Consider the following 71,651-nt stretch of genomic DNA (forward strand, 5'->3'; position numbering starts at 1 on the left):
GCTGTTCGTCATTCAAAAACTATACAAGAGAAGTATTCGGTATTCTGTTCGATTTGATTCGGTCTCTAAAAATTGCTATCTGCTGGCACACCACTAAATGAAAAGCGAAATCGCACTCCGATATGTCTTATCCGGAGTGTGCCGATCGGACTCTCTCGAAGGGCAAATGGCGCCCCTCCTGGTACATTCTAGTGCGCTTACTTCTTGCTCGTTTGGCTACAGTGTACACGCATGTGCGAACTGCCTTTGTGTAAACAGTGTTTTTTTTTTCTTCTAGACGCTCGAATAAAGAATATAAACATGCACGTTTTGTTTATTGTGGCGAGGCTTCTTACCTTGACCTGCTGACCGTGACTCAGTTTCTATTTCTGGAAAGAGGAACCCGAGTCGCTATACCGTTACGCCACTCCGATACAACTGGGCGGACACCGTAATTTCTGGCCTATAACAACGCCATGCGCATATTGCACAAACTCAAGACGTAGCTAGGAGACTACAAAAAAAAAAATATTCGTGCCACATATTTGAGTTATCTAAAGACAATATACAGGGTATTCGAAATTAGGCTTTATGGTTTTCTTAAAGTCAGGCACGCGAAGACCACCCGTGCGAATAAGTTATGTGGTCAGTGGGACACAAAGTGAGAAGATCATTATCGCTTTCAGCAGCCCAATTAACTAACACTGAATAATTAACTTTTTGTTGACTGCAGTAAGTGGGTATGTTTGCATTGAAAAATTAGAGGCGGTCGTGTTTCTACACAGTATCAGTTGGAAGACTTCTTCTAGCGTGTCTGTGCTCCGAGATATCCGACTCCAAATTTTAATTGTCGTTCGCATTATAACGCACGCAAGAGTTAGGATCGGCGCAAAACTCCTCGCTGATGCGACGCGACTGTTGCGTGCAACGGGGCGGAGGCATTGACAAAGATGAGAACTGTCCCTCTTCTCCTCTCGGTTGGCGAAGTAGAAAAAGATCGAAGAACCCGGAACCGCTGTCGTGACACGTGACCGCGCAGCCTGTAACCATGGCGGCAACTGCCACGCCGAGATAATGGCGCGAGCGGAGAAGCCGGAGGGCAGTGCGCGTGCGCAATGGTGACTAGACGAGCGGATATGACCCGTGCCTGGGCTTCGCCTAGCTCTGCCCCGTAGGTGAGTGCTGGTAAGACACTGGTAAGATAACAGCTGTGCCTTATCAGTACTCACCTACGGGGCAGAAACCTAGCTGGAGGCTTACGAAAAGGGTTCTACTCAAATTGAGGACGACGCAACGAGCTATGGAAAGAAGAATGACGGGTGTAACGTTAATGGATAGGAAAGGAGCAGATTGGGTGAGGGAACAAACGCGAGTTAATGACATCTTAGTTGAAATCAAGAAAATAAAATGGACAAGTGCAGGCCATGTAATGAGGAGGAAAGATAACTGATGGTCATTAAGGGTTACGGACTGGATTCGAAGGGAAGGGAAGCGTAGCAGGGGGCGGCAGAAAGTTAGGTGGGCGGATGAGATTAAGAAGTTTGCAGGGACAACACGGCCACAATTATCACACGACCGGGGCACTTGGAGAAGTATGGGAGAGGTCATTGCCCTGCAGTGGGAGTAGCCAGGCTGCTGCTGATGATGATGGGCTACGCAAATAAAGTGACTGCCGATTTCCAAGTATTGTAACTTTTATTGAAATCAAGAGCAACTGCAGAACACACCGCGCTATCATATCTTGATTTCGCCAGTCGAGAGGGGAAGGGGAACAGTTATCATCTTTGCCTATGATTCCGCCCCGTTGTCTGACTAAACGGCGCACGCAACAGCCGCGTCGCATCAGGGCGGAGCTTTGCGCCCATCCTCACTCTTTTGCATGCGTAATCATGCTAACGACAATTAAAAATTTGAGTAGGGTATTTCGAAGCACAGGCACGCTATAGAAGAATTCTTCCAACTGATGTGTAGAAACAAGACTCCCTCTAACTTTTCAGTACAAACACACCCACTTACTGCAGTCAACAAAAAGTTAATTATTCAATGTTATTTAACTGGGCTGCTCACAGCGATAATTATCATCCCACTTTGTGTCCCCCAAAAACATCTTGTTCTCGTGACGCCTGCGGCATAAAGGATGTTCCACATCCGTCGCCAAGGTCTGCGAGTGATGGCGCTGGCTAACACTCCCGGGGTTCCATACTTCGAAACGTAAATACCCAATAAAGTGGATTGGGAAACGGCGCCGCGGTAGCTCAATTTAAAAAAAAAAGGGAAAAAAAAGCTGCGGTAGTTCAATTGGTAGAACATCGCACGCGAAATGCGAAAGTTGTGGGATCGTTCCCCACCTGCGGCAAGTTGTTTTTTCATCCACTTTAATTTCCATTAATTTATCGTTACTTTATTTCACTTATTAAGCAAAAATAATTTCCCCTATGTTGTCCTTGGTGTCACTGTTCGTTGGCTTCTTATTATGTGTCCCCCTGGTCACATAACTTATTCGCACAGGTGGTCTTCGCGTGCCTCCCAGTGCCTAATTTTAAGAAAGCCATAAAGCTTAATTTTAAAGACCCGGTATATACTACCTAATTTTGCATATTCTAAACAAACCTCCTCCTTTATCACGATGGGGGAGTGCTTCAAGCAATGTATTTACGAATAACATATGCGCTGTTATTTGCTTCGAGGGACAGTTACTCTGCTACGCGTGTAACTCTTTCCTCTCACAACTTAATTTCCTCGGCCTCGTTCCCCTACTACTACTTATACTACCGTCGCTGCTGCTGAATTTTGTTTGTGCTTTATCATTGCTCTTTTTGTTTCTTGTATGCAATGTTCATGTGTGTCCATTTCTTGGACCTCTATACAACTGTTGTTTCTATATGTCAGGATACTGAGTGAACGTCGGGGGAAATGGGGAAGGGTAAAAGTCGATATACTTGTTGGACATATTGTGAGCTATTAAAATATGAAGAAGAGCAATATAAGAATTACATGCGAAATTCGTGCGACTTTCCAAACAACCCGCCATCATTGAAATGTACATGAAAACAATTCCAAAAGTGCACTCCGCCGTTTTCCATTCAATTGTTTTTGTTTTTCAATAAGAAATTTTAAGTCTTGAATTTTAATCACCGTCCTAAAGAGGCAAAAGAAATTCTAATGATGGTACCAGTTTCGAAACTTGCGCCTTCAAACTAGCGGTAAAAATGCACTGTTACATATTTTTTTTTTTCGCTCGAGCGAAATATTTTGGCGTCGACGTTGCCACGACGTTCCGCATATATTTAGTGCATGTATGCTGTATGCAAATGTATGCCGTATATATAAGATAGATGCTATACTGTATAGAATGTACAACCGCTAAAGTTTCTCAGACCGGGTCTATTCCGGGGCGGGGAATAGATTAGACCAGGGCTGATCTATTCCTGACAGTTTTTGAGAATGGCAGCCCGCAGAAAGATGTCATGAAGCATCACAGTCACGGAGCATGGCTTTTATATTAGATCTTCTCAGCCTGTTAGATTTATATGTTTAGAACACCGCAAAAGGAGTTCAAACGCCATACTCAACCTTTACTATCATTGTCAATGCTTCGCAACCCCCTACCCCCCCCCCCCCACCCCTTTTCGGGCAAAGCTGGGAATTTTTTTTAAAGAAGAAAACGCCATTTCAGGGAACGAAGCACAAAAGTAACTGGAACGCCAATGTGAGATCGTCGCACACTTTGGAAATGATTGTCTCGAAACTGGTGTCGTTGCTAATCCACCGAGAGCACAACAAAATTGCCATCCTCGGGCACGCCGGCACAAACTTATATCCTACAGATATATGCTGCACTGAAGTGCGTGCAAACGGCAGATTACGCGTTTCAACACTTTTGAAGTTTTTCGGGTGCACGCAACAAGCGCGGGAATGCGGCATATATGCGGGCCGCGAAATACTCCGCCCAGGAATTCCTCCCACGGTCGCTATACGGGCATTCCGTCCGCGCACCTTGCACGTATGTAGTACGTCTGCCCATAAATCAGCCCCTGCGAAGGCCGGAGCTGCGCCGACAACTGGAGATGGTGTTGCAACGTCTAGCTAGTTGCGCCAACCGTCTCGCACCGCAGCTCTCCGAATCCTTCCTTTTTCTCTGTTTCCACCTCTTCGTTTTCTTTTTACCCCCCCCCTAGCTGCCAAGTGAGATTTCGTTTACGTCTTGGCTCGGCTTTGTGGCGGACTGTTCAAACAAGCTGTCCGACACTCCCAGATGGGATCGCCGATTGACGGGCTTGCGCTGCACGTGCTACCACATTGCGATTTACTTCTCCGGGCTTGTAAAATTAGCTCGTTTCCATCGCAGGGAGGTTGAAGGGGAGGGAGCTGTGAAGGAGGCTTACGCCATTCGTACAACATCGCAGCCGCACACGTTCGCGTTTCTGCCAGCGCCGAGGTCGCGTCGAGTAAGTGAAGGAAGCAAGCTCATGTGCACAAAGGTGTGGAACCACGACGACGCGTACGTGCTATAGAGGAAGCTCGTTACGAAAAGCCGCAGGATTCGGAAAAAAAGCCTTCTGCAGGGTGTGCCGGTGTTACGATAGCTAAGCAAGCTGCCCACGGCTTCCAGACGAACAGTTAGTTAGACGACGAGTTCCAGACGAGTTCCAGACGAACAGTTAGACGAACACGCCTTTGCAACGGTCTAATTCGGACATAGGGGCACACGCTCCTCCTTTGTTGACCACTTCGAACACGTAACGAGTGTGCGCGGCTGTTCAATATGAGAACGACTGGATCGTCAGCGGGTTCGTCTGCTCGATAATGACCGAGGAGGCGACGTGTGCAGTGCCGGGCAAGAGAGCGAGGTTGCATAGCGCCATACGCGCACGGCGTGCCGTCGAAGTTGGACCGGGTCTCGCCGTTTGTTTGTCTTGGGCATGAGGCGGGCCACTGACGTTGTCGTCCGGACTTCTACTTGTATTTTGGTACCGGACCCGGCCACGCGACGACGCAAGGCTTGGTCCACAAGAAGAAGGGGCAACGCCAATTGTGCAGAAGAGATCTGCGTCGCGACGATCGAGTACTCGTTGCGTGTATATGGACGTGCACTTCAAATCGTCACACCTGGCCGTCTCTTGAGCGCTGGAAGGCAAATGGTAGAAGGCTGTTGTTCTGGATGGGAAAAGCCGGTTGGCGTCGTGCGTCAGTACATGGCACATACGTGCACGTGAACTGTACCGCGAGCGCCCGATGTGTGTGACGTAGGAAGAGGCAAATGCGGATTGCTGTCCGCAACGGAAGGTATAACGGAAGGTGACGGCTCTTCGTTGCATGCAAGCGCATTACTACGAGAACTCGCCTGGACTATCACGAGCCGAAGACAGTCGTTCAGAAGAGACAAGACTGGTCGTTGGCGAGTCTTCACTTGTTTGGGTGGACATCATACAACGTGAACTCGCTGAGACTTAGGCCCGACAAGATGAACACGTATTCCTAGGACTGATCACGGCAGTCCGTATCGAGCACACGCTGCGCATGCGCACGTGACCTTGGCTTACCGCGACCAGACGTAAGCCGCCGAGGTTCATATCTTCCACAGCCTGCAGGGAACCATGAGCAGGAATGAGTACAAGAGGCAAGCGTGCCAAGGCCGCGACTCCAACAACAAACTGCAGCAGGTGTCGCGAACTGTGAAGACCGCGACTCAAGCGTTGCCCTCGTCCGGACGCGACTCCGAAGGCGACCAGAACAACGACTCCACGCGACGCGACCAGAAGAAGCGCCTGCACCAGTGGCAGAGGGTCCACATCGGCGTGTTCATGGGCGCATTTCTGTGCTCCTTGGCGGGCGTCCTGGCCTTCGGAATGGTGCTGAAGAACTTCGAGGTGCACTGCCCGCTCTTCGCCGACGTCAGCGTGATCCGCGACGAAGAGGTCGCCGCCGGCAACGCCAGCGCGCCGAGGCCCGTGCCGTACTACTCCGTCGATTACGCGACCAGTTCCTGGGGAGGCAAGTGGGCGTGCGAATTTTGCCTCTTCACGACGGTGTCGTCATTCATCTACGCGTTTCTCTGGCTGTGGATATTCTGCTCGTTCTCCCGCAAGGTGCAAGACATGTCCGTAGTGTAAGTATAAATGTCTCTGTTCCACAGCACATGGTTTCGCGCATGGTGATCCGTCGTTTTTTTTAAAACTGTATAACGTGGCTGTGGACATGACTTTTAAGAAGCGGGCATCTTGTGGGCATTGACACGTATATACAGTGGACTCTCGTTAAACGGAACCTCAAGGGACCGGGAAAATAAGTTCCGTTTATCAGGAGTTTCGTTTAGAGAGAGAAGGTTCAGGATTTCGCAATCCGTTCCAGACTGCTTGGTCCCGACGAGGCAGGCGTGCGCGCAATTGGCAGTCTCCGCTGAAGCGGATCTCAGATGCAAAATCTAGGTATTAAAGAGGACGGTACGCTATGGGCACAAACTTTATTGCACAAAAGCGGTAAGCAATTAACTTTTTTTCAGAGCACTACTAAAATTTAAAAAAAAATCTCAATAGTCCACTTGTTCCGCGGAAATCAGTGGGAACTGCGATTTATTGGCTAGTGAAAAAGGACTTTATGTTTGCTTGTTTGAGCTCTCGCAACCGTTTTCTTTGAATGGCACCACTCATACTAGACAGGCTGCTGCGCCTGCGCAGGTGTCACCACAGGATCAGAGTCGGCAGTCTCGTGTTCGACTTCTTCATCCTCGTCTTTGCTTTCATCGGAGGGACAGACATCAGCTACAATGCTCTCCACGGTGTTTTCCAGACATGTTGCAACATCACTGTCAATTTGGCTCTGTCAGTGGCTTTACGTGAACGTCAAGTCTATTTTTGGTTCCGTTTATACGGTGGTCTGAAAATTTCGAGTTCCGATTAACGGGATTTTTTTTTACGTTGCCTTAATACAAAACCAACCAACTGCGAGGCGTTTGTTCCGTTTAAGCGTCAATTGATTCCGTTTAACCGATTTCCGTTTATCGAGATTCTACTGTACGTGTAAGGACGCTGGGTTGCGTCTAAACTTCTATTATTGCATCTGCGAGAATTGTGGACTGGAGACAGTCGCATACGGAGCACTTCTAACTTATTGGAAGATCAACAAAAAACAAAACTTAAAAATAAAAGTATTTGGGTTGCCTGCAACTCCAAGTGGTGCACGCTTTTGCACGCTTCAGAAAACTTGGATATGACGAGTACTCATGTGCAGTGTGGGGAAACTTGCCGCGGTATCTATCTATATGGTAAACGTAGACATAGTTGTGTAGTGTGAGGAAATAGCGCTGGAACTAAGGAGCCTATAAATGTTTACCTTATTAGCCTATCGCGGTATCTAGAGCTGTAGTAAATGTGGACATAGTTTAGGAGCAGCTTTTTACCTTGTCATTGGCACTGAGTTTCAAAGACGTATACAGGAACAAGTGAGTGGATATGCCGTGGACGAATATATAGTAAAAGACGGCCGGAGGACTTGCGAAGTAAGGGTAGCGAATGCGCAATATGGGAAGACGTTACTTTTTAGGGCAATAATATGTATTTTTTTTACGATTCAATAGACTAAAACACGGATGAAAATGCAGAACGATGAAGAAAAGTCGCGGTTTCGCCCCAAAGGCGAAACACTGATAGCAATTGCAAAGCATTAAGTATTAGACAACTACACGAAGTAATGGTCGCAGTTTTATCAACCGTAGAAATTGTAGTAAACGTTCGCTTACTAATTAAATTAACAAGCGTGGTGTCACGCGCCAACGGGCAAAGATGAGCACATTTCACTGGATGACATGCGGACACTCGGTGTCAAAAGCTGGCGAGATGAAGAGCACCAGCAGCGGCGAGCAAACGATTCGTGCTGCCTCTCGCTTCGGCCCGTTTCTGTTAACTTGATTGCGTGGCCTCCAACCCGAACCGCACGAGGACTCAACGCACACGAAGCCATCAGCCACATCGGTGCTCCCAGCCTTCGCACCCGTCGCTGATTACCTCCAAGATAAGGCGTGCGGAGCCGAGCTCGGCCGCGCCATGCATGCGTAGCCAAGGCCGGGCTAGAAGCGGAGACGCACGCTCACCTGCCCCTTCATTTTTACGCTTTCTCGTTTTAACCTAACTGTAGCCTCAAATTTGCTTCATGGTAACGACTTGCACAACCATCTTCTCTAATTTCTGACGTCGTGTGCTCTTTTCGAAACAGTACAAAATCAAAATACGGTTTTGAAATATGTAAAATTCATCATCACATCACATCACTTTATTACCTTAAAGACCCCGGTTAGGGGGTATTACATAAGGGGTGGGTTTACAAATCAAGGTTACAGGGAGTGATCTTCATGAGAAACAAATGTAGTTATGTTGTCGGCAAAAGTTGATGAACACGTGATGGCTGCAATGTTCCGGGGAAGGCCATTCCAGTCCACTGCTGTGCGAAGAAAAAAATGAAGCAGCAAAAGTAGTGGTGCGAGCACGTGCGCGTGCGATTGAGTAAGGATGGGACGTACGGGGGGATATGCGCGCCGGTGGGATGATATACGGTGCTTGATTGAGCGGACTGTGAAATAATTTGTCACCCATGTCGAGTGTGACTGCGCAAGGGCCATCCAGATGTAGCGACGCGCATAGTCACAAGTGCCGAGATTTTTTTTCATTATCATCAGCCTGGTTACGCCCACTGCAGGGCAAAGGCCTCTCCCATACTACTCCAACTACACCGGTCATGTGCTAATTGCGGCCCATGTTGTCCATGCAAACTCCATAATCTCATCCGCCCACCTAACTTTCTGCCGCCCCCTGCTACGCTTCCCTTCCCTTGGAATCCAGTCCGTAACCCTTAATGACCATCGGTTATCTTCCCTCCTCACCACATGTCCTAATGCCCATTTCTTTTTCTTGATTTCAACTAAGATGTCATTAACTCGCGTTTGTTCCCTCGCCCAATCTGCTCTCTTCTTATCCCTTAACGTTACACCCATTATTCTTCTTCCCATAGCTCGTTGCGTCGTCCTCAATTTAAGTAGAGCCCTTTTCGTAAGCCTCCAGGTTTCTGCCCCGATGGTGAGCACTCGCAAGACACAGCTATTATACACTTTTCTCTTGAGGGATAATGGCAACCTGCCGTTCATGATCTGAGAATGCCTGCCAAAGGCACCCCAGCCCATTCTTATTCTTTTGATGATTTCAGTCTCATGATCCGAATCCGCGGTCACTACCTGCCCTAAGTAGATGTATTCCCGTACCCCTTCCGATGCCTTGCTACTTATTGTAAACTGCTGTTCTCTTCCGAGAATGTTAAGCATTAGTTTTCTGCAGATTAATTTTTAGACCCACCCTTCTGCTTTGCCTCTCCAGGTCAGTGAGCATGCATTGTAATTGGTCCCTTGAGTTACTAAGCAAGGCAATATCATCAGCGAATCGCAAGTTACTGAGGTATTCTCTATTAACACTATCCACAATTCTTCCCAATTCAAGTTTCTGAATACCTCCTGTAAACACGCTGTGAAAAGCATTGGAGAGATCGTATCTCCCTGCCTGACGCCTTTCTTTATTGGGATTTTGTTGCTATCATTATGGAGGACTACGGTGGCTGTGGAGCCGCTATATATATATATCTTTCAGTATTTTTACATACGACTCGTCTACACCTTGATTCCGTAATGCCTTCATGACTGCTGAGGTTTCGACTGAATCAAACGCTTTCTCGTAATCAATGAAAGCTATATATAAGGGTTGGTTATATTCCGCACATTTCTCTATCACCTGATTGATAGTGTGAATATGGTCTATTGTTGAGTAGCCTTTACAAAATCCTGCCTGGTCCTTTGGTTGACAGAAGTCTAAGGTGCTCCTGATTCTATTTGCGATTACCTTAGCAAATACTTTGTAGGCAATGGACAGTAAGCTGACCGGTGTATAATTTTTCAAGTCTTTGGCGTTCCCTTTTGTTATGGATTAGGATTATGTTGGCGTTCTTCCAGGATTCCGGTACGCTCGAGGTCGTGAGGCATTGCGTATACAGGGCGGCCAGTTTTTCTAGAACAATCTGCCCACCATCCTTAAACAAGTCTGCTGTTACCTGATCCTCCCCAGCTGCCTTCCCCCTTTGCATGCTCCCAAGGCTTTCTTTACTTCTTCCGGCGTTACTTGTGGGATGTCTAATTCCTCTAGACTATTCTCTTTTCCATTATCATCATGGGTGCCCCTGGTATTGCATAAATTTCTATAGAACTGCTCAGCCACTTGATCTATCTCATCCATATTAGTATGATATTGCCAGCTTTGTTTCTTAACGCATACATTTGATTCTTACCTATTCCTAGTTTCTTCTTCACTGCTTTTAGGCTTCCTACATTTCTGAGAGCATGTTCAATTCTATCCATATTATACTTCCATATGGCAGCTGTCTTACGCTTGTTGATTAACTTGGAAAGTTCTGCCAGTTCTATTTTAGCTATAGGGTTAGAGGCTTTCATGCATCGGCGTTTCTTAATCAGATCTTTCGTCTCCTGCGGTAGCTTACTGGTATCCTTTCTAACGAAGTTACCACCGACTTCTATTGCACACTCCTTAATGATGCCCATAAGATTGTCGTTCATTGCTTCAACACTAAGGTCCTCTTCCTGAGTTAAAGCCGAATATCTGTTCTGTAGCTTGATCCGGAATTCCTTTATTTTTCCTCTTACCGCTAACTCATTGACCAACTTCTTATGTGCCAGTTTCTTCTGTTCCCTCCTCAAGTCTAAGCTAATTCGAGTTCTTACCATCCTATGGTCACTGTAGCGCACCTTGCCGAGCATGTACACATCTTGTATGATGTCAGGGATAACGCAGAGTATGAAGTCTATTTCATTTCTAGTTTCGCCAATTGGGCTCCTCCACGTCCACTTGCGGCTATCCCGCTTGCGGAAGAAGGTATTCATTATCCGCATATTATTCTGTTCTGCAAACTCTACTAATTACTCTCCCCTGCTATTCCTAGAGCCTATGCCATATTCCCCCACTGACTTGTCTCCAGCTTGCTTCTTGCCAACCTTGGCATTAAAGTCGCCCATCGGTATAGTGTATTTTGTTTTGACTTTACCCATCGCCGATTCCACGTATTCATAGAAGCTTTCGACTTCCTGGTCATCATGAGTGGATGTAGGGGCGTAGACCTGTACGACTTTCAATTTGTACCTCTTATAAAGTTTCACAACAAGACCTGCCACTCTCTCGTTAATGCTATAGAATTCCTGTATGTTACCAGCTATATCCTTATTAATCAGGAATCCGACTCCTATTTCTCGTCTCTCCGCTAAGCCCGGTAGCACAGGACGTGGCCGCTTTTTAGCAATGTATATTCTTCTTTTCTCCTCCTAACCTCACTGAGCCCTATTATATCCCATTCACTGCCCGCTAATTCTTCCGATAGCACTTGTACACTCGCCTCACAAGATAACGTTCTATAGCGTTAAACGCTGCCAGGTTCAGATTCCAATGGGGGCCTGTCGGGACCCAGATATTCTTAGCACCCTCTGCTGCGTCACAGGTCTGACCGCCGCCATGGTCAGTTGCTTCGCAGCCGCTGGGGACTGAGGGTCGGGGTTTGATTGTTGTATTCACATAGGAGGTTGTGGCCAAGTACTGCACCAGGGTGGCCAATCCTGCGCTGGTGAGGGAGTGCATTATCGGTTTTGGTCACCGGGATCAGGCCGCACTCCAGGCCTGTCGATGCAATTTGATCAACACGCGGATTTGTTTTTAATCCTTTTTTAGAATTTTGTATGCAGTCTCAAATAACGTAACACAATAAAGCAGTTGTCAACTTAAAACACTCCGCTGCTTTGAGGATATGTTCTGCGAATATAGCACGTAGCACAGCCGAACTAGAAAGAACATGCAGTACAGGAAGTTGCATACGGTTTGCTTTCTCAATGAAGCCATGAGAAATCGTAGAAAAGATTCATGTGCTACGCATGCCCTCGCGTTAAAGTAGTGGTGAAGACCGTAGTGCTAGATTTTAAAGCAAAGCTTTCTTTAAGCAAGCCCCCGCCCCGGTCTTTTCCGACCGTGGCTGCTGGCTCGGGCCCGCGTGCTGCTGTCTTGCTGAATAGCTCACAAGTTGGGTCTTTAGATAGTCTATGATAGTCTATAGGTCGAATGGTTATGGTATTAGGCTGCTGTGACGAGGAAATCGGGCTCGAAACCTTGGGTCACTGGTTATGTAAGAAAAAAAAATTGGGCAGCGTCTATTCTCCCGGTGGCCGGGAAAATTTATGAAACGAATTTCTCCCGGCACTCAACTCCGATTGGCGCTCGGGAGTCACGTGACAAATTGGCGGGGACAAAACTGCCTGCAGGTGTGCCCGAGAGCCTACAGTTGTATCCTAACTTAACCTAACCTAACCTAACCTAGCCAATAGGAGGTGAGCGCCGGGATATATTCGTTTTGGAAAGTCTCCCGGCTGCCGGGAGAATATGCACTGCAAAAAAAAAAGAAAAAAAAGAAGTGCAAGAACTTCAATTCCGCATCACAGCAGCCTAATGCTCTATCCGTTAAACTACAATCGCTTTTCTTTCTTTCATGGCATTCAATACAAATACAAAACGCCTGGCTTAGTAGGAAATACATATTTGTATTTTCGGTTAACTGATGTCACTGTGATGTGCCGGAAACAATATAACACTGCTTTATTAGCTGCAGGGACACCATATTTTTAAGGCGGGGGGACGTTCTCCAAAGAACATTTAAAAAGGATCTGGATGTAAATATTCATACCATTCAATATCTTTGCCACCTATGTGCGAATACATGGCTTTTGACACGCTGCTATACTTATGGGGTGACACAGTCTGTGGAAATCTCGCACGTTATATCGAAATGCAGAGCCAATTATATATTCGCAGTCACATTCCATTCAAATGATTTCACAGCTGAAATATGTTTATGATAAAAGAGATTTACAGTGTGGCTGGAAGACCCGTTGTTAATGAAGTGTATACTTTCGTCAACTTTTTTTTGAAATATGTCCACTGTATTGCTTGCCGACGCGGCTATGGCTGCTTTGGCCGCTACGTACCGTATTTTCGCCATTCTAAGCACCCCCGATTCTAAGCACCCCCCCCCCCCCCCCCTTCTATTTTCGCCAAAATGTTGGGAAAAAAGTTTGCATGCGAATCTAAGCACCCCCCTATTTGTTAGGAAGAGCGCGCAGTCAAGGCCGCCAAACTCGCTTGCTCACTCTGGAATCATTGCTCGGCAGACTTGCAGGCACGCGGTTGGTGCTTCTGTTGGACGCGTTTCGCGGCCATCTGACCCCGGAGGTAAAGACAAAGCTTCGGAACATCAATAACGACGTGGTTGTGATTCCGGGTGGCATGACGCCAGTGCTGCAACCCCTCGATGTTTCAGGTAACAAGCCCTTCAAAGGCAATCTCCGACAGGAGTACGAAGAGTGGGTGCGAAACCCTGACCGGAAGAAGACGCCGATGGGAAAGCTGCAGAAAGCTCCCCCATTAACCATCGCAAAGTGGATTACGGACGCGTGGAAGAGGGTCTAAGTGGGCGTTGTGGTCAAATCATTTAAGAAGCGCTCGATCACAAACAACTTCGACGGAACTGAAGACGACCTGCTATGGAATACCGAGAGCAGCGGTTCAAGCGGTGCGACGAACTCGAGTGGCAGTGATAGTGACTGAGCATCCCACACACGCGGTGGGTATACTGTCTGCATCGAGTTTTCTTTGGAATGTTTGCAAAATAAAATGTTATTTCTCGCACCCATCTCGTCGTGATGTCGCAGCGAAAAGAGGGAGGGGGGTCATTCTAGATTTTTCGAATCTAAGCATCCCCCTCACTTTGGGCATCGCGATCATGAACGAAAGGGCGTGCTTAAAATCGAGTAAATACGGTATATAACTTATGCACGTACGCTTTATGTTACACCACAATCGCACGCATTTTTCTACGATGCCGACACCAACTAGCTGTTTGTGATGATCGTCACGTGTCGATGATGATGGTTTTCATATTATGACATATATACACGCAACGCGGGATCGGCCAGGAAGCTCCCGGCACATTTAAAATTAAGATGAGAAAAAATAAAGAAATACCAGGCGTTGTAAGAGCTGTCACATTGTGGTAGTACGGGTTCGTGGGAGCACACGGGTGCGCGCCAGTTTACGTCAGCGACGCAGGATTGAAATTACGGCATTTCATTACAAATTATATACACATATTATTTATTATTGATTACAAATTCATTTATGCAATTCTTCATTAGAAATTTACAGCATTTCATTAAACGCTTCACGAAAGCTTCCTTTCACCTATATTCCAAAAATATAAATTGGGTCTGCGTAGTTTCATTCTTGTGAATTAAGTAGGGAACAGTATGGTATAGCGTTATTCACAGAAAAGTAATGACTGTGGATCATTAAAGAGCGTGTGCAAAAGTTTGGCGACGGGTATACCGTAGTGTGTGACGGAGTCTGCCGTTCATTGTGGACACTGTCGAATCCCGCCATATTGGCGATTTGAGCCAATCAGAGAGCACATAGCGACCCAGTTAACCAATCGGAGCTGACAAGATGGCGGATGTGTTTGACAAAATGTGGCGGAATTGGACAGTGACCATCATTGTGTCCGGAATAACATCCAAAGTTACGTGCAGAACACAAGCGCAGCCGTTTGAGCCAGTATAGTATCGTGCGATTCGTTGCAGGTCGCGTTGTCCCCATTTGCATTGCCTGCTGCAATTGGCAGCGAACATGGTAAACCAATATGCAAATGAGAGTGGACTTGTCTGCTCGCCTCAGAAGTCAGAGCTTCTTGTGGTCCGGCGTTCACCGCACAAAGATGGATGAATACTGCATACAGGTCAATCTAGAGGGACAGGTTATAAAGCCCCGCGAAACCCTCAGAATCCTGGGACTCCTCATACAAGTTGATGCAAAACGCGACCAGATGCTCCAACAAAGATGGATGAATAATGCATACAGGTCATTCTAGAGGGACAGGTTATAAAGCCCCGCGAAACCCTCAGAATCCTTGGACTCCTCATATAAGCTCATGCAAAATGCGACCAGATGCGACCAGGACGTACGACGGATCAGGTCTTGAACATCAAACACACACCAAAAACATCAGAGACACCGAGGCATGTAAGAGAACGAGACCATCCGCCTCGTTCAAGCACTCATCCTCTCTATAGGGTTACGTATGCAGCGCTATACGCGATATTGAAAAAAACCCTACAAAAACTAAGAAAACTCATTAGAAAAGCCACAAAGCAAGCCCTTGGTCTCCCTCTAAGCACGTCCACAGGCAGACTTCTGCGTATGGCCTCCATTACACGGTTGAAAAACTAATAGAGGGTCAACTCTCCAGTCGGAAAATGCGCCTGACCATGACCCGAACAGGACATCAAGTGGAACTTACCCTACATATGCTAAACCACCCAGAAGACCCGCATAAGAGTGGCGATCCCAGAGATGGATTACATTTTATTTATTGGCGGTGCCACAAAGCTCCACTTACTGTTTTGTTATTTGGTGAATACATTTCCGAGTTTGTGTGCGAATGAATGTTTTTGCGATCTTTTCTCTCCTCCTTTGACCTCTTCTGACATAATAAGCCTGCAGTACCATGCCAAGTCTCACTTGGATGGTCACCGGTTACCGCTTACCATTAACATTTATCTCACCAGCTTCCACGCGTTTTCACGTAACGGCTCATTTGTAGGGGTTCGTTGTGACACATTCTTGGGATACGCATGTTGCACGCACGATGGCTGGGGTACATGCTTCGCGCATTACACAACACGGCAATGAGTGTGCAAGAGGCTATAGCCCTAAACTGGCTGTCTGGCTTAACGGAGAGCCAATTTTTTTAGCACCTTATCTCAGAGAACCCAAATTCAAAATATCATATCTTTTTGTTCCCTGCACTCGCAAAAGGAGAGTCGAACACGCTTTTTTTCTTACAGTGTAGCCTAGCGCATTCAGTATTCATTGAACGGGCACAAACACACACACGCACACAACGCCTTTCTTAATAGTCGTGGTTTGAGAAGACATCACATGGACGCGCCTCCAGAAGACCAAAGGGGCATCTGGAACACCACAGTTCTAACTCAGTGAGGCCTCAACCCAGGGTTGTTCTACTCCGGCGGCGGCCGCGCGGGTCCTATATATACTCCTATAGTCCTAGTATACTATAGTCCTATATAGTCCTAGTCCTACTATAGTCCTTTATATAGTCCTAGTCCTATATACTCCTAGTCCTAGGTCCTAGTATACTGAAGGTGATCTGCGCTGGGTACAGGGTCTAGTCTCGCCGAGGGCTGATAGCTTCGTGTGCGCTGCGTTCTCGCCGCTTAATTCTCGTTGAAGCGAGATGCAGCGCGAAGAGCAATTCGCTCGCTGCAGCTGCCGCTCTTACTCACGCCAGCGATTGGACAGCGCGTGTCCGCGGTCAGCGAGCGAGATGTGCTGATGTTTGTCTGGGCCCACGTGACACCATGCAAGTTAGCGAGCGAATGTTTACAAGTTTTTCCGGCAAATAAGACTGCTATCTTTATTTCGTGTAGCTGTCTAAAAGTTTACTATCGCAATCGCACTGCTTCGCCTTTCGGGCGAAACTATTACGACATCTTTATTTTCGCGTGCTGAATGATCTCATAGCACTACATATCACACTGTAGTTAATGCCAATTCCTTCGCACACGCGCACACACATACTCTAGATCTCTCTATCTCTCGACGTGTTTTCAAAGCAGGGAGAGCGCCCCGTGGAAGATTGTACCACCGGCGTTATTCATCACCTGTGTCTTCTCTATGCTCGTGCTCACCTGCGCCATCTTGCTGACGGTGGGCCAGGCCACATTGTGCAACTCGCTGGAGCGGCACACTTTGGTCAGGTGAGAGCTCCTTGGAGTGGCACTGTTGGGATGACGAAGTTCAAAGGGACAATTTAGTATAGAGAGTTACGTTTACGGCTTGCCAGCAGTAGGGTTACTGTATATGCTGCCATATACATATACAGGTATATGCCAAAGAATGCCACAAGCTATCGCTTGTGGCATTCTTTGCAACTGCACTGCATTTAAAAACAAATTTCGCGCTCGCGTCAGCGTTATCGCCGAAAAAGAAACTCTCACTTTAACGCTTTTGTCACTATCATTACAACGCTTCACGTTGGCACTGAAGTAGACTGCAGTGTTAGCTCTGCGTGCCCTCTGGTTAGACGCATGGTTAGACGCGGCGTCACCAGAGGTCACTACTAGCGTTGTGTCTGCCGTACTCCTCTCCGGCAACCCGGCGTTATTCTTTCAATACTACATATTCGTTCATTCGGCGGAATAGTATGGATATTGCTGATTATTAGTTGAAATTAATACTGAAGGCCAAATTTTAGTCTATTTCCATGTCGCGCGGTTATATCCGCGCGTCTGCTTCGGTGTGACGTACGCCACATTGACACTCTCACAAAACTTTCTTTCCTTTCAAAACACTTTCTCACATTTGGACCATTTGGTGTGGGAGAGTTTATCAGAATTTCGGTTAAGTATTTTTCTTCCTTTGAAATGCAGTGCAGTCATTATTTGCCTATGAAATATTATCTAGATTCTGTAACGCCACGGGGACCTAGTGGGGGAACTTCACGGTGGAATCGCCACCCGTTTATTGTATTTTGCATGTTTTCTGTGCTTATCAATCGTCTTCCAGCTTTCAGAGTTTTCTTTATCTTTTTTTTTGCTTTCGCATAAGTGTTAATTTAGCAATGCAGCTGAACTGGATGTTCTTTAGTGGCCCTTAGGTTTCTTGTTCTTACACAAAGCATGTCGAGCGCTCATTGAAAACACTCTAATACAGTGGCGTCGCGAACCGTCATTGTGTTTTGCGGTTTTTTTTTTCAGGCTTTACCAAGCTCATTGTGACGGAAAGAGTGGATTTCTTTCATATGGCGACAGAGGAATTCGATAATACAGCTGAAGTAGTTTTTTTTATCCAAGGAATGTCTCTTACTCGCTACAGCAATATTGCCAAGAATCAAGCGGTCTTACGAATCCGTGCGTGCGTGAGTGTGTGTGTGCTAAATGAAATATCACAGCCACCATAAAGCTTGGAATATTACAGGGTAGGTGGGATCCAAAAAAGAGAACAACCGAAGTGAGAAGAAAGCCACAATGATTTTCGGGATAAAATAGTTTAATATCAAGGAAAGGGGCAGCAGGCAATAAATGAAATTCGACGAGATATAGCCGCTTTGTGTCCCTAATGAAGTTTTAAATTCCAATACAGGCGTCCCTGCGCAGACGCCCAGTGGAGACGCTAGCCCCAAGGGAAAGCGCGGCAGATAAAGCTAGTGATAGGGCAATGCCTAGCGATAGGACAATAGGAATTTCTAAAAGCTTTTCTTTATCTTGAATGTAATTTATCGAAATTCCCGCTTTAGAGTCCCTTTAATTCTCGTGTCTCTTCTCCTTCCCCCACGAAGCGTGTAGAAGGCTCTATGAATAAAGACCCTCCTTGAAAGCACTCTATAATGGCGATTCCCCTACTGGAGCACTATTTTTCTTGGCTATATGCAGACGAAGCTACGCGGGGGCCTTTAAATATGGAAGTATATATATATATACTCGTGTATAACAGTATACAACTTCCTAAACTTGCAAATGGAACGAAGACAGCTCATGCCACACTCTGACGGGCTTGTTGCGTTTCCAGCTGCAGCGACGCTCAAGACCTGCCCTGGAAGCCGGACGCCATCAAGATGGCCGACTTCTACACGCTGCTCACCAGAGCCGAAGTAAGCGTACGAGCGCGGTGCCACGCACATTTAAGTCTCAACTGCCCTTGATTTCTCCGTCGCCAATGAATTGCCGAGCCGGTTGTCGAACAAATTAAAGGCTGTCGTTATACAGTGTGCTTTTGAAAAAACATTTTGAACGCTGTAACAAAAAAAAAAAAGACTACGAAAGTTACCCGAATCGCTCCACTATGTACCGATTAATTATCTGTCCAGGCGGAGATCATTTGCAAGAAAAAAATGAAGCAATTAATTCACTAATTAAACTAATTACATCAGTTAACTTCTTATTTTGCAATCTTTACGGCACACGCGAAACAAATGGCGTCGCGCATGGCGCCACTGCGTTGCCCGCAAATAACGGGTCCAGTGAAATCACAGTCGAGCGCTTCTGCAGTGAACGCCTCTATAACGAAATGACCTGTATAACGAAGAAATAATTCTGCTCCAGTTCTATTGTGAGCTGTGCGGTGCGGAACATTTACAACGGACTGACTTGTATAACGAATGATTTCGGGTGCTCCGAGCACTTCATCATAAAAGCGTTCGATTGTATACTCAACTTTCAGAACGTGCACGAACACAAATACTATTTTGCACGTCTTATTAGCCTGACATGATTTAAGGTAGCGGGCATGGGCTGTGAATGTGTCTATGGCTCTGTCTGGGCGCTGCAATTCTCGAAAATTCGGAGGAATAATTCAGACAAGAACGCGAAACCTTGAACAAATTTGGCGGTTGAATAGTGTACCATTCATCAGGCATATGCCGGCATAGTTAAGAAAGAAAATAGCATACACGTACATAACTGTATGCGGACGGCGAAAGTTTGCCTATAGTGTTCACATAATACCGCAATAAAAAAAGGCGGAGACTCTTAGAAAAACCATTGTACAGGCTTTTTGTCTGCACCTCTAGCATCGCCGGGATGTGAAATAAAATTTCTTTAATTTACTTTATCGTCTCGTAGATCATTTCAGCCTTCAATCTACAAAAAAAACTTACCGGTTATACTGTTAGGCAAACTTACTAAGTTTTTTACTAAACACATCTCCCTGCAGTTCGAAATAGTTCCCCAAATAAATCGACACCTTGTTTTCGCAGCTGACGATCTGGCTCGCAGCGATCTGCTGGTCGCTCAACTCCGTCCTGCTGTGCTGTCGCTGCGTCCTGCACCCAGACGTTGCGACAACCGGAAGCGCCGTTTCCAGGACCGCGACCACTGCTACAACCTGACACGTCGACGCTTGCTATAGCTCAGTCGTGCGGGAGCTTTAGCTAGTCAGCAAACTTGTTACGTTTCCTGTAATAGAAGGATTTATCGTTTCCGGTGTAATCAAGGCTGTTTGCTTATAATACCGGATTACCGGACGCCGGTGGCGACATCTCGTGGAACTTCACCTAACTACAATGCCTTTAAAGACGTTTTCGTCTTCAATTAGTGTTCTTGTCGAAAACAGTTAAAAAGGAATTACTATTGCAGTGACCAAGCGTATTCTACTTCGCCACTGGCGTAAATTTTCGGCAGCGGGGCAACTGTGAACACGTTGCCTTTTAAACGTGTTCGTAAATAACAGTCTCGTAACACCAAAACGTGTCCATATAAAACATTCTTTTTAGACGAAGCTTCATGAGATGCCGCTACTAGCGTTCTGTAACCCTGTATTACACAAACGCCAGTGCGTATGTCGGACACACTAAAGCATTTTTTTTTTCAAATGCGGAACAAGGAGATGACACGGAAGACCGGAACACCGGAGGCGTAAAGGTATAGTGAAATACAATACTACTATAAAAAGACGTGTGTAGTGGCGCTGGTGGCGCCACCTCGTCCCACTGACGTCAACTAGAGCACACAGAACTGCGAAGGCTACAGCCACGTTTAGCCTATCTGCCGTTGCAGAAGCGTAATTAACAGCGTGGGTAATTCAGCGTGTACTGTATTTTCTTTTCTTTTCTGTGAGGATATTGAACGAAGCAGCATTACGCGTTGTTGTTGTTGAGAAAGTGTCAGGAGACGGCTCTACCAGCACTCACACTGCCGTGACGTCACTGGTGTCTCACGCTTACGGACACTGGAAGAACTAGCTCCCCAACTCTGGGCCGTCCAGCAGGTCCACGACGCCGCCAGGAAACTCAGCCTCCCGGTTCCGTCGTGGGAGACGCCCACTCCATGAGAGCCCAAAGCTCTCGTGGCCTGCAGGACCTCGAATAAAGTTGATTTCCTTCCTTCCTTCCTTACGGACACGCCGGGTATCTCGATTAGAGCACCGGTTTAGCAGTGCTCTAACACACATTCAAGAATAGCGTAATGCGTATCCGACGTCAGCTGGTGACGCCTAATGATATGCTGTGCAACGTTTATAGAACCTGCTTTCTATAAACGTTGATGCTCTGAACCGGTCACAGTGCGCTAAAAACGTTGCACGAAGTTGCACGAGTTTTGTCTGAGAGAAAGAAAATATACAAAAAATTTCTTTGCTAAGACAATAAAAAAGGCTTAGCCCATCTGTAAGCGTATTACACTTTCAAAAAAGAAACGAATCTGTTCGAAGTGGAAAACATCGAGAAAGCAGGTTGCGTATTTCGAGTAACTGCCAACGGAAAACACCGCTGACCTGAAAACATGTCTTGGTCGTCTCTCTTACACCGCGCTCTCGTATTTGAGTCGTACGATTCGAGAAACTGTTTACACCCGCGTCTCGATAACCCCACTCTTTATTGAGGTGTCGGCTGAAGACGGCTGTCCTGGCCAACAGGAAGGACGGCTATATATATCATGCACTTCACACGCGTCCGGCTAACCCGAGCGGCGGACGCCAGTGTAGACGTGCGTTCACGCGACCTCCTCTGGCGCAGATAGATAGATAGATAGATAGATAGATAGATAGATAGATAGATAGATAGATAGATAGATAGATAGATAGATAGATAGATAGATAGATAGATAGATAGATAGATAGATAGACAGACGAATGGATGAATGGGTGAAGAGATAGGTAGACAGACAAATTAACTAATATTTAATTGATTTGAGAGACGCTGTAATGGAGTGGTACGCATGGTACACTGGAATACACAGCATGCCGTTGCAGCATATGCTACGTATGCCTGCATGCGTATACATTGAAGGGGCTTAAGCAAGGAACAAGTATATAGGCTCTTAGTAAATTGCGCTTATGCAATAGAAGAACGACCAAATTCCTACCGTAGGAGGAGGATTTAATAGCAAGAAAAATACGCCCAATTAAATATATAAGACGAGAGAGGGGGATGACCTCTTCTTCTAACACTCCTGCACCAGTTCTCCGTGATGTCATCCATTTTAACAGCATCCTCTAGGGTCCACCGGATTGTTTAACGGTATAGAGAAAAATACCGCTCTGTATTCTAAAGGAGCCAGAGACGTCCTACGTTGCAAGTTCGCAGAACACGTCTTGCGCGAAAGCGGACCAAGTACAACAAAGTACTTTGGAGTCCGTGACGTTTCGATGACGTGCGGCGCCTACCGTTTCCGCGCGAAATTCACAAAACGGATGTAGTACGGCCTCCACTATCCGAGTAATAACGAACGCTTCACCGCCAAATGAATGTGTAGCAGCACCAACGAGGCAACGCACCAAAAGACGAGACAGAGCTACCGCCGACGCCGTCTGCGTTCCGTCCGCGTTTCCCTGCAGTCACGCCGAACGCGCGCAGTGTCGTGAGTACAGCCAGAGTCTCTGACGGCGGCTCGGCAAGTCTCGACGTTGGAACGATGGCCTCCGAGATCCACGGCGAAACGTGCATGGGGGTAAATCTCGGAGGCCACGTTGAAACAATGGTTGGTCGGTCTCGCTCGTCGTCGCGCAACGTTTCTGACAGAAGTTCCTGTTGTAGATCTGTGTTTACTTGTGTTTACGCAATTGCATCACGTAAACACATGTAAACAGACTTCGCGCAAACAGGCGGTGAATTTGACACACGGTGGAATTCGACGGCCTGCTTGCTGGATCAGCTGGTCCGTGATGCGCAGTTCCGGAGAAGGCGATAAAGTGGACGGGGAAGAAAATACTTTGACTCGTGAATGTCCAGGTTTTGTTCTGTGCGTTATTTATTATTTACTGTTTGTGTTGCGCTACGCGCGTTGTTTTCGGAACCACGGATGTTTTGGCTCATCAACTGTCGAGCCATCCCCTGCAGCTGAGACAAACGGGCCACTTGTATCTAAACTGCTCACTCGATGGCGTTCATATTATAATCCGCGCAAGCATGGCCAATTTGGTGGTCGGCTTCATCCAATATACCACGTTTGCTTTCGACAGATTCAATCGTTGTTCCAAGTAAGACGCTCGAGACGAGATGTCCAAGTCCCGAGACCTCTTATTACTTAAGTGTGTCTGAGAAAATGTGATGGCCATTTGACGCATGCTTGTGGCGATCCTGCCAGCGATCGACGACGACGAAGTTGCGCCTCCGCAGCTCGACGCGTTCGAGCTAAAGCAAGAAAAAAGAACATCCGGACGTGCATAATGTCATTCGAAGCACGCTCACTTGCTGTCTAATCCACGAAAGATTTTACAAGTGCGGACAACACTGCCACCTTGACTATAGGAGATGGAAAGCCACTCTGGCAACAATTGCACCATTCTGGTCAGAAATTGCAGAGGCATCTTTGCGATTTACGCAAAACGAGACAAAACGATAACCTCTCCACTCGCATACCTTGCAAATTATGCGAGGTAACAGGGAACCTAGTCAGTTGAATTTGGTGTGCGTGGTCGTCGCCTTGGTGGGTGCGGCCGTGTTGACGCTATGAGGTCCATTTGCGTCTCGCGCGTGCGCAATAGCGTGACCGCTATTCATCAGGGGCCCCAAAGCGTTTGGGTCCCCTATTCTAAAGCGAATGAACGTAAACCAACTAGCCCATGGAGTCATTTTATTGATTTACCTCAAGAGGCGCAATATAAAACGAAAAAGCTCCGCAGGTTCCATGGTGAACTCATCTTGGACCAGGCCTCGCTTGTTCCTCTCACGAACGAACGCGCGTCGAGCGGCGATGACGCAGCAGGATTCACGCACGAAAGTGGAATAGTCCAATTCCGGCGGCAAATCAAGGACGCGCCTCTGCAGCGCCAGCTGTGCGGGGGGCCCCAGCTCCAGGTGCGGGGCCAGGATTTGGCCGAAGCGATCCCTGCGGACTCTCCTGGGCTCCCCTTCCGCGTTCTCCGAGTACAACCGCCACAGGGCTGCCATGTCGTTGACGATTTCGACGTACTCGTCCAGGTTGACGGCTTCGTCCCCATCGTCGTCGTACGCCCTCACGATCTTCTCGGCGCACGCTTCGTCCACGGGCGGCCACCCGGCGTCCAGTTCGAGTGCCTGACGGAGCTGACGCACGTCCAACGCGCCCCGGTGCTCCGTGTCGGCCATGGCGAACTGGGCATGGAGGGTTGCGAGTGGCGGTACCTGGGCGGACATCTCGCGAAGCAATCCCGAGGGCCGAGGAGCCGGGGGTTTTCAAACTCCGCCGCGGCTCGGTGACCTGACGTTCAACGCGACGCCGACTCGGCAATGGCGGGACCAGCGGGAGGCCTTAGGATGAAGAACCGTGGGAGACGCTCTTTTATATACTGCGAGGCAGGTTGGAAGGGCTCTCCAGAGCGAAATGGACGATGATGATGATTGTGACGCTATGGCTTGTAGCGGCGCGTCCGTCGCTTCCAGAGCCGGTGAAGAAGAAGAAGACGGCTCACGGGCATGTAGCGAGAGGATAGAACGCGCTTATTTTTTTTTTATGCGAAGCATATTACGAGAGCTCAACCCAGCTCCTCAGGCGCGGCGGTGTCGCCTTCAATACCACGTGACACCGTGACGTCACGACAGAGGATAAACGGGGCTCCAACTCGCGCCGTCGCTCGCGCCGTCGCCCCCCGCATCGGACGCGGTGAGCGTCGAGCAACGCAGCGTTCGGCGCGACAACGAAATGTGCGCCTGAGCAAGCGCCGCACGCCTGAGCTGACGCCGACGACACCGGCTTTTCTGCGACACGAGCTCCTTAACGCTGTCGCGTTAAAATAAAGGCTAGTATGCTTCGCATCCTGGGCTTAACCTTAGCTAAGCCACAGCCATTTTTTTCCTCTACGTAGCATGACAATCTACTGAACCGTTTCGATTTTCCCTCGCCCAAATTCACGTAACAAAATTTTAGATTTTTACCTCCTTTTCTGAACACACAAGCAAAGTCTGCCCGACTCTTGGCCAATCCCCGCGAGTGGGTAAGCGCCAAACTCATTAAGGACATCATCATCATCATCGAACGCGCTCGCGCGCTCGACCTTGAGCGGCCGGGGTGTCTGGCGCTCCCGAGATACCGCGGCGCCATGGGTGGCCGGCCTAAATAAACCATGTGATCATACCCACACTAGGGGATAGGCCAGTAATTGGGCACCTGAACTTTTACATATCTTGAAGAAAAAAAAAACACATAAAGAAACTATAAGTAGTGTGCGATTGAGCCATCAAAAACAGAAAGATGAATAATTATCTTAAAAGTAACAATTTGTAGTAATAACGCTGGAATTTCACGCAAAAATATTTTTATCACTAAGCGTATTTGTAAAAGTAGGAATGTAAAAACTTGTTTATTTTGTAGATTGAACGGAGGCCGTGACTGCCGCGATCGGGTCACAGCAGATAAAAGGGGCCCAAAACGGTTACGTTCATCCATGATGTCACGTCCGCTATAACCCATGACGTCACATTCTACCATTTGCATGGCGTCTGTTTTTCCAGACCGGTCGCGCTGCGAAGCCGTTCATATTCCGTGCCGACTTTCAGCATGACTTGTTCATATTTCCACTCGATATGCGTGTAAAAGGTGAGAGTCACTTTAACATACGCTAAAAAGGATGAAGGCGAAAGCCTGCGGGCTTACGAGGCGTTAATTAAATTACTTGACATTCTCATTCGAATGCGTTGTTACTTCCTATTGTTTTCTTCCACCTAAGAGCGTGTGTTCGAGTGCTTTAGTTGACGCTACCTTAATCAACTGTGCCTTAATTACATTCGCCTTAATTAACAGCAACTGAAGGTCGTGGGGTCGACTCCCACCAGAGGTCGTGGGTTCGAGTACCCTAATTAACTGTATCTTAATTCACTGTGCCTTACTTAAGTTCACCTTCATCATCATCATCAGCCTGGGGACGCCCACTGCAGGGCAAAGGCCTCTCCCATACTTCTCCAACAACCCCGGTCATGTACTAATTGTGGTCATGCCGTGCCTGCAAACTTCTTAATCTCATCCGCCCACCTAACTTTCTGCCGCCCCCTGCTACGCTGCCCTTCCCTTGGGATCCAGTCCGTAACCCTTAATGACCATCGGTTATCTTCCCTCCTCATTACATGTCCTGCCCATGCCCATTCCTTTTTCTTGATTTCAACTAAGATGTCATTAACTCGCGTTTGTTCCCTCGCCCAATCTGCTCTTTTCTTATCCCTTAACGTTGCACCTATCATTCTTCTTTCCATAGCTCATTGCGTCGTCCTCAATTTGAGTAGAACCCTTTTCGTAAGCCTCCAGGTTTCTGCCCCGTAGGTGAGTGTAATACAGCTTAATTAAGTTCACCTTAATTAAGACCAAAGGTCGTGTGGTCGATCATCAATGATGGCACCATCAATTCTGGTGCCGTTGAAGTTTGGTCGCACCAAAGGTCGTGGGCTAGAGTGCCTTATAAACTTTGCCTTAATTAAGACCAAAGGTCGTGGGGTTCGACTGTCAATAGTGGCACCATCAATTTTAGTGCCATTGAATTTTGGTGCCTTAATGCCGGAGGGTCAGTTTTTCGATAACGCCGGACAAGAGATTTTTCAAAATGTTGGGACTGTCGGGAGGGTGTCAGAAAGAATGTTTTTCTTCCTGGTTTTAGTTTCGTTCCTCTGAATAAAGTTCCATTTCTCGTTGGAACTTTATTCCTCTGAATAAAGTTCCAACGTCTCTGAAGAGACGATGGATGCAAACAGCACTACTCCGGCGTCTCAGGCGTCGAAGTAATGGCGTAGCTCCGTGGAGAGCGCCGGCAAAAAAGAAAAATCCCGTATCAAGGGGGCTGGAAAGGTCCCGTGAGCTAACCTAATCACTTTGGACACACTGCACAAACAACTTCAAATATGGCTACACAGATAATACACTAGGAATGTGAGAGGTCAATACACGATCACGATGGCATTATGAACTCCTGCAGAATGCTAAATCTAAGGGTGCTGTGTTTTCAGGAGACACATCTCAACCCTTCACACACTTCCTCCAACAACATGGCGTTTACCGCAAAGACAACAACGATGTTCCCGCCTCGTCGGGCGGTGTGGCACGTACACAGGATTTTTTTTTTCGGGGGGGGGGGGCAACCTAAGGTAACTTTTCTACGCAAATGAGGGGGGGGGGGTATCTTTGCAAGTACAAATGTGAATAACGCCCACCATTCGCCATAAAAAAGCGTAAACCCACGAAAGAGAAATGAAATAAGGTGTACTTTACAGGTACGCCTGTGCGATACACCTCTCCATTACTTGGCAAACAAAGAACCACGCCAAATGGACTCGCGCTGGCAAGAAGCGCAGGAAGAACACTGCCAAGAACAAGTAAAGAAGCGAAAGTGTAAAATAAATATTACTTTAGTAGAATAGAACTTTAAGAACAGCAGTTGGCAACAACGGCACCCGGATCGCACGGAATTGTGTTACTCCGCCAGCCAATGACAGAAGCAAACAAAATCGTTGTCATGCGGCCTTTTCAAAATGGCGTCATACTTGATACCTCCTGAGCGTCTGCTGTTCTTCAAAAGTCTTTTCATCGGCGGAAACAATGAGGTGTGCAACAGACGTGGACAAAATGTATCGAGTCTGAGCATTTCACTCTTCAAAAGTCTGCTGTGCAGTTCATTTCACTGCTGAAACCATTTTACTCATGAAACTTCACTGCCAACTGAAGTGAAACTTCACAATAAATAGTTGTAGCGAAGCAAGCACGTTATTTCAGTTCAATAATGAATTAGGCATTCGACATTCCACTGTAATAGGCGAGGAGAAAAGTATAAAATTACGCGCTAATAATTTTATTTTTGTAGTTACCGCCTCATTTGGGTAACAGAAGAGGTTTGAAGTACGAATTATTTGCAGTCTCGTGGAGGAACAGTGGTTGGCGGTTATGAGGGCGTAGGCGGGGCTTCATTGCAGATTTTAAGAGGAAGCTTTAGCTCGGGTGCTCCTATCTAAATAGACGTAAAAGGAGAATTCGTTTTTCTCAGCAACAACTGCACCAAATTTGACGAGGTTTGTTGCATTTAAAAGAAAAACTCTAGTAACCGTTGGTTTCGAATTTTCGCTTTATATCGTCAATGTTTTATTAAAAATTATCGAAAATCGAACATTTTCAGAAAACTAGACTATCAAGTTTACAACTCTGTCTTTCGGCAACGAAAAATGATATCACAATTCTGTGAATTACATCTAGTAGTACATTTAAAGCGGACAAAAGTGAAGTGTTACATATGAATCTAAAATAATTTAGTAATATGGAAATACACCTTTTCCAGAACCCTTGTAAACAACGTAACGAATTCACATAAGATGTAAAATGATATATCGAATTCGTCCGCTTTTAATGGTCTAATGGATGCCGTTTACAGAACCGCGACATCTGTTTTTGATGCAGAGCTATGGATTTGTAAACTTCGTGCTTCTATTTTTTACAAATTGTCGAATATCTGCAAATATTTTCAACAAAATTCAGGCGCTAAATTGAAATTCCGCTTGACACAGTCACTAGAATTTAACTGTCTCTCTCAAATGCAACAAATTTAATTAAAATCGGCCCATGGGTTATCTCAGAAAAACGTTTTTTTGCGTTTTACGTGTATTTGAATAGGCCGCCTCGGAGTTGGGCCCGAGCTAAAGCTTCCTCTTAAATTGTATTTGACTAGAGTAGCGTTTTTTGAATTATCTCTGGAAGAAATATACGTAAATATATATTTGCAGAACAATACATCACAGTGCTTTTGAATCCCTCGTTTACTGCTCTAACAAGTGCCACAACCAACCCTCATTGTTATTTGGGAAGTTACGTAACTCTGCGTGGCCGCCAGTCGCGTACAACCGCCTATGGCGCAGGAAGCTGCGACTCTACACGTACTGCGCCCACCGCAGAAGGTTAGAAAAACATCTACATAAGCACAGCAGAGAAGTGGCAACGTTAAGCGGCTCGAATGATAACTGTAGAAGCGTCATTCAGAACACACACAATTGTCCTCCACTTCCGGCGGCGTTTTCTCTGCTTCCTTTTTAAATAACAAGATGTTGATCCATGAATATATTCATAAACAACGGTTACATTTGTTAATTTTCGCTTTTCCTTCCTGTTTAGCTGTTGCCTTGGCTCTCTCCCTTTAGTAGGTCGCTTAATTTCTCAAATACTTGCGACTCTTGTTTCCAGTTGGCAATATTGCACGAAAAGAGCTGCACAATTAGGGAAAAACCAGGCGAGTTAACAGGCGACAGTCATATTGCCTATGAGTTTCAAGATTATTGCAGGGATTGATGACGGATGCTATCTCGCATTATTTTATTTTTCACCTTATCTAACCCATATCACGGGCATATGGTTTTGAGGATCTGTCAGCGTCGCGGCGAGCCGCCACTCGAGGAAATAACGAAAAAAAAAGTTAAACGCAATTGGCATTTTCTCTTGCCGCAACTCGTTCCACGTGCATACACACCAGCTGACCACGAACTGAATCCCTTTCCTGGTCCCTGGATCAGTCTAAACGAAGAAGGTTGAACTTACGAAGCAACAACGATGGGCGTGACCGTTGAATAGACGGTAACAACTGAATTCATCTCGAGTTAATCGCGCGGGAACCGAATTGATGAGGAAAATGGCCATCCCAGGAGACGCTGATAACTACCGCCTTCCAAAAGGAGTGAAAAAGGCAGCAGAATGTTGACCGCCGAATAGCTGCCAAGTATCAACATTGATTTGGCGGCGCTGTAGGAATGTGTGTGAGAAATGGTGGCGTGGTCGGGGAGTGGGAGGGGTGTATGCGTCCTAATTTCGGGGGGGAGGGGGGCTTGGGTACGTGCCTGATAGTAGATAAGGATGTCATGTCGTCTGCCTGCATTTACTGCTGCAAACGCCCCTTGAGGAAGTTGCACTCAGAGCCGTGCTGTTCAATAAGCTAGTCTCAATTTGTTCGCTATGCATCCCTTCCAGCTATTATACTTTCCAGAACAGAACTCCAGAGCCATATTGCAGAACTTCCGGAGCCTTATATTGTAGTTGATTTGAATGCACATAACACTCATCGGAGAGATTCCCGTTGTGACGCGAAAAGGCGCTTAGTAGAAAACTTTCTCTTCTTCATAGGTGCATGCTTACTAAACAAGAAAGAGCCCACATTCTAAAGCGTGGCAAACAAAACCTTCTCATCTATAAATTTGAGCATCACATCGCGTACACTCGTGCCGTATCTGGAGTGGAATGTGATTAAAAATTCACACCGGAGTAAGTATTTTCCCATTGTCATAAAACTAACAAAAATGTGTGCTCTTCACATGTGCCCCGGCGGAAAGTTGACTGCGCCGACTGGACTCGATACAGGAGTCACCTATTTGACTTGAGATGACATCTGTATAAACTTCCTATCGATGATGCCGTGGCATATTTGACGGCGTTTATAGTTGCTGCGGCGCCAGTATGTATCCCGGAAATAAATGGATAAGGCTTGGAGCTACCTTCGAGAATCTCCAACTACGGAAAATAACAATAATACTATTTGGGGTTTTACGTGCCAAAACCACTTTCTGATTATGAGGCACGCCGTAGTGGAGGACTCCGGAAATTTTGACCACCTGGGGTTCTTTAACGTGCACCCAAATCTAAGCACACGGGTGTTTTCGCATTTCGCCCCCATCGAAATGCGGCCGCCGTGGCTGGGATTCGATCCCGCGACCTCGTGCCTACGGAAAACGTGATCATTTTCAAGAAAATATGAAGTCTGAGGGTAGAAGAGCACGCCGCGCTCTGCCGAGAGGAAAGCTGGCAAAAATACACATCCAGCATTAATTCTTATAGCAGACGATCCAAAAGCCTGGAACAGGGTGAACAAGATTAAAGGTAGGCAAACTCACCCTCTACCAATAGTAAAAACCCAGAGAAGACGTCGTCAGACTTTTTTCGACTTTAGTCTTTGCCTGCTGCAGGGAAATTTTGTATTCTTCCTGCAAAATAAACATGTTTGTTCTTGTAACATACTCTTGAGGATCAAGCTGATTCTCTAGGGGCACATTTTGAGTAGATATCTAGTTCATATGTTTACTCAGGTACATTCCCGAAACACTAGCTACAAGCGGTGCGACTGCCTCTGGATCGGAAAGGAAAATAACCTTACGCCCATCCATTTAAAATGGCGGAATTTCAGGCTGCAGTAAACTGTTGTAATAAATCGGCCCCTGAAAACAATCGAATAGTTTACGAGATGATCGAAGCACACAAAACACTCCTATCACTTTTTAATGCCATATTCTCCGCCAGCTGTATTTTGCCCGCCTGGAAGTAAGCAGTCATAATTCCTATTTTTAAAGAGGGCAAGGACCCAACTTTGGCCAGCAGTTATAGGCACAAGTTGCCTATGCAGGCTTTTTGAGAATATGACTAACTGGCGCCTGATTCATTTTCTTGAAAGGAACAAAACACTAGATCCCTTGCAGTGCTATTTCAGGGAACGTTGATCCACATCAGATCAGCTTGTCCGCATCTAGGCAAATATCCGTGATTTCTTTGTGCACAAAGAGTTTTTCTGAGTGGTATATTTAGATATGGAGATAGCATATGACACCACTGTTCGTTTCGGAGCCCATCGCGACCTTTTGTCAGTCAGCGCCACTGAAATGGTAATTTAGTTACCGCTGCTCCCGCTAGATGGCGGCACACTACAAATAAGTTTGACTCTCCAGCAGTTGCGCAACGAGAAAGGAGGTAAGAGCAACAAGACAGATATCGTTCTGCGACAAGCGAGCAGGTGGTACGTACGGAAAGTAGTACGGGCAGCACAAGTGGTGCGTGCACGTTGGGTTCAGGGCGGCGTCGTAACCCGCAATATTTCTTTCGGGTTTCGCCGCGCGCACACAGCGATGGTCGACGAACCGAGCCGCAGTTTCAAGGTTGTTTTATCCCTGCAGCGCGAAGGAAACAACCACGGGGACGTTCATTACAAGGTGAGCCCCCACGCCGTAAAGTACTGCATCCCGCGATCCCGCAAAACACTTGCAGCCCCCTTGCGGGGTGACTGTCCGCAGATTGGAGGGGGGAGGGAGGGGCTTACGGTCAGAAACCGAAAGCACAGTGCGGCACGTACATTGGCCCCAACACGTTTGGCGTTGGAGATTGTAGGCGGCTCAATGTTTACATCAACGGTCAGAAACACATCCACACTCATTTGAAGCGGTGTTTTTGCGTAATTCGTTAGCGCGATTGCCAGTCGAACAGGCGGCATCCCCCTAGTCGGCTCGGATACAGCTATCAGGCGGGCGCGCTCGCTCCTGTGTTTTCAAAGCTTTATCGATTACGTTGCGGCGGCGTGTACTGTTGATCCTCCGCGTGCCAGTTGCGTCAGGTATGAGTGGTTCGTTTTGCAGAAACGGGCATCGTAGGGAAAAAACAAAAATGTCGTCGAAGCTGCGAAAACGAACAAGACCGCGTAGTGCTCGGGAATGCATCGAGATACATTGTGCGGTCGATGATGGTGTGTTGTTTAAATGCCAGATTTTGTGGTTTGTTTGTTCACTTTAGCGCAAAGTTATCGGACACCAGACGCGCGACTGCGGACAGCGGTGTACGTGCGGTTTTGCACGTATCCGTTTTACACGGTTCGAATTTCTCACCGAGTCATTTTTCCGTATACGCCCCGTTCAGGCGGGGTGGGTATTTTCGAAAACGCGAAGGTGGTGCAGATCTAGATCCTGCGCGCTTTCCTTATTAGCAGCCTTCAGTTTAATTTTGACTTGTCAGTATGTCATCAACATGTCATCAAAGGTAAAAAAAGAGAAAGAAAAATCTGCACCACAGTGAATAAAGTTGCTGTCTAGTTATTCGTGTAGCTGACAGGAGCATGCTCTTTTGCTGGCTTCTGGTGGATTCTTAACTGTTTATTACTGGGAATAAGGCAGCAACATAGTTACAAAATTTTGGTAAACAATTCTCACTTGAGTTTACTTCATCGTTAGCATTACATATACAAACGAGCCAATTTAATGCCATCATCATCCCTTTCTTTTTTCAGGTGGATGGAGCCCGCTTCGGAACTGAGAGCACAATTAAACTGAACGTTGAAACATCCTATACGCTAACGTTGTGCTTTAGACCAGCACAAACATTAGAGTGAGTTAAATGTTCATTATTTTGTGTGCATGTATATGTAGTTGCAACATGCTTACATGTTTGTTGTGTGTCTCATCGCTGTTGGGCTTAGCATCTGTTCAAACAATTGCCGTGGTCATTGTGTTGTAGTGAGTTAGTTGTGCATGTCATGATTGTTCAGAATTCTTTATCTCTATGTCCATGGATCCTATCTTAGACTAGTTTCTCTTCAGCTCTATACTCGTGGACAACATTATTTGGCAAGGAAGTGAATATATGGGGCCGGAGCTTCTGCGCACGTGTCACCGTGCCAAGTAGTCTGGCAGCGGTTGACAATGCTTTTGCTTTTTTCGTAACAGATGCTGGACCGGTGTGTGACTGTTTTCACTTCCATGTGCGACAGTTTCATGTTTGGCCAAATGTGGAAGGAAAAAGCCGCCAAATAAGTCGGCTTCAACACTGATTGGTGTGTTTTGTCTTGCGTAGCTCTTGTAAATAAGATGTCTTTGTTTTCTCTTACCCTTGCATAAACTAACGTAGATGAGAACATGGGACTTTTTTTCAGAAGTGCCCTTGCTTGTGTACGCTTTGTCCCCATTGTTTTTCCTTCCTCGCCACAGAAAGTTGTCTGTCAGTATAATGGAGGACGGTATACGGTAACTGATGCATTGAATGTAGTGAATGGTCAACAGAAGAATGGCTAAAGATGCAACACGGTTGTTGTAACAATCACTAATTGCATAACAGTCCTTCGTAGGTTCACAAAATGTTGAAACTGAGGATTTGGTGCTTGTGTTTCGCTCAATAGAAAGTACCTCTGTGCGCATTTGCATATGCAACTCCTGCACCAATGTTAATACATTGTCAGTAGAGAGTGTTGGCGTATTAATATATGCATATTGCACTTCTGTGAATTGCACACTGCAGGAGAGACATATATGAGCAGCTGGCTTTTGTAGTGCCAAGTTTAGCCAGAAAGGACAGATTGCAGTGAGCATTTGTATTGCATATAATTGTTGGTCGAAACCACTGGCAGCGACTTAATCGTCCAAGTGAAGAACAACCATGCAACATAAAAGCACTTCTAATTGTGCGTTGTGGTTGCACTATCGCGAGATAATGGGATGGCCATGTCACCTGTAACCTGATTTTTTGTGAAGAGTAATATGTTGACGCACAGGCTAAAACTCCTTGGTAATTACAACTAGAACTTGTGCTTGAGGCTGGTGCAGCGTGAATGAGTAAATTTTACGCTGCATGTACATATTGACATAGGTTTTTACTGTAGCTTGAGGCTGTCAATAATTAAGGCTTTTTCAAGAAAGCACAGATGTGTGAGACAGGACGCGAACATAGTCCTCGACCGCATTGGGGTTTGCGGCAGTGTACCATAGCATGTCAAATCTATTGTTAAATCTTGTGTGTTCAACTGTCTAAATAGCAGATAAGCTGGAAGATTGTGTTTGGCTTCATTGCACATTTCCTGGAGCATTGTACGCTCGCATGTGAAGTGGCTTTGAAACTTTTGATAGGAACTTGTATTACATTGGTAGTTTGAGGGTACCTGTGTACACGCATATAACTTTGTTTTTTATTTCTTAGGAGCGTCTCACTCATGGGATCACGATACTCTCCCAAGGAGAAATCGCGGGACCTCAGCTCTTCGTCCTACTGCATCACATGGTCGAGCCTTGGCATGGGCGTCACAAAGAACGGTAGGCGGGATAAAATCCCGCTTGCATTACAGGTGTGTGTTGTGACTTTGTATGCTTCGTGAGAATTCGAGTGTGTCCTGATTGCTTGCTGTTACCTCCCTCCCCTTTTCCCCCATCCTTCTGGCACCTTCCTATGAAGAAGAGCTCAAAAAGAAAAAAAGGGGGTGGGGGAGAGACAACTGCAAGAAGCAGTGTAGAAGGAGGGAATAGTTGTCGACAATGTGCCTTGCAACAAAAATCAAGGAAGGCAAAGTGTGAACACAGAATGTTAATGAAGAAAAGCAGTGCAAAACGTAAGGCGAAGTTTTTTCACCTTCGAGAATGTGTTAACCAGCCCATTTATATACACATGCTATAAGCACAGCCATTAACTTACTGTGCTCTTCCATTTTTCATTACAGTAGTCCTAAACTTGTAGAGATCAATAAAAAAAAAAATTGACGTTGCATTGAATTGCATGTATCACACATAGTATGGTTCACACTAAAATAAAACACGTGACCATTAATCAAGCAGTAATTAAAGCTAAAATTTGGCATAAGGACTTACAAAATAGTTTTTACAATAGATGCTTACGTAGTGTGTCACATGAGACACCTATACCTACATTTTTGCAGAACTGTGGAGGTTATACTATGTTCCCCCTTTAATTATTGTAGTGCTGTTATTGCGCTAATCTAGGAACAGGTTCCATTGTTCTTTTGTATTCTATGATGTCTTATTACAGTAATCTTAAACATATTCCGTTGTTGGTGTCTGGTATTTTGTTATGTCTGTTAGCACACTAATCTCGAAGCAATTGCCATTGTTACTTTTTGTATTATGTCTGTAATTTTGCTACTGCCCACCTGCTTGTAGCCAAGGATCTGCAGTATCAAACAAAAATAAATAAATAAAACATATAAATAAATAATGTCCTGTCCTGTGCTATCAGTTTGAATTGGCTTGTATATATTCATTTGAATTGTGTGTTGGTGACGAAGCCAATTTGGCCCATCGAGTGTTTAATTCTTCTTAATTTACATTTTTTATCTATATAATTGAGACAAATTATCTGAAAGACAGTATACTTTCTGTGGCATTCTAGATAAATCCATTCGACAACCAACATTTGAAGGTCAGAGTAGCAGTAAAGACAGTTGCTACACTTATAAAATGTGCACAATGAAGTGTGCACAAATATGCCTGGCAAGTATTTGTTAATTAGCAAGCTTAAGAAAAAAGAAATTGTAGTCACTGGGGGTAGCTTGCTCTGTACATAAATTATTTAATTTAACCATTCTGCAGCCATAATTCAGTATTTACTGTTCACTAAGGTGCCGACTACCATTTGATTTCGTGCGAACAATGTGAATGGGTGTCTTCAAACATAATACCCTTTACCAAAGGTGACGCTTACTGTATAAAAGTCAGTACTAGACAATAGGAAGTGAACAGCGGGTGGTACGTTGCATTTTAAACAAGTTGCATTTTAAACAAGCAGGGAGGGATAAATCATGTGGACGCTAAACCGAGGAGGTGGTCGTAAACACAACTGCGCTGTATATTGATGAAACGTGAAAGAACGCTTGGTGCAGTCCACCTGAGATCTCAACAAAATGGCACGTCTAAGCCGAGGTGCACAATACGGGTTGCAGCTACGGCAGCTGCTTTCCAAATAGGTCTCGCTCGACAGCTTGCAGCTGTTGTAGAAAAGTTCGCTGCAGCTGCGTGTCTCTCACTCTGCTGCAGGCTACGTTGTCCTGACGTCTCTTAAATGTGGGTAATGTATAGCAGGGATTTCACCTTGCATGCTTTTCTTTTTGATGAACTGTTGTTCCAATGGTTGACTGATTCATGTGGTTGAATGTCAAAATGTAACACCAGGGCTATGAGATCAAAATGTAATGCTAGGGCTATGAGAAATGGCATAGTAGAGGTCTTTAGATTAGTTTTAGCCACCTGCCATTGTATAACGGGCACCTAAATATTGGGTATATAAGTGTTTTTGCTATCATCTTCATTGAAATGTGGCCACTATAAAGTGTAATTCAACCTTTGACCTTGGGCTTGATGGCAGAATACCATAACCACTGAGGCAGTGTGCCAGTGCTGTTTTTTTCTGACATGCAACGCGTAAAACACCCAAACAGTAATTGAACTTTTTTGCACCAGTTTGACAAGTGTTCCAGTAGTTGTAAGTGAATGGAATAATCCGGCATGGTGGGTACTATTATCAATGGCAGCGCATTTTGATTTACTTTTTTGAAATTGTTTATGTACCTTGATTTTATTTTGTGCACTATGCTTTGTCACTGGTATGTGTGTTATTTGGCATTTTGAGCCTGCCCTTTATGTGATCAACTTATTTTCATGAATAACTCTACTTTCTTGTACTCTAGGTGCGGAAGCTTAAGAATGAGTTAACTTGTAAACTATCATCTTCTTGTCCAGTGGCCAGGAACTGATGGTCATTCATCTGGCTAGAGGCAGTAGCATGACAATGCAGCACATGGAAGCCTTTGTTATGAAAAATTTCTCTTCAGCAGTGGATTTAAATATTTTTAAGAAGCTCTTCCACACTGCCCTTTCTCGGGCACTTGTACATGGAATCTGTGATGACTTGCAGTTTCTTCTCACTTCCAGATTCTTGATGTTGGTGAGCTAATGGTTAACTTGCAAGTCAAGTTCTACAAGGAAAAGGACACGGAACATGTTACATGGGGTAACGCCCTGCACCAGATTGACCTTGATTGCGAAGTGAGCCGCTCATCGGGGAGCCTAGTGGTCAACAAGCAAAGCTTTCGGTAACTGTCCACAAGCACATGCAATTTTGCAGAGGCTTGGAAGCACACTTGGCCAGCAATCTGTCGTTTGACTGACCAGCCTGTAAAACATCGAAGGCCTGTGGTAATGCCAGATTGCTGCAGGTGATGACAAACACGTCGTTGTCTATCGGTCATGCATGCCTGCCGTTTACTCATTACCTGGCATTGCAGCACAGCATGTCATCTTGGCATACATGGTTCATGAGCTCTGGCCCTTTTGACGACTTCTACGCAGAATGAGTGCTGAACGCGTGTGAGATGGTTGGGCCACCTTCCTCCAGCGTTTCTAAAGAGCTCTGCCCTTGCTACATTGCCAATTTAGGGGGGGACACAAGGGAGCACATTTTGAATGGCAAGTTTATCATGTCTGAAGTTTGTGCTAGAAGTGTCTCGCTGTACTCGTTCCACCTTCAATTGTACCTGTGGCTTGTTTTCGTGATTTGCGCTGATGATGTGTCATTGAGGTGATTTACTCAGTGCTCTGTCCTTTTCGCCTGAGGTGGTAGATGTATAGATTACCCTTGGAATGATCTGCGAGCTCTGTGAGGTCATGTTTGGGAACATTTTTAAGTAAGTGGTTGGAGGCCACCTTGCTGAAAGGGGTCATTTGTCTTTATATTGATGTTATGTGTGCTCCTATCCTTCTCATGTACGGTGATCAAGTTGTTTTTGATAGATGCGGTCATTTGAGATAGTCATGAAGCTGGCATTTTGAGTAATTTGACTTAATGAGCAGTTTTACATTGCAAGTTCCAAGCACTAGTTGCTAACGGTTGGTAAATTTAATTTAGCTGTTGAAGTAGCTGGAAATAATGCAGAACATATGAAGCTGCAAAATAGGAAAAGTGGAGACCCTTCTTTTATCTGATCTTTGTTCAGCACTTGTTATATAAGGTGCGTTTTTATTTTGGACGGTGTCGTTGACATTGTTGTTCTTTGCCTTGATTGCATTGAGTACACTATTGTATTATCTTTATTACCTTGCATACGTCTGCATAATACAGGCCCTAGGGTTAACAGTACATTTACAGGGGTTTGTCAGATCTCCCATCTCTGGTTTTTGGGGTGCCTAGTTAAGGTTACTGTGAAATATCTAGTCAAATAACTTCATCACACTGGTGACACCTTACCATGAGCTGACAAACTCAAAGAGGTGCACATTTTTCTAGCCGTCGAGACAAAAGGTCACAGTAGTTAACCAGTGAGTGCCTTGAAAGACATCACTTTCATTGTCCACATCTGCACTGCCTTGCCGTTTATAGCAAGGGAGCATATCGTCAGTGACGGCAAGTTTTAGTTCCTCACTCGATTGCCAACTTGCCAGAGGTTGCATCTTGAGACAAACCTGCTCTTGACTGCAAGCATCATGAAAAAGTGCTTGTCGCAATTTTTGCATTGAGATTGCTGCAGCTGCTGCCAATTTTAGTTTTTCGGTGTTGCAAAAGGCTGCTTTGAAAACCCTGCTGTCTCCTTGAGTTTAGAGCAAATTGTGCATGCGGGTCTACCCTGACACTGTATGAGGGCTCAATGCTTGATCGAGTGCACTTATTTGCAGCTATAGTTATGTCATGATCATCGTGGAGCAAAATGCTTGTGAGGAGAAAACCCTGATGCAGGCTGTCAGATAAGTAATGCTATGTGAAAAACAGTGTGCAGTGATGGCATGGAAGGGAGACGGGTGACACCTGGCGAAGATGAATAAGCGACATGATCACCTGTCATGGTTAAAGCCACTCCATATCGTTTTCTGTTGACTAAGTATTGTTAACCTGTCCTGCTCGTTGCCACTTTGCCCTCACTCTTGTTGTCAAGTTCTGGTGCAAAATGGAAATGCTGCTACGTTATTCCCGATGTTTGAAATGTGAAAGGCAGAGGAGGCAGGCTCGTGTCTGTCACAGAAGCGGCTCGAGGAATGAATTGTAAGGTGGTGGCAACAGATGAAAGAATGGCACTACTTAGCAAAGCTACTGGGTGTATCTTAGAGCAACAGAAAGTTGAGCTAGTTGGTAAGGATTCATTATGCAAAAAAGGTGAGGCATGCAGACAGGACACAAGAGAAGTGGACAACACGAACGCCGAACGGTGGATAACACGAATGGCGTTTGTGTTGTCCACTTTTTTCTTGTGTCCTGTCTGCACGCCTCATCTTTTTTGCATAATGGGTCTATCTAGAGGCTTCAGTCATGGAAGCAGTGTTGATGAGAGAGTTGTTCAGTCACCACATGGTGCCGTCATGTTATGGGCTCGAAATTTGTGCGGTATCTCGTCATGCCATAGGAGTGCTTCTGACAGTGTCATGTCGTTCGTAGCAGTCGTAAAAATGGAGTTTTCTCCTTTCGAGTATATCTGCCCTGTTGTCATGATCTTGTATTTTATTGTTAGCTTGCAAGCAGGATAATAAACATTGTTCTCTCCTAGACTGTAGTGGCAGCTTTGCTCACAGTCATGTACAATCCTAAATACTCGTCCACTTGAAACCCTACAAAGGCTTTTGCTGTAATAGGGTAATGTGGCTTCTTTTTCTTTCTATGGTGAAAACGCTGTTGTAATATTCTTGCTTATGACATGAACGTTAAGTTATGTTTGACTGTTAATATCGAGGTGTTACATCAATGTTGAAGTGTTAAGCACACAAGCAAACTTATAGGGGTCTATCCAGCATGGATATGCTCTATATTAATGTTACTGTTAATTTGTCTGTTGCTGCAAAATTTTTTCAACCGCAACTTTTCTTGCATTGTCATTTTCGTCCACTAGCTGAACTTTATTCTGCCTTGGGATGTCCTTATGCTTAAGTAAAGTGACATTTTATTCGGATGCTTGTCAGGTTCTGTTCAAATGCTATTCTTAGCTGTAATTTAGCAGGTTTGACCTTATAACAGCTGAGCTTTCTGTGAACTGTTTGTGCCAAAGTATGGCTTTTGTTATAGCGTAGTACTGTGTTAGCTTCGTTACTGGCTAAATGTAATTAGTTAGCAGTTAATTAGTTGGACAGGCTGCTGATAGCTGAGGGAACTTGCACACATTTTTTGGAACGCGTGAACGCTTTTGAGGTTTAAATAAGTACTCAGTTCTCTCTTACGATCACTCTGTACTACTTCCTTGCGCAATGCTATTTATTGCATCATTTGTGAACGTGGCTGCATCTTTTGCGCTACTTGGTCAATATGCTCTTGGCTTGCCCTTGATGTTGTGTTCATGTGCCTCCGTGAGCTGCTTTGTGTCTTGAGTAATCACTCATAGCTATTTGTGAGCTCTTAGTGACAGAAAGTGACGTGTGAAGTGACAGTCAGCTGTCTGTTGCAGCATAAGAACTTGATTGCTAGCTATGGCTCTTTGTCAAATTACTTTTGATGAGGCTCTCGTCTGACAGGTGGCTCATATTGTGGTGCTAATATGTGGGAGCATAAAATTCTGAACCTTATATAGATTTCTTGTTCATGGGGCTTTCATTATCAGTAACAAGTTGTCTGAATCTTGCAGTGTTTCAGAAGTTGAAAGACACATGTTGTGCATTAATACAGTCTTAGCATATCCTGTTTCATGTTCATGTGAAGTGCTTGAGTCAGCTCAAGCTTAGCTTTTTACGCAGCGTGATAGCAGCTGTATATGTTGACTAGCCTATTACATCAGTATTGGCACAGCATTACAGCTACGATCCAGGTGTGTCAGTGACATGTTGATGTGCAGAGCTTGCCGACACATTTGGCAGGCATTTCATCAACCGGCATTCACATCTTAAATGATACCTGATGACGAATCGTTGTAGAAAATTTCACCTGTCATGCTCTCCTGAATATGCAATAATGGTTGTCACAGGCTGAGCGACGGGAGAAATCTCCCATGCATATTTATAGACAATTTTTGAGAAGACGGAAACCTTTACAAAAACACAGCGAACTTTATGGTGCTATCTGTACTAGTAAGCACGGCCATAAAAAAGTTTTTACTAGTGTTGTTATACAAAGTTAGTAGTTTGCAATGGTGAAGGGGAGCGCATTGCTAGGCCAACGGGCTCCCCATCAGATAGTTCAAACTTTACGCACAATGGTTGTAGGTAAACTGCACCAGCTTTTGACATTCCAAGAATTTATGTAAAGAAGTCATTAGACTAGTTAAGAAACATTGTTGGCACTGCCTGATTATCTAAATACTCGGGATGGGCAGCTATGAAAGTACTAAATTTAATAGTTGGTTTAGCATTCCTTCAGAGACAGGTAATGTTAGGTAATTGTGGCGCACTGTAGTGTCACTCCATTTTACAGTGGTACTGAGCATTCCCTGTCATTTTGTCATTGGAAAAGTTGGCATCTTCCTTCTTTACCTACATCTTCGTCTAGCCATCTTCCGTTGACGAACCTACCATATCACTTTATGAATATCTACAGACTTCATTTAACCACTTCCTCCTCTTTTTTTTGCTGCAAAGGATGTGTGATAGACATCAACAAATGCATGCTTTTATAAGTGTTTGGAAAGGTGACCTGATTAGTAAATTGATGAGCCGAGATAGTTAATCCAGCTTCGCCTTATACATGGAATTTTGGTTGATGAGCGAAGCTTATCATGTATATATATTTTTCAGTTTATGCACCCAAGCAGCCAGAACAAATGTTATGCTTGGCAATATAGGTGAACTATCAGATTAAATGAACAAGAAGGCTTGCAGAGGAAATTTGAGTTGGGGAAGGTTTGCTTTACTACTGCAGAAGGGTCTGAACTTGAGCTTGTTGGTATGGCTTATGACGGAAAAACAGGGCATGAAAGAAAAGACAGGACTAGGTCTGTTTCATGCCCCCCCCCCCCCTTTTTTGGCTGTTTTGTCGTCATGTTGTTTTATTGTGGTTGGTGCCACTGATCTTTAGTAACATGAATTTTCCACTGGAGGAGGATGGGTATTTTGTGCTAGTTTCCTTTGTATTGTGCTTGTACTAAATGAGTCAAGCCATTAAAAAGAATTAAGATGTTTGCGCTCTTGCATGCTTTCAAAGCCCAAAATTGGAAGCTCTGCAAAAAATACTGGTATTGTTCATTTCTGCAGTTTAATGTACTTTAAATGGGGGTGCTGTAGCCATTGGCGTATTGGATGCCTCGTTGGACTGAGTCTAAAGGGGCATACTCTAATCCTTAAAAGTTATCAGTTGATCCATTTTGCTGCTTTTACATATACATCGTAAGAAGAAAATGCAATCAGTTTGCAATAAATTTGCAGCAGAATAATTTGAAAAAGCAGTGTTTTCACTTATAATGGTGAAATGTGTGTTGGTATAAGGTGTGTGTGTTGATGTTCAGTCATGCATAAGCATTAAATGTAACGTTTCATACACTGAGGGTAGGCACAGTCTAATGTGTTCCTGTAATATAGCCATTCATGTTCTGGGTACAGTTAACAGTCCCGGTAACTCGTTCGCCATGAACGTCAAATATATGAGCTTAGCTCTGCCTGAACTTGTGGAGAAGTGTCTATGTGATCTGTGATAGGTAGGTGTGAGAAAAATAACTATTACCATCGTGCTTGAGTCAGCCATATTTACATGTAAAGATCTTTGTCTGTGCCCCTTTTGTAGATCATGTTCGTTAGCACGATGCTGCACTTTTCAAAGACCAGTATTGTTATTGACGTGTACACATTTTAAACAACACTGTTGTAGTTAGAAGCTGCATATCCGTCGATGGTCACTAAATTGTACTTGTTTGAGGCAGCTTCCTGCAGTGGTTGACTTGTGTGTCTGGATTACAGCATTTGTTGTGTTTGTAGTAACCTCTTCCGAGGTACAACTGGGAGGTTAGTTTCTGTCGAGTGAGTTTTTCTTAAAGGAATTACATTAGTTAGCTAGTGCCGATGTTGAAGTGTTGTGTTAGTGTTGAGTTCAAATTATTTGTCTTGGTGTCAGTATAATCTAGGTCTACGTGTGAACTGACACATGATCACTTTCAGTTTCATTGAGGGTATTGCTTGCTGAATAGAACAGAACTTGTGGGAACTGAAACATTTCATGACGATCAGAGACAGGCCACAGCTGAAGCTGTGAAAAAAAAAACCAAGGTGTAGAAGGGGCCACAATTTATGAGGCTATCATAAATGTAGAGTATAAGATACTGAATGATGTTAATCTATGAAAACTTGATTAGTTTTCTTCCAACTGGTTTAGTGAAGACATTGTAAAAGGCGAGCGTACTTCATTGGCAGTTGCGTTTTCGAATAGTAGTTTTTCAATGCCTGCCCCAAAGCGGAATGCATGCATTCATATGAGCCATGATATACCAAGTGTTGCATTGGTACAGGATCCAGGTGTAATTGGCTTTCAATGCGAAACTGCTTGCTCATTCACACTCATATTTTGGCCTAAGGTGTGTTTTCATGGTGCATGCTCCTTCCTTAATAATGTGCTCGAAGGCAGTGCCCACCTGTTTTCTTCAGAGCGAACTACAAGTAACTGTCATTGTAATGGTGCTCAGTGAAAAATGCAGAGCTTCTCAAATAACTGAACAGTGGTGCCATCTGTTGTCAGTATTAGAATGCTCTGTAGTTAGCGTTACTTTTGGGGACGCTTTATTTTGCTGTGACAGATGGCACCATTGTTCTCACTGAGGAAACTGCTCCTTCAGACTGTCTTGACTGCCGGCAATGCATACTCTTACATCATTCGATCTGGACAAAGCATGCAAGAAAGACATAAGAAGGACCCACAGTGATATCTTTGTTAGCATCACTGCATGCAGTATATAAGTACAACAGTGTACCACATACAGGTACCACACGCAGGTACAACAATGTGGTACCTGTTCAACCTATGGCTTACCGGACGGGTACTGCAGAATGTGGTACCTGTGTAAATAGGCAATTATTGCAAAGTTGCATCAAATATAAAGTGCATTTTAAAGTGCTTCCTCTGTGCAACATCTGAGCGCATGTGAACCTGCTGCTTTTTTGAAAGACCAGTTGTAGCTGGGCCGTTATTGATGCAACAGTGAGTATTGAGATGCTTATCCAAGGCGCTACTACTGAGGGTGATACCAAAGATGTAAATTGGGCTTTTTGGTTGAACATCTTTACATTTGAACAGTGACAAAATGGCCAAAGATGACAAAAAAATGGAGGCAGGCTGTGCACTCTCCCAACAATTAATAAATGAAAAGAGTGTTCTGAAGCAAGTGCAACACATGTCCTTTTTTTCGTTTTCAACCCGTTTAGTACTGCTCGAATATAGTTATGTAGATGGTGTGTTGTCGACTGCCTTTGAGTCATGATGTACATCATCATTGTCCAAAGAACTCTTTGTGGCCATAGCCCCATGAATGCCCTCTTCATGTTTCTTCTTTATTTTTAACACCTTCTGTAGCTATTTGTGACTCATGGCGCCATATCTTTGTGCTTGGAAAGCAGCTACCAGTAGTTTTTTATGCTATTTTTCCAGTGCTACTATTTGCTTGCTTGTGCTAATCTGCCATAATTGCTATGTACACGTCTGTTTCACTGTTTGCCAAAATTATAATACTGTTGTATTTGTGAAACATTGAGGAACATTGTTATGCATGCTGCATAGACATACTGTGTTTCGTACATAATTGTGAATATGTTTGGTGTTCCATTGCTATGGTACTATCGTATTTTAGTCCACTGTCATGGTTGATGTTTTCTGTGAGTCATGTAAGTTCATAATTATGACTACTACCCAGGATAAATTCAACAGCTCATCCTATTTGATGGTGTTACAACGATTAGGAATACTTTACAAGTTGCCTAAAATCTGGCGGTTCAGTTTACAGTGTATGACTGTATCAACTTGATCCTTACAGCTGAACAAAGTTGCCTGTTACGTCCATATTTCATATATTTTGTATTTTTTGAACATTTCTATTATATAAAAGTTCAGTTTGCGGGCACCCTCCTATGGATATATGGTAAGCGCGCTCTGTGTACAAGTGTCTGGTGTGTTGCACATTCAGCTTTTTGCTTTTAGTGCTGTGTTTGGATAGTGTAATATAGTGTTATCGGAACAGTTATTCTGAATTTCTCATTTTTTTATGTGCCAAATGCTCTCGCGATCTTTTGACATGGCATTCAGGAATACGTAGACCTTTTGGTTAACACTTTTTCATCATTGTCGTATACTCGCTGATTTCGAATGTGCAGAAGACTTTGTGGGTTGTTAATATGGGCAGTTATTTTGCTGACTTCATTGGCACTTTAAGGCCTCAAGTTAGGGCAAGAGCAAACTCTTACTGGTAGTTTGTGCATTCTGTCCAAAAGTGAAGAAAAAACAAAAACAAATATACTGTTGTTCACTATGCAATAATGATGTCAGAAATTTGTACAATGTTTTAGAATTCAATGTAATAAAGGATCTTTATAAACCGCAACGCACATTGTAACATTTCTTTGCATTGTTTCATTTGAGTAAGAATCCCTTGTCTAATCTGCCTAACAGGTTGGTCTACAAAGTGAACTGTGAAACTTGCTTAGCATGACGCAAAGTATGTGTTGCGTATATGCATGAAGGCGAGCTTTCTTTTTTGCTTTCATTTGGCAGTCTAAAAGTGTGCCCCGGTCTGTATTCAAAATTGTGCCACTTGGAACTTCTTCAGTTCGTCCACATGACTCTATCACTTGCATGTGCGTAAAGGAAGCGTAACCATTGCCCTTGTGTGCCATCTCGCAAGTGGTCTTTGCATGCCCGAGCTGCAAAGTTGTGCAGCCTGGCTCAATGACGGTGGCAGAACGTGGTAGGCGTCAGTACAAATGAGTAAAACGCCGCAGTAAAAACTTGCTGGCTGTGGTCCCTGATCCAGACTACCCTCTTCCCAGACGGCTATCTCAAGAAGCACAAGTCCTTATAACCAAGGTAAGAGGAAGGTATGCCATGACAGACATCATCACCTTATGGCGGTGGCGACAGTAACACAATGACCCCAACCACCTGCAATCACTTCTGCGAGTAAGCTACCATACGTGCACAAAGGGTGTAGCTCCGAATGTTCGTCAATTCGTCTGGGAATGCAAATGACATTCAGGTATACATACCGGACTTAGGGAGTGATTAAGGACTGGGTCCGACTACCGGATAACGTCGAAGAGCGAAGCTTACATAGCGAGCCATATCAGGGCGACCATACCATGTAGACTCGTGTAAAGGCCGCACTTCTTTTTTTCACAATTTTGACGAGATGCGGCCTTTACACGGGACCAAACGTTTCGGTCAAAGTGATGCCGGCTCAGCCGGCAACTACCGAACGTGCCATTGCATCAGCGGTCAGCGCTATAGTAGGGACACGCGGAAGTGCGCTGTGCGCAAAAATTCGCCTATGCGCGCGCGCGGCATCGGATCATCCAACGCGATCGCTTCCCCGACGGACATTTCTTTTTTCTCCATATTTTGAGCTGCCAAGTTGGGGTTGCGGCCCTTACACATTTGCTGCTCTGATACGAGTGTGTACGGTAGCTTTCTTTCCCTTACTCAATTCCCCACATAGGCCTAGTGCCATTATTTAAATATATGTTTCTCATCAGGTATTTTGGTCACACACTGGAATCTGCGAAGAGCTGTTCAGGGAGCGCTCTACAGAAATAATTTCTTTTTTTCAAAATAGCGTAGTGTCACTGAGACCCAAATGAAATGTTGCCAGACCATTGTGAGAGGAGGCCATGGCTACCCTTACCGCAGCAGAGGCTCTCTCCCACATTACCTTGAGCTGCCTTGTATCGTAGCCGAGTTCCCACGTCGTTATTGCGTCACAAACTTTTATTTCTGCGCGTTTTAGTCGCTCGCGCGCTTTGCGCAAGTTAAACCTGGTAGTGAAGCTTCCATAGAAGCTCACGTTCAAAACAGCGATTCATCCACGGAGGAAGGAAACTAAGGAGAGGCCCTGACGTCACTCTTTGTGAAGCAAAAGTGAAGCCGGAAGTTGGCGTTGCTCATGGCGATGCTCCGCCTTTTGGGCCACCCTCCTCTCTTGTTTACATCTTTCGCGAAACCACGCCGCGCTGCGCGTGGTTTCGCGCGCGGAGGGCGCGCGCTCGCGCAACATCCGGCAGAGCACGGTGCAGGTAACACAGCGCAACAAGACACGGTGACTAACGCAAACCCGCCCACACAGCGCCTTTGCCACGGCACGAAACCTACCAGAGCAACACGTGTGAGCGCTCAAAACCATAACAACGCCGCCATTGTGGCCCAAAAGGCGTGGCCATACAGCAAAAAAAAAGCAGCAAAAAATGAGAACCTACTACGTCATTTCCGCCACACTTTTCTCCTAGCGCGCGGAGGGGTAGGCCCTCTCCTTAGTTTCCTTCCTCCGTGGATTCATCGGTGGTTCATGGGGCTTAGCGCCATGTGTGTGAGGAGAGAACACTTCCGGCGGAATAAAAAAAAAAAATGGTGTGACGCCATGTCCGTTAAAAACAAGTGACGTCATTTTGTTCTCAAAGGCGCGAAATTTGTTTTGGTGGCCTGCCATTACAGTTGTATATTGAAATTGCCCGCCATTCGACTTGATGAGCATCCCGAGCTTTCAGTGCTGAAAGTGATGCAGTAAAAGGCCAGCCGTACGGGTGTCGAAATGGTACCCCTGCGCAGAACATAATTTCTTTGGAGGTTTACGAAAGCTTTGGGTGTAGAGTGCTCGGCCCATAGTCGGACGCCAAGTCTGTCGGCCAGTGCAGTCGCACGAAAACAGCTAAATAATTGTCTGGCGGTCGTAACTCACCACTTTTGACTGAACAGATTAAGAAACGATGAAAATACCCACGGCACGAAATTCAGACTAACGCCGACAAGCAAAACAACACATGTGAGGGCGGCCTATTGTAACATGTGAACTTTACGAATGCGCCTTTCTGCATACTTCAAGAGATGCATTGCAAATGATTGCGGCATCAACGCCCCCTCTTAAGTTGGGCGCTGAAAAAAAAAAGGTAGTTATTGGTAATGATAAAGTCAAGTATTGCTGTCTTTTCTCGTCACGCGCATTAAAAATTGAATAGCAATTTTGTTTTCCTTGAATTGATCTGACTGTGCCTCGTTTTAGTTAAAGACGCCATTTTCTTTACCAATATTCCCTTCTCACATAGTCGCGCTTCACCCGCTGCTCCCATAACCGCTCTTGCTAATGTCGATGACAATTCGTGCTGAACCACCTTTTGCCCGTAGCTTCGTGACCTATCGTTGACCCACAAGGTTCTTCTCTGTAGTGACGTCAGCGCTTCTACGACCAACCAGCGAGATTCAGAGATACCAGCGCCTTTCCCTCTTCACCGGTGGCCAACTTTCTCTCCGCTGACTCTGCCTTAGCCTGCCTACTGCGACGCCCTCTCCTCATTCTATAAGTGGAGAAAGTCCGGCCCCCGAGCGCGAAAACAAGAGAATGAGCCCAAGGAAGCTGTTCGAGCTATTTCGAAGTTCCTCAAGTAGCCGCAGATCTTGGAATCCAACGATAACGTAATAGTTGCCCAATCAATTGGTCCAACGTACTTTTGCAAGCCGTTCAAGGACAGTCATTGTCCATCCATTTTAAACTGCACTCAAAAAGACACGCGCATTCGCAAGACATGTCTGAACCTGCCAAACGACACAGACAATCTGCTAAGTTTAAAGTCATTTGCCATGTCCGCCGCAGTGCGCCACTGCGCAATTCCTCCTCTCCCCTGGCCGTCTGCCTGCTGTGAGCGCCGAAGCGCGACGTCACGCGCCACCAGCATTCCTATTGACTCTTAAGGTGTGACGTCACACGACACTCTTTTCAGTCACACCACACTCTTGTGACCTTTCCCCACTCATTCGTTTCTCCTCACTACTTACCTCCCCGTCTCCAGTTTCTTCTGCGTACCAAAGAGGTAACCGACGGATGCCGCCGGATTTTCAATCGCATGAGCGCTGTAATGCCGACGCATACATCATCAGCCTATTTTATGTCCACCGCAGGACGAAGACCTCTCCCTGCGATCTCCAATTAGCCCTGTCCTGCATCAACCAATTCTAACTTGCGCCTGTGAATTTCCCAATTTCATCACCTCACCTGGTTTTCTGCCGTGCTCGACTGCACTTACCTTCTCTTGGCACCCGTACTGCAATCCTAATGGTCCACCGGTTATCCACCCTACGCATTACATGGCCTGCCGAGCTCCATTTTTTTCTCGTAATATCAATTAGGATATCGGTTATTCCCGTTTGCTCTCTGATCGACACCGCCATTTTCCTGTTTTTTAACGTTACGCCTAACATTCTTCGTTCCAGCGCTCTTTGCGTGGTACTTAACTTGCTCTTGAGCTTCTTCGTCAGTTTCGAAGTTTCTGCCCCATATGTTCATCATCAATCATCATCATCAGCCTATTTATGCCCACTGCAGGACGAAGGCCTCTCCCTGCGATCTCCAAGAATGCATAGATTATACACCCTTTTTTTCAGTGATAGTGGTAAGCTTCCAGTCAGGATTTGACAATGTCTGCCGTATGCACTCTAACCCATTTTTATTCTTCCGTAAATTTCCTTCTCATGATCAAGGTACCCTGTGGATAATTGACCTAGGTAAACTTATTCCTTCACAGACTCTAGAAGTTGACTGGCGATCCTGATCGATCTCTTGTTCCCTGGCCAGGCTATTGATGATTATCTTTGTCTTTTGCATATTAATGTTCAACCCCACTCTTACCCTTTCTATGTTAAGGTGCTCAATCATTTGTTGCAATTCGTCCCCAGTGTCGCTGAAAAGGACAATGTCATAGGCAAACCGAAGGTTGTTGAGATATTCGCCGTTGATCCTCACTCCTAAGCCTTTCCAGTTTAATAGTTTGAATACTTCTTCCAAGCATGCAGTGAATAGCAATGGAGAGATCGCGCCTCCTTGCCTGGCCTGACACTTTCTTTATATGTATCTTCCTACTTTTCTTGTAAAGGATTGAGGTAGCTGTGGAATCTCTGTAGATACTTTCCAAGATATGCGACCGACCCTTGCGACCGATAGACACTTCGTATAAACAGTCGCCAGTTTTCCAAGGATTATGTCTCCTCCTTCTTTTATTAAATCGACTGTTGTTCTATCTTCCCTTGCCGCTTTTTCTTGTTTCATGTCTTGTAAGGTCCTTCTAACTTCATCGCTAGCTATAGAAGGAGCCTCTTTAACTTGGTCATTACTACTTCGAATGAAGGTATCGTGGATGCTCTGGGTACTGTACAGGTCAGTATAGAATTTTTGCGCTGCTTTTACCATATCCTCGAGATTGCTGATGATATTACCCTGCCCATCTTTCAGTGCATACATTTCGACTTGTCCTATGCCAAGTTTTCTTCTGATTTCAAGCTGCGTCCATCCTTCACTGCTTCCTCAGCCCTTCTCACATCATAATTTCGAATATCCCTTACTTTAGCCTTGTTGATCAATTTTGTCAGTTCTGCGAATTCTGTCTGATCTATTGAGTTGAACACTTGTATTCTTTGTCGTTTCTTTATTAGGTCCTTCGTTACTTGGCAGAGCTTACTACTGGTTACCTTGGTGCGTTGCCTCCCATTTCAATTGCTTCTTCTGAAGCCAGCCTAGTTACGGCTTCATTCATCCCCTCTATGTCATCTTCATCTCTCTGTAGTACGGGTGCATATTTGCCTGCAAGTACCAGCCTGAGTCGGTCTGCTTTTATCCTTACTACGTCTAGGTTGGCCTGTTCCTTCTTGAGCAATTTTACTCTTTCTCTCTTCATATTGAAGCGAATCCTAGACCTCACTAACCTATAATCGCTGCACTTAACGTTACATACCATTCTACATCCTGCACTATGCTGGGGATCGGCAGAAAATATGGAATCTATTTCATTTCTTGTTTCTCCATTAAGGCTTTTCGAGGTCCAATTTCTGTTGCTACGCTTCCTGAAGAAGGTGTTCATTATTCGGAGCTTATTTTTTTTCCGCAAATTCTGCCAACATCTCTCCTCTAGTGTTCCTATAATCGATCCCTTAGTTTCCACTTGTTTGTTCACCAGCCTGCTTTTCCCCCCCTTTTGTATTGAAGTCGCCCATGGCTAGAGCATTACAAACAGATTAATGCCGTAATGCTTGAATTTATTTTAGGGGTTCTGGTTGATTATCGAGCTGCATGATACCTGTCAGGCAGGCCCAGAAAATTGTACAATCAAAAGTTATCTCGCGTGAAGCAATCGACCTTCCACTATAGACGTCGTATTTCCCGCTTATACTGGTTCCAATAAACTCATTGCACTAATATCAATTTGTGCGCCTCTTTTTTATCTTTCCCGGCTACTTGCTATTCCGTATTGACCACTGATGAAAGCTAGGTGCCGCCATTGCTAGAGTAACTTGTACTTTAAAAATCAATTCCAAAAACAAGCCAGGACTGCAATTGCCTTCCGGCTTCCATCGTCTCCGAGACTAATCACGAGATGTTTCAAGTCGACTGTCTTCGAACACGTGTTGTTTATTATAGTGGTTCCCCCGCCGTGGTTGCTCAGTGGCTGTGGTGTTGGGCTGCTGAGCACGAGGTCGCGGGATCGAATCCCGGCCACGGCGGCCGCATTTCGATGGGGGCGAAATGCGAAAACACCCGTGTACTTAGATTTAGGTGCACATTAAAGAACCCCTGGTGGTCAAAATTCCCGGAGTCCTCCACTACGGTGTGCGTCATAATCAGGAAGTGGTTTTGGCACGTAAAACCCCATGATTTAATTTTTATTATAGTGGTTCATTTATTGCCGCCACTTCTCTCTGTAGCGCCTGTGCGGGCCTGAGAGGAAACAAGCGAAAGAACGTCACTGAGGCTCAAAAGTCGTTGACGTGGTAAATACGTTTATATACATAGAAAATAAACGGACACCGCAATTTTCTTGGGCAGGCTACAACAGCACATTTGAACGCAGGAACACATGAACACCCGATCGGCATATTGGCACTGCGGGAAAATCGTGACACGTCACGGCACAGCCGGTACTCACAAGTGAAAGACGCAATGCTGGTGACGTCACGATGAGTCACCAGCATTGACGTCACCAGGTGACGTCACGATGGTGACGCCTTGTTTCACGCCACCGTATACATCGCGATGCAACCACGAAGTTATCTGTTTTTTTTTCTGCCACCGTTACATCAGCATGAAATTGTGATGTCATCCTTCACGCCCCCACACAGCAAGATGGGGACTATGATATGATCTTTCACGTCACCGCCATCGTGCGTTAAGGTTATTTCGTTGCTAAAACTTGCAATACATGCACACCGTCTGGATTGCCCAAACTTGGGGGAAAAATGTTTTTGGCAGCGAGCTCATTGCCTGGTAAATATCTTTCAATATCCACTTTTCCTACGTCATTTGACGCGTCGTTTCTTCTGAAACGCTCCACAGTGATTAGATAAGTGCTGAAAAGGGGCGAAATACCGTGCATTTCAGGTTCTAAGCATCCGTATTTTTCTAAGGTAATAGAAAGTAAATCGGGCGAAAAACTAAGCACGCCGGTGTCAGTCTACAGTACACCAAAAAACATTCGCTCCCTTTGGGAGTTATCTTGTCCCGTAACAGTGTGGCCGGCAATCGTGCGTGACCCAATTCCTTCATCTAATGATTTGCGCGCGCAAGTTGTCTATCAAAAACAATGTATGTCGCGCTGATATGCGCGCGCCTTTCAGGACCCGGAAGTACCTGGAAGTGCCGTGATGAAAGTACCAGCGTTATAGAAACGAAGCGCACGTAAGATAAATACGATTATGTTTGAGGGACAAGATAAACCGCAAAATGTAAAAATTGTCTTAGAGCTTACAGTGACAACAATAGAAACATTCTGTGGGTCTCTTGTGCATTCTTCTGGACACGTTGGAGCAAATTTGAGGTGACCTTATCATTCCATTGCGACATTGTAGTTATCGCGTGTCCGATTTGTGACACCCACTGCGCGTATACACCGACTGCGGGGATATGTACGCAGGTGTCAAGTCGACGTTGTTGAACAATGTTTGATTTTTTTTTTCAAGCATTTGGCTATAGCGATCCCAGACCTCGAACGACATTTCCAATTGGTTGAAGAGCCCATGACAAGCACTACAGCTGTCGGTGTAAAATCCTCGCCGGTGTTTTAAACTTGCTTTCCGACTCCTATTTCAGTTGCTTACCAGGTTATTCGAGTGACCTGGCGCATTGTGTACGTAAGGGACAGAATGCTGCGGTCTGCAGCATAAACACCCGTTCTCGAAAAAAAAAGTGAGAAAAGAAAAATATACTGTTTGTTAATATTCAGGACGTGAATGCGGATCTGATTTAACTCTGCCACATTTATAATAATCAAGGTTGTGAAATACGGTGATTAGAATCTAATAAATGCGGTAAGACAACGTTTAGAGGCGCCAGGAACTGCGCTTATGCGGTTATAACGTCGAAGGTGGTTGCAGCAGCGTTTTTACACAAGCGAACACAGCAGCATGAATGCAAAGGGATTAGCAAACGTCCCTTCTAACATATGTGAAGGAGCACTGTAGCAGAACAATAACAGCTTACGCTCACTTCGCAGCATCATATATGGCACTTTCACGCGAAACCGCACTCAAAGCCATGGTCGTCGTTGATATGTACAGTTGCAAAGTGTTTGCTTTGTAAATAAAAAGGGGTATTCTACAAAACTTGAAAGTCTACATGTCAGACTCGAGTGAATCGAGCCGATGGGAGCTCTGTATCTTCAACACGTAAAGAAGGAGACAAAGGAACGCGCGAACCCAGATACTACTTTTGTCATACGTCATGGTCTGTGACAAATGCGCCAATCACAGCCTTGAATTGTCTCGAAAGAAAAAGGGAAACGTCTGCTCATGTTTCGTCACCGTATCAGCGAACAATAAACTCGAAATCACAACTTGCAACGGACGCATAAAAAACGATTAGACAGAGGAAAACAACCAACAAGCAGACACACACTAGGATATATTTTAATGAAAAATTGGGAACTACCGTATACGCAACAAAGGAGATCGACAAACCTCCAAATTTGATTATCGTACCATCATATGTTTTATTTCGTTGACGATACGTCATGCAACCGACAGCAGCTTGCGCAATACTCTGGATGGTTACGAAGGAATCGAGTTGCGCGATGTGCTAATTAACTCCGGTGTTATATAGTGATTTGCACCAACCGGCTGTCGGCACGGGAGCTATTTGTGTTCTTCTAATGCAGTTTATCTTGCCTCCGCTAGGCGCCTTGAGCTTGTGTAGGTGGGTGACGTACTCCTTTGCAAAATATTTGCATTGGATTGCTGGCAAGCTTCATGTGAGGTCTGATTGTCCCACAACTAACTTCATTTCGAGAGTTATCGTACACTGCTCAGGAGTACCTTCACTCTGCTTTTGCCCGAACAGTGTGAACGCGCTCCACTGGCCGGGGGATACACTCTTAAAACAGTTGCACCCTTTGGGGTGTATATTTGTCCCGCAAGAATAATCGTCATCTGCCTTGCTTGCGTTTCCTTTCTTGAATACGCTGCTCTCGCTACTTTCCTGTCGAGAACGATATGTCACGCTGATAACTCGCATGCCGTTCGTGACATGGAAGTACTTAGGTCGCAGCGTTAAAGAAAAGAAATGCGGGCATTAAAGATGACGATTTTTGTTGTGGGACAAGATACGCTCCAAAGGGTGCACACTTTTTTAAGGGTGTACGAGAACTCAAGAAAAGGGAGTTAAACATGCACTTTTAAAAATGTTTCCACCCTTTGGGGCTTACCTTGTCCCACAACAATAGCCGTCATGTGCCTTGCCTGCGTTTTTTTCTTCTTGTAGGCTCTGCTTCAAAGAACGCTGATGCCTCGGTGAAAGTATACGCCTCATCCGACAACACCTCCTCCTCTGCCCCCTAGGCCTGGCGCAATTCAATCTAAATCTGACAAGGTCATGGCGGAGAAACATACAACGTGGTCCGCGCTACTAAAGCAACAGCCAAAGTCAGAACAACAGCGGAAGTCACAACCGAAGCCTCAGCCGATGCCACAGCCGATGCCACAGCCGATGCCACAGCCGATGCCACAGCCGATGCCACAGTCGGTGGCACAGCCGATGCCACAGCCGAAGCCGGAGCCACGTCAAGTGATACCGCTGCGCACGGCTGTAGAGTGCACAGCGCGGGTTCCTGACAAATTGCCCGAAGAAGACCGGCAAGTGGTTATGATGCTCCGGCCTCTGATGAATACTTTTCCAATGCTCATGAATAACCTGCACACTCCGTCACCGCGAAATGCAATGCAAGTGCTGGGATGCTCTCAATTCAGTACTTGCAACGCTTGAGTAAGCATCATGGCTCACCCGCATCATTCTATTCGCACTGAAGTAAAAAAGGCTGGGGTTTAGATTAACAATATACTGTGCCACGCCCTGCAACGTACTGCTTACGCCCACCGGCTCCTTGGTCTTCAATGGTGACTTCAACGTGCATCACCAGCTATGGGAAAGCACCAAGATTAGCTTCAGACAGCAGAATGACGGCAGCCTAACGTATCGGCGGAGCACATGCTTGGACTTGACTGATTTCCAGGTGCTTTGCTGCGTGCACAGAGAAGTGGTTCTTGTAGGGAAAGCAGGAAAGGCTGGCACTATCTTCTGTAACCCTTGCAGAAGATAGCCCCAGCCTTTCCTCCTTTCCCTACAAGAACTACTTCTCTGTGCACGCAGCAAAGCACCAGGAAATCAGTCAAGATAAAGCAAGTGCTCCGCCGGTGTACACACACTGTTCCCTCTATCCCGCTTTCCTCTTTCTGTTCCCCCTTTCCCTTCCCCAGTGTAGGGTAGCAAACCGGACGCTCGTCTGGTTGACCTCCCTGCCTTTCCTCTCTTTGCTATATCTCTCTCTCTCTGCGCTCGCTACTTTTCTGTCAAGAATGGAATGTCACGTTGATAACGCGCATGCCATTCGTAACCTGTAAGTACCGGGCGTCCTGTGCGCAGCATTAAAGAACGGAAAGGCACGCAAGAGAACGGAAAGGCACGCAAGATAAATGATGATTATTGTTGCAGGACAAGATAAGCGCCAAAGAGGGAAAACTTTTCTTAGAATGTGGGAGTTAAAAGTGAGCTAAATGTTTACCTGACGAAAACAGTGGAGTGCTGACAACTCCTTCATGTGTGAGTCTCGTAACTGACTCCATTTTGAGAGAATTTTCTGCATGCCAAAGGAGTCCAGATTGGACCCTGCCTTTGCCCAATCAGTGTGAATGTACTACTTGGAAGGGGGCTACAAGAACTGTAGAAAAGGGAGTTAAATATGAGACAACCGATCACTCTCGCATAAAGGAGTCATCGGCACCCCCTTTGGCCTTTGAGTATAGATCCCGAGAGGAACGTGATAAAGCTGACAAACGGTGTAAATGTACTCCCAACGTTGATGTGGCCCAGTGTTCAGCCGACTACTATCTGGCCCAGACTTGCTAACAAATAAACGGAGCAGCGATCACTGTTTGTTAACTCTGAATTAAGTATTCAGTGCTCGTACTCCGGTGTTGAGGATGAATCCCGTAAGGATTCCGAAACGACGTATATTTTTTCCGGCATTAACTGGTAAATTATCATCTGTGTTAACAGTATCGATTGTGCGATATGTTGTAAAACATGTAATCACATGTGCACGATGTACCCAATGTTAAAATACCCGTTGCAAGATAGTCTCATGGAATTTACTGTGCATTGCGGTCTTTACGGCCCGCAGGCTGCATTTGCAAATGTCTCCATGATCTTCGTCACACGATATGGCAACATGAAAGTCAAGAAGGTCTTGGCGAGTCCTGAATGTCTCACTGTACACTTGGAATACATTGATATGTAAAAGCATCACTCTCAAAGTATCCTGGGGACTGAAACTGTGCCGTTTGGGTCTGGAAGCGCAAAGTGTTGGCTGCAGATTGTTTCTCGTGCATTATCACCACGTTTTTTATTTGATTTTGGCTATTTGTCAACGGAGGGGTTCCATCTGTAGGACTGTGAGCTTTCACGTGTCAGTACCAATTGATGGGCAAACTTCAATGCTCCTTAGCTGCAGTGAACATTGCAGACCCGGTGGGCCACGTACAGGACTTGGCGAAATGCACTTGTAAAAACACAGATACACTCGGTGCATCACTCCTTTGTAGAGTAGCATGTACGCCAATGTTTTTGCGCCCACAAACCTCTCTGCTTTTAAATAAAAATTCCTTTCCTCTCTCTCTTTCTTGAAAGCTCGCAAACCGACCCGGAACCGAAGTGCTTCTTTCCTTCCACTGCAATGGCATGCGCTTGCGTTCCCTTCATGACGTCATCAATCAAGTCTGTTATGCGTAGACTACTGCTACGGCCGCAAGTGAACACATCGATAGGAAACATGTGAAACAGAAACGTGTGGCACAAGACCAGAATAACTCCGAAGTTAGTATGACATGAAAATATAGCCCGGACATTATGTAATGTTCACGCAGGCTCACGTGGACATGACGTAAACGGTACCCCGTGCTCCAAAATTGAGGGTAATGCGAGTACATAGGGCGAAAAAAAATTGCCTTTACCCATTTCCCAACGAGTGGTTTTGAAACTTTTGACAAGAAGGCACTCTGTGAGTGACGACTTCCTGTTTCAAATAATTTCGTTGGATCGAGTCAGAGATTCAGGAACCGTTAGGCACAAACTAGGCGGTATGTTTTTTAGCAAACAGACAAAGGTGGCTGGTCGTTAATTTTCATGCTACGTTTAAAGTACACGTAGAAAGGGCCATGTATCGCTTTGAAATTTTGAAAATTCTGCGAGTGGCCCAATACTGGCGATAGGGGAACCTACGAAAATAAGGTTAATCAATAACACAGACATAGCAAAGAAGTGTAGGGCCGAAGACAAATGTGCGTCTCACACTTTTGCGAACCACGGGCCGCACTCAAGTGCTTGCCTATGTTCTTTTCGCACTGTTATGAGCGCAAAGATTGTGTGCGTACACGAAGAAGTCGCAATCTTGCCTCGCGTTGATGGCGGCCATTCTTGTCAAACCGGAAGCTGTCGTCTGGTGTTTGGCTTCCTCCTTCCACCACAGTTCCTCGTCTGTGACGGTCGAGGTCGAGATACAGTCAGTTTCTTTCTTTCCAGGGGAAAGCCCCTGTACCGAAGGCTACTACTGACAAGAGAGCTTGCCAATAGGCTTAAACGGAGGCTGGCGTTCAAGCCTTGCCGTTCACGCGATCGTATCCGGAATGGCCGTGTATCTCACTGAAGGCGGGTCCCTGAGCAAGAGCGCCTCTTTAGGGAAATGCACGCAGTGTCGGATGCACCAGACGACGCCGACGATGGTGAATATGGTGATTGACGTCCCGAAGAAAATGATCGATCCGAAGATGCCCGAATTCCGCTGGTGCCACTTGGACTGGTCGGAATCAACCACGGAGTAGGTGGCATCTGCACCAGCAATCGCCTTGGTCGTAAGGGAGCCAGCGGTTGTCGTCGTCGTGGAAGGCGACGTGGTGTCGGACGTCAAGGTCAACGCCGTTGGCGTCACAGACGTTGTCGTTGTGACGTCGCGTGTTACGGTGGCTGGTGACGTCACTTCAGCGGGCGGCGTCGCTGCGTCTGTCCTTCCGCTGGAAGTGGTGTAGTGAGGCGTCACGGACGAGATTTCAGTTGACGTGTACGCTTGAGAAGCAGCGGACGTCGTGTTGGCTTGGGAGGCAGCGGGCGTTGTGGTAGCTTGGCCGCCAGCGAGTTCGGTACGCGTCAGGCAGTACGTGTAGGGCATAGAGTCGCACGCCGAGTCGGCAAACACGAGGCACGGTGCGTCGTCGCTCTTTCGAGACCAGGCGAGCACGGGCCGGCCGTGTGCCTGCGAGACGTGTTCTTTCTTCAGCGTGGTCCAGGACTGCGCCGTCACGTTGAACCTCCACAGCTCACAGTCGGCTCCGAGCTCCCTCCACAGCCAGAGGTCTTCGCCTCCAGTCCAGGAATAGGATTTGGCCAGAGAGTCCGGGTAATCGGGGTTGCCTTGGCTCCACTGGGAGGCGACTCTCCAGTTCTTGTAGACGGTCAGTCCTGAGGCCTTCCAGAGGATGGTGGTACTGTTAAGGAGGGCAGTGCCGTTGTGGTACTTGTCCGTGATGACGTACACTTGGTCCCGGTGGTACCAGGTGTGTGTGTGCGACTTCCTGGCGGGCAGCACCGGAAGCCTCGTGGACTCGGTGACGTTGATGTGGCCGTCACCAAGGAACCTGGTGAGGGAGCCGGTCTTGAGGTTGAGCATTTGGATCTCGTCTGGAGTGCACCAGATGGCGGCCGGTGCCTGCGTCAGAAATGAGAGGTTGTCAACTAGAGAAATGATTACGAGTGGTATGCAAGCAGTGCTACCTATGTGATGACTTGGCTTGCGTGCATTAGTTGAAACGCCTGAAGCAGTGCCAACTCGAAGCACCATTGGCAGGCCTTGCAGGCACACTAACCGTCGCTAAAGCGAACATATTCTGGCGCTTGGTGCACAGCTGTCGTCATCTGGTTCACGTGTTTATAGGAGCACGTAGTTCTCACAACCCTGTTTCTGTGGACACAATGGTGTGAACATGCTTAGACCTTGGCCAGCGTACCAAGTGCCAGACCTCTCATATTGCTGTTCTATTTTTTACATTTAATTTGTTTCACAGGCGCACGTTGTTCCCTTTCTGCAGCTAGGTTTAGCATAATCCTAAGACACTAGTTTTAACATGACCTTAAACGCATTACACTTAACAGACCATTGGAATACCAGCGAAGCCTGTGGCAGAACTAGCGTCGTTTGCGCCATCTTGCGACTTTTTCTTCAAGCACAAGGCTTATAACAAGCGTTTTAGCATTGCTTAATTGTTTGCGTTGAGGACGATAGAAGACAATCTACTATCAAGTATGATTGTTGTTGCCGACGCCTTGGCGCTTTCAGATGTGTAGAACATCTGAAAAGAAAGTGAAAGTGCTGCAATTATAGCTTTGTGTGTTTTATTTGATGTCCACCGACAGAAGGGGTGATCATCTGCGATGGTGCACGTCTCTCTCTCTCTCTCTCCTCTGTTCTGGTGCTTGGTAAATTATAATACGTTTGCATACCGTGCTCGAACTCTGTTATTGTGTTAGACGTTCTTGTATCGTCAAGCCGTTTAGGTATTTCAGCTTTAGCGCTGTTGACTCAAGACTGGTAAGGTGTACCCTGAAATATTTACCAGCACCATCCAGCAGAACTAGTGCGATGTACTGTGAAGGTCTATTTTAGCGCAGTGTTTTTCACGCTGCCATGGCTTTACCAGCGCTACCCGTCGCTTATATGTAAATATGCCCATATTGCATATTCGACGGAGGCTGTCGGTAGGCTGACATTGCAAGCGGAGAAAATTGAGATTTCGTTCTGGAGTAGCCGCGCTTTGTTTTGCTACCGAACCTGTCACAACTGACATCTCCCTGGTCGACTATTCGGCCTCGAGAACAACTTCGAACACCTGAACACCTGAGTGTCGGCCGCAAACGCGTAGATGCTGGCGCCGATCGGATACCGACAGCCCGATGAGATGTACCCACCCACAGGCACGTCACCACCTTGCAAAGGGACACCACGTTGCAGCATGACACGTCGCCGATCGCTACATTTGTGGCCCACAACGTCACAAAGGCGATTCGTGGTGCTCGCGACAAGAAAGCTCGATCGCGTCACGCAGACCCACGCAGATCGCGTCAATGCAAAAAACGTTGTAACGCAAGCAGACGACACTTGCTGTGTGCCGGAAGTGCTTGACTGTATAGTGATAAATTGTCGTTGTGTATTCTGTTCACGTCACTTTCCTTTTAGAAATAAATTAACCAACCTTCCAACCATGACGAACGACAACTGTTCGTCATAAAGCTGGAAAGATTATCGACGACGCAACGTGGGTAGCCAATCGGATAGCTCCTCCAACTGACGTCAATTGGGCTAACTGCGTCGATTGTGGAGGGGTGGCTGAAAACTCAGGGGAGCGGCGTCGCTGCGATTGGCAGCGATGCGTATTTTTTTTAAACCTCGTAATAAATTACACGACTCACGCGGAGCGCTTAAATGCGTCACTTAATGATCAGAAGAACCTAACGACTCAGCACGTTTGTACAAAATCGTCGAAAACTGTTTCAAGGTCCCTTTAAGCTGCGGCTGATGAGCGAGATCGCGTACGTAATCGCCACCGTAACAAGATGGACATCGACATGCTGTCGTTAGTCCTTTCAGTCACAGTTTTATGCGGAAAGCTTTCAGGTGGACTTTTTTTTGGTCAACGCAGATCACAACCTAAGGAACTCCATTTTGGTGTCATGGTGCTTCACTGCACACAGCCACTACTTCCTTCCTATTTTCTTCTTTCTTTTTCCCTTTCCCTCACCCCCAGTATAAGGTAGCAAACCGGACGCTCGTCTGGTTGACCTCCCTGCCGTTTCTCTCCTTGCTATATCTCTCTCTTTCTTTTATTTCGAATCGCGTTCTTAGCGTCCCTCTGCTAATAACGTTCTAAAACTGGTATAGCGTAACATAGATAGAAAGAAAGAAAGCGCCTCGACCTATTTCTTCCTTTCTATGTTGCGCTGTACCAGTTTTAGAATGCAATGCCAACTCGCCCAATCCTAAACCCTAGTTATATACTAATAATGCTTACTGGCGTGCCACCACGCGCCTGACCCAACGTGACGTTCCTCCAGGCCGATGCGCGGTGAGTGTGCAAGAAAGCGTGTGCACCGTCGTACAGAACCACGTGGCGGTCGCTGGCGCACACCACCCGCCAGGCGTCGCCGCTGAGCTTCTGGGGCAGCGGCGAGTCCCGCCAGACGGCGCCCCCTCTGCTGCCGCCGCCACCTCTGCTGCTGACCGGCGGAGAGGGAGACAGCGTCCAGATCTTGGTGGCGCTGAGGGCGTAGAGGGAGCCGTCCTGGGACCGGTGACCCGAGAACGGGAGCAGGCGACATGACGTCGGGGACGGGGTGGGTTCTGGCATCCTGACCCTCTCTGCAAACGCAATGGGAAAGGGGTGGGGTATAGAGCGGAGCAATGTTAGCGAATGAGGGGTAACGGAGCCAAACACGCGGCTGTGACAACAAAGACAGCTTTACAGTTTCAATTTGCCCGTATTACCATGGGTTACCATGTAGGGATTGCCGGGTTACCACGGATATCTGGACGGCAGTTGCAACGCTAGTGGTGACATCTTGTGGCACCTTATGCAACTATAGCTACAACGCGTTAGAAATGTCTTACCGCAGCACCGGCTTTTGTCGAGGTTTTGCCGCACTTCTGGACGCAACGGAACGCCTGACGTGGCTGCATTCGACCCGTTTCATGCCAAGCGGTTAGCCGTTTCTAACCTGTCTTTTCCCATTCACGGGAAGTGAATCGTGTTGTAGACTCTTGCTACGCTATATCTCACGTTGCCTCCAATCTTTGGGCATTATCTCGGCGGCATTCTTGAGGTTCTCTATATCGAGGGATGAAGGCCTAGCCCACGATCGCACTCCATAGTGTTCTGTAGAATTCTATTTTTTTAATTATGGGGTTTTACGTGCCAAAACCACTTTCTGATTATGAGGCATGCCGTAGTGGAGGACTCCGGAAATTTTTAGCACCTGGGGTTCTTTAACGTGCACCTAAATCTAAGTACACGGGTGTTTTCGCATTTCGCCCCCATCGAAGTGCGGCCGCCGTGGCCGGGATTCGATCCTGCGACCTCGTGCTCAGCAGCCCAACACCATAGCCACTGAGCAACCACGGCGGGTATGTAGAATTCTAGTGAACTGTAATGGCACATAACAGCTCGCGATGTCACTGCATCGGAAGGGTGGCGCCATCTGCCAGCGCTACGGCAAGAAAAAAAAAAGGCGAGACACACGTCACGCAGTGACAGATCGCTTCACTGTTCCGTTGCACAGAAATCGCAATATTTCAAGCTGACATTCACTTGCCATTGTTTTGGATCAGCGTTACTCCATGCATCATAGGCCAGCATACATGCTACCCTCGTTCGCCCGTCAACGCCCTGACGTGTTAAATTGGTTTTATAAGTATTCTATGAATAATTTCACATCCTTCATGCGTGAGCTTCTCGTGGCAAAATTTTATGCTACAGTGACGCGTGCGACAACCCTACACGCCTTCGTTATGAACGACGGCTTCATCGACGGGAAAGAGTTCTAGCTCTAGGTTGCATTGCGAAAAAAAAATAATAAGAGATGGCGTACGGCCGACATTCCAATAGGAGCTTCTAAAGGATCAAGGAGCGCTTAGAGCGTGATTGTGGCTCAAACTATGGAGAACAGCGACCATGCGTTAATGTGCATTTCAAGGCCATGTACTTGCAAACATATTTGTGGCTACTTTCGTTGTTCTTGTGAAACTCAGCGGCCTCAGCTTCTGCGGTAACTTACTTTGATTCAGAAATGAAGTAGCCGTAACTTTTCTTTCATTTTTTTTTGTTACATGGGTGCTCTCGTCGTTGGCTAAGCGTAACACGATTATGCCGTTCGGTACGTTTTACATCAGCAGCGAAGTAAAATATCATTGGTCACTTCAGTAGTGCGTGTACCTGTGTGTTTTCTCTGCTTAAACATTGTGCCTCATGGTAGAACCACCAATTCTGCTAGTCACGCCTACGTCTCTAATGGTAAAACCTGTCCCGATACCGGGTCATCAGAGGCGCATAATGCACGGCAAGCTGGCGTCATATTTTGATGCTGACACCAGCTAGAGCACACAGAACTATTACTACAATTAAAACGAACATGTCCAAGTTAAAAAAAAATTGTCACACTAAGAGTCAATGCAGGTTTCCACCGATTGTAGAATGCAGAATTTTTCATTTAGGCCCTAATTTTCTTCACGATAGTTGCAGAAAATCGACAAGTAAGCAGAAATCGACAAAGAAAGCGCACATTTTAAAAATCAGCAACTCTGCACCAAAGCACTTATTACGTTATTTTCTTTTCTGCAAACTGCATCTGCCAGAGCATCGAAAGTGTGACAAATGCGATAGATGTGTTTGTAGCTTACGTGATATTATTACAGAGTTTACGACGGTAGTGAAAAAAAAATACTTCTCACAAATCATTGGTATATTATAGTGAGTGTTCACTACATCCATTTTGTCATCTTTGCATCTGTTATTACCTCCATTTATAGAACTGCGATACCGTTTTGTATCGCTGATTTGCAACGTTGTGAACTGCATGCTTGCATGTTTTTCCAGTTTTGAGACATTCAGCATTTTTTTGTAACATGAAGAATGATAGTTTAAATAAAATGTCCACTCCCTAAATTTGGTACTTTTAAAATTTTTGTTTTAAGTAGATTTCGGGGAAATGAAACTGAGATCTGAGAAAAGGGTGTCTCTGTTCCTACATATTTAGACACAAACTCGTGAGGTAATGCTTCCTGTTTATAAAATTTTATATGAATAAAATAAAGAAACTAAATTTGTGAAATGCGTTTTCAATAATAATTGCAGTGGGTAATTATAGCGCGAATTAAAATGGCTGCCCTTTCCGCGAAGCTTCGACGAGTAAAAATATATTTTTGTCTTGAATCTTCTAACCTTAACAAATTAAGACACTCGTTGCAGATGCACGCGATGCATGACACACATTCACAACCTTTGATGATATCCGAAATTTTCTTTAAGCAAGTGGAACGCTACCATAAGCTTTTCTACTAAACTTACTTTAGTCTTACTTTACTCTTTACTTTTACTTACTTTACTCTGGCGCTCTGATCGTTCGGCTGTGAGGGTGCTATTCTATATATCGATAAATTCAGCCGTATTGTCGAATTCGCCATTTTGGGAAGTCTGATTGCCCCAGCCGGCTGCTGCGGCCTCTCTGATTGGTTCAAAATTTAACATGGCGGAATCCGACGAGTGATGTGTGGTACGCAAAATCTTCTAATCTTCGTGATTGTTGCTTCTGACGTGCTCATTGTGTTTGCTTATTATGCTTAAATTGTCTTTTTTAAATTTCCGAGCCATCACATTTTTCTAAACTCTCGAAGGCGACATGTCTATGCACACGCGAATGATCATCGCGAATTCTCGTTCTATTGATAAGGTGATATATTACTGAAAAAAAGAAGACAATTGGCAAAGTCGCAAAGTCGTTTGAAGCCGGGAGGACGAAGTTTATGCAAATCCGTGCACTACTCATTCCTCTCACCCTGGCCAAACAGCTTCGCCTTGCAGCTGCCGCGAACACCAGCGCCCGATTTCCCTAACTATCGCAGTAAACTCTCTGGGCACAACCGCTCATTTGCAAAATCGTTCAGCAGAAAGCAGTGTACGGGAAGACAACTGGCCCAGTTTGACTATGCTGCCTGCGTTTGGCACAAGGCACTCTGCCGAGGCAGTCGGGGTGCAAAGGGAGAGAACTTGCAGCGGAAAAAAACGTTGAGGCGCATAAACCGGCTCCATCAGCCGCGCGTCCGGTCATCGCACAGCCGGTGGCAACGGTCTTGTGCTGTGCCGGCTTTCCCCAGCTCCTCCCCAGCCGTTCTCCCTACATCCCTCTTCCTTTTCCCAGTCGTTCCAACGTCTCCGCCGTTTCCCCTATCCTTCTCCGCGACTCTCCTCCTCACCGCCGTTCTCCCTCCAAGCCCTCTTCCTTTCCCCAGTCGTTCCAACGTCGCCTCCGCCTTTTCCCTAACCTTCTCCGCGACTCTCCTCCTCACCCGCCATTCTCCCTTCATCCCTCTTCCTTTCCCTAGTAGTTTCAGCGTATCCGCCTTTTCCCTATCCTTCTCCGCGACTCTCCTCCTCACCCGCCGTTCTCCCTCCAAGCCCTCTTCCTTTCCCCAGTCGTTTCAGCGTCTCCTCCGCCTTTTCCCTAACCTTCTCCGCAACTCTCCTGCTCACCCACCGTTCCCCCTCCATCCCTCTTCCTTTCCCTAGTAGTTTCAGCGTCTCCGCCTTTTTTCCCTATCCTTCTCCGCGACTCTCCTCTTTTTTTCCTTCCACGCTCCCAACAAACCCTTTCTCGAGCCGAGAGCGAACGTGACGACAGGCGGGTTCAGCGACTATGACAGCTCCGCGGGTCTCGGGCACCGGAAACACTCGCATTTAATGCGCAGGGGCAAGAAAGAAAGGGTTTCTCGCAAGCTCGCCTGCGCTCGGGCACAGTAACGCGGGCTTGATTAAAGCACGTCGTAGAAACTCTACCTCGCGCTTCTGCGCCCGTAAAAGGACGGCACCTAGCTACAGTATGTGAAGGCTGGGAAACGCTTACATCGTGATTTGACGCTATGGGATTGGTCCGGAAATGACAGCCCCGGCGCCATCGACATTGGCGGGGTTCGAATACTCGCCGTAGACGGCTAAATAGGCAGCTAAGCGGACAGCGACCATCTTTGGTATCGTTCCGATTCTGGCGAAGCCAGCAGAAGAGACGGCTTGACGAAGGCAGCATCGAAATGACGAAACATGCAGGCTGCTTTGCTGTCCAATGAAAGAGGTGGCTGAGCAGAAAGCTTGGAAACCTGACGGGAAAGTTGTTTGCTCTTAGAAAAAAAAGAAAAACAAGAAAAGAAAAAAAAATATTTACGCTTTCATATGCACGTAAGTATTCACAGTATAGATTCGAATTGCATAATTACCTTTTGGCTGATTCAGTAAACGCTTTCTCTAAATCTAGTTGTAATCTCTCGAGACAAAACAATTATTGCGAGGTTCATAGAAGGGTAACATAATATTCCTGACTATTAAGTAGCGCTAATATTTGATACTAATGGTGCAACTGAAAGGCTCCACTCAAAGCTACCACACACATACACAGAAAAGAAAGAGAACAAAAAAAGAAATCCCAGGGGACACACCAGAACCGCTAAACTCAAGTATGGTGTTGAGCAACGCCCTGCCCTGTTCTTGCAACACGACGAACGAAATTTCTCGTCGCGCGGCTTTCCTCTTCGCTGCACTGCAGGCGGGTACTGCGGTAAAGCAACCTTAACGCTCATCATCCGCTTCTCTCGATTCCCGCGGGATCTCGTTTCGCCACGTACGCATGGTGTCTGGTGGTTTAGGCGTACGTGACGTCACTTCGGAGCACGTACTTATCTCACACACCCGGCGCTTACGACGCGTATACCGCCCTGCTTCTTCTCAGGTGCCTTCTCTACCTAATTGTTGCAGTCTCACGGATGCCTTCTTCACTTTCGCGCGCTTTTGTAGGCTTTGCCGCCTCGGACGTTAGGGATACGAGTTCGTAGTGCATTTAATGTCCTTTGTGTTGCCTGTTCTTTAGTTGACGACGTTTTTTATTGTTATGTTGCTGACGAGAGCGTGTGTCGGGTGCGCGTCTCTAGTGAAATGACATTTAGCCATAACGCAATCGGCTCTCCTCTACGAAGTGTGCCAGCGGACAGTTTAGAGCCGCACAGGTTGGAGCAATGTAACATATAATTTATGTAACACGCAGTCCTGTTTTACCACGTTTTGCGATCCTTATGGCAAAGCTTAAGGGAATTCTCTTACTGCGCATATTTTGAGTAAGGAAACGGAGAGACGCATATGAACGAAATGTGCAGTCGAACCTCGCTGTACCGAAGTCGCGTCTGACACACCAACATCTTCGTTAAATCCGATATTCATTGTAAACATGTACTCATTGCACTGTAAAGTGTTGAGACAATTTTTGTTTACTTCGTTATATCCGATATTTCATTCCGTCCGTATTCGTTATATCGAAGTCGGACTCGTACAAAAACTTTTGATGCAGAAAGGTCCGTCTCGCGCTGAGCGATAACGTTGTAACAGAGATTAGCCGGTCGAAAACGTTCACCGAAAACAAAAAATTAATGCGCGTGCCAATTAGAGGCGTGAGTCATGCAATTAGATGTAACATCAAGTACTCTTACGTCGCAAAATATGACGTAATTATTACGCTGAAGACGTCGCTGATTGTGAACCCATATTTACCGCCGAACAAGCGGAGTGACACATTTCTGCGACCAGCGGCCGCAGCGCAACCGCTTGCGCTCGCGACCAAAACATAGTTCGCCGCGTAATACAGGCACAAAGGTGGGCAATCAATGCGTAATTTGACCTAACCTTTCACGCACAAGTTGTAGTTGTGATACGCGACGTAGTTATTCCGTGGAAAGCGTCGCAGCTGAAAAACAGCTTCACTGCGAAACGCGCGGAGTGATACTTCAGTGACCGAACTACTTGCGTAGCTTGCGGAGGGCTACGTGGTATGAAAAGAGCACGGCGATCGAACGCAATGTCATGTGTTTCATTGCGACCACAAACAGGCCAGAATACAAACAAGCCCCCCGAAAGTCATCATAGAAAATATGTTGGGTTTCTTTATGGCGTCTATAACATTATACCTTGAGTTGCAACAGAATATCGTGCCTGAGTTTGACAAGGGCGCACACGCAGGCGCCTTACAAATCATTAATGATAATGTGTTGTGTTTATGATGCATTTTTGTTTCCTCACATAGACATTGCGACGAGACGCAACAGGATGTTGCGCATAAGGTTTTACAAGGGGCACGCACAACCTTAAGACAGTCTTTTTAGGAAGCTCGTTAGTCATTTTTTGTTTCTTGTGCGTTTTATACACATTGTGTTGAGACGCCACAGAACGGAATTTCATGCATTCTTGCAAGCGATGCGTGGGCACCCTCCCCCCCCCCCCAAATGCAAAGGAGTAAGAGCAGAAATATATTGATTAATAAGTAAGAGAAGAGTAGAATGGAAATAGAGCAACTGAAGAACCCACGGGCTTCGTTCCTGCATAACCTCCTGGAGGCCGAAACAAGAAAAGGTAGGGAAGTAGCGAAATGACACAGCCATACAAAAATTGAGAAGGGCGAGAATACAAAAGACAATATAAAGAAAAAATTAAGAAAGAAACAACAACTACATAACCTCGACAGAAAAGCACCAGAAACAACGTCACCGCAACATCAAACTCGAAAAACTTCACGTCACCGCACACTTCGAAGACGGTCGGCTCACTGCTGCCCTTATGCGCCGGAACATACGGTACACGCACCGGCCGCCGGTGCCTGCTTTCTTCGACCGAACCCACTCTCCTCCCGCTTTTATCCTGTGCTCGTGTGTGTGTGTGTGCGTGTGTGTGTGTGTGTTTGTCGCAGGTTGTTCGCGCTGCGGAGCAGCAAAAGAGGCCGACAGTGAATGCGGGCCACTGTGGCAGTGCGTGCGTGCGCGCGTGTCTGCACGTGTGTAGCCGCCGTGGCTCGGGCGTGACCCCGACGCCTCTCGTTCGGGGCTTCCAACCGGAGCGTCGCTCGGCGTCGGCGGGCATCGGCGTGCGCGCGTCCTCGTCGGGCCCGGACGAGTTTTTGTTGCCGTCCGGTTGTTTGGGGGACGCGGGGGGGGCTTCTCGTGTTTGGCAACCGGAGCAGCGGTTTTGACGCAGGCCCGTGGCTCGGGCCCCGCCGGTCTCGGGAGTGATGAAGCGTGTCGTCGTCTTCGTTTTGTGGGGCTGCCGCCTCTCCTGCGCGATCCCTCGGCCATTCTTTCGGTCGGTGTATTTCCTTCTCTCGTTCCTTCCTTTGTATATATAGTCCTGCACGTTTCATTGCTTCTTGTTTGTTTCTCGTTTCGTTCCTTCATTCGTCCTCTCTTAGTTCTGTTCTTTTTCATCTTTACTTTCTTTGCAATTTAGCACCTTTCGTTCTTTCTCTCTCTCCCTCAGCTCTCTCTCTCTCTCCTTTCTTTGTAATTTAGCACTTTTTAGCTGCTTTGCAGGTTTCCTACCTTCTTTGTAACATACTATAAGAGATTCCCCTATAGCTTTTCACTCTGGGACCTCTTTCTGAATAAGTATTCAACTTCAAATTTCTTTCGTTTCCTTTCGTTTAACCGCCGAGGTGGCGCAGTGGCCTTGGTGTGGCGCTGCTAAGCCCGAAGGCACGGGTTCGAATCCGGATCGCGGCGGCCTGCATTTCGATGGGGGCGAAACGCAACAAAACTCCCTTGTACCGCGCAATGGGTGCACATCAAAGAGCCCCAGGCGGTCAAAGTTAAACCGGGGTCCCCCACCATGGCGTACCTCGTAATCAGATCGCGGTTTCGCCACGTAAAACCCCGGAATTTAATTAAAATTTCCCCGCCTTTCGCTCCTACCGTCTTTCCCTCCTTCCCCTGCTTGGCATCGTCGAGGTGACTCGGTCGCCGCGGCGTTCTACAGCCAAGCACGAGGTCGCGGATTCGACTCCCGACCCCGGCGTGCGCACTTCAGCTGCGCGAGAACGATGACCTGCATTGCTAAAAGCGGTTTATTTGGTTGCACTTCAGAACTGGCTCATTTCTTATTGCCTATGCCTACATACATACATACATACATACATACATACATACATACATACATACATACATACATACATACATACATACATACATACATACATACATACATACATACATACATACATACATACATACATACATACATACATACATACATACATACATACATACATACATACATACCAGCAGTGCGTTATGCAAGGGAGCCCCTTTTGAGCACAGGGAAACTACGCACTTGTTCAGTACATCTGTGACTCCCTGCAGTTGACCTTTGCAACGAGAGCACGCTGAGCGTTGCCGTGATGCCGTGTTTTTGACAGATAGAGGGGGCAAATAGCAGGCACAAATACAGGGGCCGTAATTTCAACTGACCAACTGTGCTTATATGCGTGTATACTGCGTGGTCGGAATGAAGTTGAAGTTTATTCATACGCAAAACATAGGCACATAAATGTAATATACAGACGAGGGTCCCAAAGTATTATTACTGAAAACGGGAAGCCAGTTGGCCCAAAGGCGCCACTTTGTTGATGCCAGACTGACCGCGAATCGTAAACTGTAGCGTTATGCCCGGTAGCTTACTTTAAACGCTTCTGCATCACATCCGAGCCATCCCTCTTAACGTACCGGTAGTTCCAGAATACCGCAATGCCACCGATTATCCAGCATTCCCGTCACGTCTTTCGCAACAGTCT

The 71,651-nt window shown here is 46.1% G+C and overlaps 3 protein-coding genes across 6 annotated transcripts in view; 2 read left to right on the top strand and 1 right to left on the bottom strand.

Annotated features, from left to right (window-relative positions):
* The first annotated feature begins 4,255 nt into the window (after positions 1-4,255).
* On the top strand, positions 4,256-20,972 carry LOC139050474 (transmembrane protein 179B-like). 2 transcript variants are annotated; one of them, XM_070526903.1, is made up of 4 exons: positions 4,256-6,088; positions 16,748-16,891; positions 18,702-18,783; positions 19,888-20,972. In XM_070526903.1, exons 1-4 carry the CDS (start codon positions 5,577-5,579, stop codon positions 20,017-20,019), a joined length of 870 nt encoding a protein of 289 aa, XP_070383004.1. In that variant the 5' UTR covers positions 4,256-5,576; the 3' UTR covers positions 20,020-20,972. The 2 variants fall into 2 exon arrangements, with proteins under 2 accessions (XP_070383004.1, XP_070383005.1); XM_070526904.1 differs by having other exon boundaries at positions 16,751-16,891.
* Positions 20,973-31,788: 10,816 nt separating this feature from the next.
* On the top strand, positions 31,789-46,058 carry LOC139050768 (CB1 cannabinoid receptor-interacting protein 1-like). Of its 2 annotated transcripts, none has more exons than XM_070527490.1 (4): positions 31,789-32,031; positions 33,096-33,193; positions 34,775-34,919; positions 37,513-46,058. In XM_070527490.1, the coding sequence occupies exons 1-4, from the start codon at positions 31,948-31,950 to the stop codon at positions 37,675-37,677; spliced, it is 492 nt and encodes a 163-aa protein (XP_070383591.1). In that variant the 5' UTR covers positions 31,789-31,947; the 3' UTR covers positions 37,678-46,058. The 2 variants fall into 2 exon arrangements, with proteins under 2 accessions (XP_070383591.1, XP_070383592.1); XM_070527491.1 differs by lacking the exon at positions 31,789-32,031 and adding an exon at positions 32,122-32,229.
* Positions 46,059-56,501: 10,443 nt separating this feature from the next.
* The window catches only part of LOC139050492 (uncharacterized), a 66,722-nt gene continuing 51,572 nt past the window's right edge, over positions 56,502-71,651 (bottom strand). For both annotated transcript variants that reach the window (XM_070526936.1, XM_070526937.1), the window contains exons 2-3: positions 62,303-62,649; positions 56,502-59,946 (exon numbers count right to left, since the gene is read on the bottom strand). In XM_070526936.1, the coding sequence (XP_070383037.1) occupies positions 58,852-59,946; positions 62,303-62,649 (1,442 nt within the window). In that variant the 3' untranslated portion in view covers positions 56,502-58,851. The remainder of the gene's footprint in view (positions 59,947-62,302; positions 62,650-71,651) is intronic.

This window comes from Dermacentor albipictus, chromosome 10 (genome assembly GCF_038994185.2).
Source record: "Dermacentor albipictus isolate Rhodes 1998 colony chromosome 10, USDA_Dalb.pri_finalv2, whole genome shotgun sequence".
Classification (NCBI taxonomy): Eukaryota; Metazoa; Arthropoda; class Arachnida; order Ixodida; family Ixodidae; genus Dermacentor; species Dermacentor albipictus.

Coding starts and splice junctions, on each gene's coding strand:
- LOC139050474 (XM_070526903.1), top strand. CDS start 5,577: ATGAGCAGGAATGAGTACAAGAGGCAAGCGTGCCAAGGCCGCGACTCC. Junction 6,089..16,747: donor GTGCAAGACATGTCCGTAGT/GTAAGTATAAAT, acceptor GTGTTTTCAAAG/CAGGGAGAGCGCCCCGTGGA. Junction 16,892..18,701: donor GAGCGGCACACTTTGGTCAG/GTGAGAGCTCCT, acceptor TTGCGTTTCCAG/CTGCAGCGACGCTCAAGACC.
- LOC139050768 (XM_070527490.1), top strand. CDS start 31,948: ATGGTCGACGAACCGAGCCGCAGTTTCAAGGTTGTTTTATCCCTGCAG. Junction 33,194..34,774: donor AGACCAGCACAAACATTAGA/GTGAGTTAAATG, acceptor TTTATTTCTTAG/GAGCGTCTCACTCATGGGAT. Junction 34,920..37,512: donor AAATCCCGCTTGCATTACAG/GTGTGTGTTGTG, acceptor TCTCACTTCCAG/ATTCTTGATGTTGGTGAGCT.